General features: G+C 46.6%; 2 protein-coding genes across 19 annotated transcripts; both read right to left on the bottom strand.

The window, feature by feature from the left end:
- Window positions 1–19,773: 19,773 nt before the first annotated feature.
- LOC118506352 (transient receptor potential cation channel protein painless-like) lies at window positions 19,774–27,370 on the bottom strand. 15 transcript variants are annotated; one of them, XM_036043345.1, is made up of 13 exons: window positions 27,285–27,370; window positions 27,034–27,219; window positions 25,235–26,963; window positions 25,039–25,163; window positions 24,881–24,972; window positions 24,771–24,812; window positions 23,784–24,681; window positions 23,651–23,713; window positions 22,385–23,588; window positions 22,040–22,167; window positions 21,849–21,964; window positions 21,731–21,772; window positions 19,774–20,868 (listed from the first exon to the last, which is right to left on the bottom strand). In XM_036043345.1, exons 1-7 carry the CDS (start codon window positions 27,309–27,311, stop codon window positions 24,552–24,554), a joined length of 2,331 nt encoding a protein of 776 aa, XP_035899238.1. In that variant the 5' UTR covers window positions 27,312–27,370; the 3' UTR covers window positions 19,774–20,868; window positions 21,731–21,772; window positions 21,849–21,964; window positions 22,040–22,167; window positions 22,385–23,588; window positions 23,651–23,713; window positions 23,784–24,551. The 15 variants fall into 15 exon arrangements, with proteins under 15 accessions (XP_035899238.1, XP_035899236.1, XP_035899240.1 ...); XM_036043343.1 differs by having other exon boundaries at window positions 21,849–21,970; XM_036043347.1 differs by lacking the exon at window positions 23,651–23,713 and having other exon boundaries at window positions 21,849–21,970.
- Window positions 27,371–31,147: 3,777 nt separating this feature from the next.
- Window positions 31,148–56,089, bottom strand: LOC118507361 (hemicentin-1-like). Of its 4 annotated transcripts, none has more exons than XM_036045774.1 (8): window positions 55,922–56,089; window positions 39,301–40,192; window positions 38,273–38,418; window positions 37,988–38,198; window positions 37,622–37,879; window positions 35,837–35,934; window positions 35,390–35,470; window positions 31,148–34,077 (listed from the first exon to the last, which is right to left on the bottom strand). In XM_036045774.1, exons 2-7 carry the CDS (start codon window positions 39,410–39,412, stop codon window positions 35,390–35,392), a joined length of 906 nt encoding a protein of 301 aa, XP_035901667.1. In that variant the 5' UTR covers window positions 39,413–40,192; window positions 55,922–56,089; the 3' UTR covers window positions 31,148–34,077. The 4 variants fall into 4 exon arrangements, with proteins under 4 accessions (XP_035901667.1, XP_035901668.1, XP_035901666.1 ...); XM_036045775.1 differs by having other exon boundaries at window positions 55,755–56,089; XM_036045773.1 differs by having other exon boundaries at window positions 55,718–56,089.
- Between the last annotated feature and the right edge of the window lie 450 nt (window positions 56,090–56,539).

Genomic DNA, 56,539 nt, shown 5'->3' on the forward strand with positions numbered 1-56,539 from the left:
AGTATTATTAAATTACCCTAGCCAGCTTCCTACGGTACGGATTGTACGGCTGAATTCTATCATCCCGCAGGACTTCTGGGGCAGAAATTGTGGGCAGTGAGGTCGAACAAACAAGCCGCAAACACCGATACACACACGGACTCGCATACACACAAACACACACACATACACAGTTGAATACGTTTATGGCGTCGTTAATGAGGATAACGAGTGGTTTTGCTGTGATTATTGCTTAATCCTGATCGTGTGCCCTCATTCATCATTTACGCATTGTGACCCGGTCCGACACTTGCCCGCACATCGAGATGCATCGCAACGCACGGATAATGTTTGGGCTGAGTTTTGGGAGGGGATAATCTTGGCCGAGGCGAACGGTACCGCCGGACCTCGCTCGAACGCTTAGTTAAATGAGCCGCTTCTCGAGATGCCATCAGGCCCGGTGTGTTTGTGTGTAAGTATGTTTGTCACGTTTCGGTAGCGATGATCCTTGGTGGTTCCACCGTGCTGCCGGCAAGTTTACCGTCTTAATTACGTGTGTGCTTGCATCAGCACTGGCAGAGGCGAACGGGCCAACCAACCGGTTGGGGAGTGGCTGCCGTTGGTGTTGGAACCGATGTCTCCAATAAACATGAGCTTTGACGTGATTATAAACCGATCTGTGGTTGAATCATTGAGTGTCCGGCACAACTGGGCCGGTTTGACAAATGACCTTTGCAATGAATGCGGAATCGCTTCGGAGCGTAATGGTCAAATGGTGTACCTATCAGCAGCCATGCAGCAGCCATCATACCCTTTGCTGACCCGTTTAACCCCCGGGGTCGTTGAAACGATGTTATACAAGCAGAGGCTCGATCGGTTAAAATGTGCCACAATTCAATGCACAGCGGTTATGGCCTGAATCTAAAAAATGTTTAAGGAGGGAATCAAAATTGATTGATTGACTAAACTGGCTTAATACATTTATTAAAGTGTAAGAAAATAATAATAAATCTAAAACAGTTCATTAGCACGCTTTATAGAGGTGATAATTGTTGCTATAAATTCACTATTTCAAATTCAGATTACCTTTCCCAAAGAAATTGTGAGTGCTTCTCCCGCTGTAAGTTGACGAAATCGAGGAAGCTAGTAACGAGAGGGCAAGATGTAAAAACTCAGAGTGAGAAAACGCTTTAAACGTTTATCTAGTTTTGCTCAACTTTGAACAGTTGTGTTGTTTGCTCTTTTATGTGGATGATATTTTTCATAAACTATTACACAGGACAAATGTAAAAAACATCGGTGGAATAAGTTGCGTCTAGCAAAACAAATGTAAAGTACTTGTAGATAGGTTGTTGAGCTAATAAAATTTAAAAACAAGCTTGAGGCTTCAGCCAAAACAACACCAAAATAAACCCAACCAGAAGCTTAGGCCTTTCAATCGCCGAAGAAGCGAACGCATTATTGGAAAATGAAAACCGGAACCCAATATTTTTACGATAATGGAAAGTTATGCGATACGATACCGGCTGACCGTCGTCGCATGTAATGGTGCATAAAAGCATGCCCCGAAAAGGTTGAAAGCTATCGATCCTAGCTTGGAAGATTTTGATCCGACCCAAGACGCACATGGACGCAGTGCGAGACAGCACTAATAAAGTATTCAATAAACGAGACATTTATCAAGAAGATTAAGCGAACGGTAATTATGCGTATAATAATGATAATAAAAATAACAACTTGTCTCAATTAGTGGTGCTTCGAGCGAAACGAATTAAACCTTTTGCCGAACCAGCCGCTTAGCTTTATGCACCGCTCAAGTGGCGATGGGCGATGGGTTGGGTGGGTGAAAAAGAAAATGGTTGAAAGTTTCGCAATCAAGATTTTGTCATGGTTTTGGTTTATGGCGGTGGTGAGTGTGCGGGGACGCGTGAATCTCTGGAGGTGGAAGTGTAAAGTTGGCATCATGAAAAATCAGGTGTTGTTTATGATGCATCGTAACGGTGAGAGCGGGAGTTGCCTTGGAGAGTTGGCAATTGGGCTTGCCTAGCCGGTGGTGAATAGATCGTGAAACTTTACGTTTTCATAGTACAACCAGCTGATTAGTTGTGATTGTGATGCTGTTGAGCTCTTTCCGCCCGAAACGATACCATTACGTATTAATTAGCCATTGTCTTGTCATTGTTACGGAGCATTCCGGCGAAGGGATCCCGAGACCGAGGGAGGTATGTTTGTTTTAAACGACTTTTCTCGTCACCCGCTGCTTCAGCATATTTATCACCATCCCTATGTTACGGATGAAGTTGGGGCTGACGTCGGGACCAATAAAGCTTGCTTCCTGCTCATGAACCTGACACACACATACACACATACACATTTCCCTCTCGACTTGGGTGGCGGCGCGCGAAGGTGGAGGCACGTCGGCACTTGTACTTGGGCGAAATTACACTTTGGTGTAATTAATATCTTGGTCGTAAATTGGAAGAGGAAAGGTAGAAAAGAAAACAACGACTGAAAGAAAGAGACCGAGCGGGCAGAAATCCCAACATCAATGAAGAACTCCTTGTCTGCACTCACTTGACGTCTGATGCCCTGACGTCGTTGACAAAATCTTCCCCTTTGCACGCGAATGTCAAGCGAAATCGTTCGCGCTAATAGCTATCGCAGGTACATAAAACGGAGCGGAGGATGATACTTTCATAATTTCCAACCGTGAAGAACATTAAAAAGATAATTTAAAATACTGTTACACCGATCATGATGATGAAGCCGGGCAAAGGCAAGCTCTGCAAGGGTGATTCCGATCTCAACCGAGTCCGGGTCAACATCAGGTGCGCTGAAACTTTTGCCACCGCTTGTGTTTTTTTTTTGTGTCGCTACGATGTTCAAAAAGTGATCATCTGTGTGTGTGTGCGACGGCGACGGAGACATTGAAGTCACTGGGACATTGCGAGAACCGAAGGGTGGGAAAAGATAAATGTTGTAAAAATTTATCACTTCCTGTCATGCTGATCCCCAGGGATCCCCGGTTGCGCCAGCGTTGCCTATTGACAAAGGGTGAAAATGAGTCAACCGATTAGACTAGAAGAGGTGACGCAAACCGCTCGCGAGATGAATGGTTAATTAAGAAATGTGCAAAAAAGTAACCTAATTATTTCGCCCAAGATACCGACTTTGGTGACTTTCTGCAGCAGCTAATTCCGGGCAAGTCATCAAGCGTGATAGTTGGAAGTTTTTGGATGGCTGGCGAAGATTTAAAGCGATGAAAAGTGTTTTTCCCGGTAGGATGTTGGGCAGCTTGGGCGTAAGTTTGGAATGAGGATATTAAAACGGTGTACAGGTGCAATGGAACAAACCTGCGCGATAATAGTTTCGCGAGACGTGCTATTCAGTCCTTCAACTGAAAACGACCCACTGTGCGTTGGTTTGGCGTGCGGATTGCATGCATTTAGGCGCCTCTTTTGAAGCTGTAAAACAAGCCTTCAGCTATTATTTACGACGTAATTTTAATGCCAAAAACACTTTACAACCAATCAGTATCGATGCTCCACATTCACATCAAACCATCGGAGCTATTGGAGAGCTCCATCGTAATGAAGGTAAATAATTTTATTTAACTTTGGAAATTAAATTTAACCCTCACCAAAAACAGAGAGAGTTGCTGCTGCTGCTGGTGCTTTTTTCCGGTGCAGAAATCGGGCGAAAAGCGGTCCAATGATCATGCAAACTCAATCACGAGAAGATCCACAACGGGAGGTAATCTTTTACGGGTTAGTTACAGTCTTTAATCAGCACATGGCCCGTCTGCAATCGAATACCGTTTACCGTTAACATACTGCTCCTGCATCGTCGCTCGGTTTGAGATTGCGGTGCCGAGTGTTTTTGCGTTCCATTCTGGCCGTACCCATCGAAAAGACCCCACAATGTGAAGCATTTCAATCTACCCAGCAGCACACACACGAGCAAGAAAGTGTAAAACCCAGCCCGGCCCGGGCCGAACAGTCCAATCAACTCAAAAACCGACAAGGAGCGAAGGCCCATAATCAACTTCCGTCAAAGTTCCACCTTCCGTTTCCCGGGGACCCTTGCTCGATGCCTTCTGCGCTTAAATGGAGCTCCTTCGGCAGGACAACATTCAATCGGAACCCGACAGTCTGCAGTGAAGGAACAATTAAGTTTACATTCGGAATGGCTCACCGGAGCGGGACTGTGCGTTACAGTGTGGTCATATTTCTTGGGGTAAAATGTACCCCATTTCGACCACAGCCCAGGATCACACATACACACCCATACACCGCCACGGTATCTACACGATCTCCCCCGCGATCTCTCCGTCGGCTTCGTTCGGTTTTGGTGGAAATGTGAATCGAATTTAGTCAATTTAAGATGGGTCCCACAAAGAGCTACGGTGCGACCCAAGATTCGGTGCGGTTCCACCCCGAAGATGCTGGCTCCCAAAGGACACTCTATGGCCATTCGGACCAGATGCTGCTGGCTCTTCCCGTGCTCGATGGTTGGGAGCGTATGTTTGAACGCTTTGAGCCTGCGACATATGTCGTCGAATTGGGCCCTGTTTGGAAGTCGGTGGAAGGTGGAACCATGAAGATTGGTCAAAATTTTATCAGCCCCAGCCCCGGAGCTGCCTATCCCCCGGGGTGCCGTTGGGATTCGGCAGCGTGTGACGGGACCGAGATCGAGCTTTCGGGCATGAAGCCAATTTAAATGTTTTCGGTGAAGTGGTGCGTAGGATGCTAAATTTGGGGAAGAATTATTTGATCGGAACAAATTGACAGAATGCCAGGTCGGACCGGTTTCCGGGCAAATGGGCTGTGTCTGGCTGCCGGTGACAAATGCAGTGCACTGACAGTGTCCTGGAACATTCCCGGCATGGACGACACTTCTCACTTTACCTTTCACTTGGGGGAGAAGTTTTATTTATGTTGTGTGTCGTGCCGTGTTGCAGAGTCGTTGTAACAATATGTATGAATACAGGATCACCTTCCAATACGATGCAGACTCCCCGGCCAGCACGGGGAGTAGAGCTGTGAAATAAAACAAGAGCCAATTGTACAGGACGGTGTCGAGCAAGCGGGCCGGATTATCTCCAATATGTTGTCCCTGCTCATCAAATCTTCCGAACCTCCCGGATCCAGCACAAGGTACTCCTTTGAGTTTTCACACTCATTTATTTTTCATGTCACAGTCGTGGTCCACGGCAGAGGGCGTCCGTGTCCTGAGTTCATGTTTCATCGGTGCCTTTGTTGCGACGCGACCGACGCGAGTGAATTCTGATTCGGATCGTTTACCTTGAGCCTGTGGGCTCATTTTGGTAGGCCAATGATGAGGGTAGCACAGGACGGTAAAGGTAACTTTTTCGACACGAAACACCAACTATCGATTGAGGGTGAAATGATTGGTAAATCTTGGGAACCGGTCGACGCCGCCGGGTACGGTGCTTTATCGTACACTCGTCGGCTGGTGCTCGTTGGGCGGATTTTCAAAATTTCATGAATATATTGGATAATTTTACATTCGCCCGGCACACAGCTCCTGGGAATGGTTTTATGTTTGCAGTCGGGTTTGTTTGTTCAGCTCGGGTGGGTTCGGTGGCCACTGGGAGGCTGTTCCAGCGTTCCGATACTCGTGTGTGAGTGTGTTTGGTGAGAAGAGGAATGATAAAGTGCGCGGCAAGTGTTCCGGAGAAAGTCCGGCACGAAGCTACTGTTCAATTCATTTCCATGCCCGTGCAATATTCATCGAAAGCGCCATATATCTGTCGATTTGTTGACACGAGAAATGGCGTCCAGCAGTCTTGGTCCAGAAATTTAATTAAAATTCAATTAACTCCCACCTCGCTTGCAAGTGTAAGTTTCTTTTCGTGGCAGATATTTGTCCAGTGGCTTTGTTTCGTGGCTGCAGACCACTGGCCGGACGAAAACGAAAGAAAGAAAGCATTACACAAAAATAAAGTTTTGAGTTTCAATCGTAACGACACAATCTCCGGTGTTTGATTATGTCCGAAGTCCGTGGAATGTGGTCCCGAAATAGGAACTTCCTTCGATGGATCTAGTCTCTGTTTCCAAATCAAAATGCATTACAAAAATACGCAATAATGTTTCGATTGTGCCTTTAGCTGAGCAAATAGTCTTAATGCCATTTGACGTTGGTCCAATGTTGGCTCGTTCGGATCGCAATCAATTTCCAATGCTTTAATGCGATAAAAATTATGACTCGTTCTCGTACAAAGCACCAACCAACTGTCGAACCGTTGTAGCCCGCACTTCAATCCCATCTTCGATTTGGAATCGTTTGCACAATATGGCACCTCAATATGGCGCTCGATGAGCGAGCGGGAAGGAGTATCGTAGTTTCCCGTTCTGATTGCGATTTGTCCCATAGATGGAGCGACTCCCTGTGGCCGTCGACGAGCCGCAGAAAGCGTACGGAATAGTTTGAGGGAAACCTGGAAACCGTGTTACACTTGTTGCTTTACCGCACAATCATCACACAAAAAGTGGTACAGTGGTCGACCGAGTCGGGACCTCGTCTCGTAGCGCCATCGAACGGCTGTCGATCGGAAGCGGTTCCCATCCGGCCGATGGGACAATGGTGGGATAATCAAAGTCGTGTGGTTACGTGCACTATCGTATAGCTTCCGAAGCAACCACGGAGCATATCGATGTGGCGCGCGCGAAGCTCCCCCGTTTGTTCCTCGTTAGGGTTGAAGATTTCTCGAGCGGTTGGGTGAGAAATGGGCCGGTGGTGCGTGTTGATGGATGTGGGGTGCGTAGTTTTTACGTAACGTGTACCCCCAGCCAAGAACCGAGCAAGTCGTGCAGTTTCATAAGACCTTTACATAATTGGTATGAATTTTGCACGAGAGCGCTCTGGGGCTGTTGGGCGAAAAGCCACAATTTGGAGCCCATGTTTTGAGCTACTTGTAAGCGCATGCAGAAAAGCGCTCGGTCCAAATTACGGAGACTAATGGCTTTGGTGCGGTTTTGCGTGGCGATGGTTTCCTGTGGAGTGTGTCACCAACCGGTACCGGAGAACGCTGCTGAGGTCGTTCCGAGGTGCGATTCCATCGAAACTGTTCCTCTTCGCTGTCTAGTTGTGCCGAAAGCTGGTGGAAGGATTTGAGACATTTTTCGATTACCGACATTGAGACTGTGGTTGCCTAGGCGCAGCAATTCTAAGGCTCCGAAAGGCGCAACAGCTTCAAGTGTAACGCACGCAAACACACATCGGTTACAGGCTAGTTATAGGGACGTGACGATTTAGAAGCCGTTCGCTGAGTTGAGTGCAGAAAGTTTGTCAATTTATCAAAAACTAGCTCAAAGACACATGGGCACATTCGTACAAGTGCGCACACCACTCGCAGCTCCACAAAATGAATATTCAAAAGGTTGGAATGAATCCATCGACACCTACACCACCCCCATCATCACGACCCGCTGCAAATGTGCGTGTGTTTCGCAAAACCGCAAGAATTCGATTACACCAGCCCTGGCCCGTTAAGCTCGAGCGCCGTTTTGTTGCTCACAATGGCGGAACGAAGTTGTGCGCCGTTGATGGGAAGAAGATGGCAGTCATTGGCAGTAAAACTTTGGCCCTAACGCTTTTCGGATCGGATTCGGATCGGAGCGTTGTATTAATTGGAGCATTTTTGCGAGCGAACAACAATCACATCACTGCTTGATGGTTATCGTACTGTTGGAGCTGTTGCTGTGTTTTGCGCCAAGTTGTTAGCGTGTGGAGAGGGTGTTGGTTTAGGGGACCTTATGTTGTCGGTCTTTGCAGATGCTAAGCAGTCATCTGGTGGGCAATATGCTAACCGGTAATCAAATTGATGAGATTGATCATCGTAAATGAATCTTTGCAGCGCGGAAGGAACGACCCAAAGAACTTTCTCAAAGTGAAAAGATAATGGGCTCCTGCTTGATGGTGGAAGTTTCGTGGTGTTTTTTTGCAGCAGTAGTATGTGAGAGAACCATCATGGAAATGGTAATGTGTCGCGTTTTGTTTCATGATTCAATCATGATTTGTACATTTGCTCTTGTTGTGCCTGTAGACTATAAAAAATGATAGTTGAAAATTCCCAAACATGAAGTCTGTGGAAGTCGCATGCCACCTAATCTCATTCGGGATATATCATAGTTTGAGACTCCTGGTATTCAGGAGTCCGACGTATGAATCCTCAATCTAATTCTAATTACTCCGCGTTCCACTCCATTATACAGGTGTAAACCTCATAAAACCGCTGAAGAAGTTAGAATTGTTCGTGATCTCCCATACAGTCTCTTAGTCGCTTGTAGGTTTTCCTGAAGCAAACTTTGACTTCTCTTGTATAATTCTACTCTTCACAAATCCATGGAATGGGCCAATATTATCGATTAGCTAGCCCTATTGAAAGAAATTTGTGCCTGACGAAGCAGTACTTTCACCTGTCAATGGTCTCGATCGTACGATACACTCGACTTAGGCAGTCCGGTCCCCTTTCCAAGAATTCTAACCGTTGATTCTCAATACTAAACATTGTACCACTCATATTGGCTGTCCTACACAAGGAAGGGCCGTAACTCCCGTACCGTACTGTCAAAAAATATACACAAATTTCCAGAAAATGGACCCAACAATCGCCGGTACGCAAGATGTGATTGCAGCGTGCGCTTCAATCGTGAGTGCGCTCACAATCGAATTACATTGATGCAATATCAGCAAAAGCTCACTGATTGAAAGAATCAAAGGCGCTTCGTAAAGAAGAAAGCAAACCGCATCTGCTCGTCGAAACTAGCCGAAAAATGAGAACCAAAAAAAAAAAAAAACGGGGGAATCAAACAGCAAACTAACCAGCGCATGGCGCAAGAAAGGAGTGAACATTTGAATACAATCTCTTCACTTTCATGTTTCGCATTACTCATGTCCACATCGTCCACACCGCCAGTTGCGAATCCTTGACCGGTTGCTTTCTTGCGCACCAAGCGCACCACGACGGGTAAAAGCAGCGACTCGTTACAGTTGAGTGCGATCTCGGGGAAAGTTTGAGTGGCCGGCATGCGAGCTTGCAGCGAGCGCTTGTGATGGACGTTCGAAAACTGCACGGGAGTTGGACGAGTGCTTCACGACTATCGCAGGCTCTGGCAGGATTGAAAGTGGCCGGGCAGGCATAGATAGGGTTTTGCGCATAACTTCTCATTGAATGGAAAACTCAAAAATTAGATTTACTTCAGAGTGGAGAAGGTATCAGTTTTTTTTTGCTTCGTTCGTACCTTGCTTGCGGGAAAGTTTTTCCTGCAGGAACGAACTCTTTCGCTCAAAAAAAGGACAAAAATGTAATGTAATCTATAGCGTTGGTCGATGGTCCAGCCTGATCGACCGGGAGAGCTTCAACTGGTGGGCGAAAGCAATGGCGCGCTGTTACAGAGGATTGTTGATGTTGAGTGGGGATATTCGGCATACGGGACCGGACCTGGAGGGCTACAAAATCATTTGAATAGTATCCTTGATTAAGCTTTTCAGCCCATCATGCAGGGAACGTACGTGGAGGGTATGAAGTTTTTTCCCAGGAAAGCAAATGAATGAATAGAAGGAGCACAAAATTTTGCATGTCTGGGTGCGCCGGGCAGGTGTATGCGCATGAAGTTTAAAGTTTGCAGGACGCGAGCTTGGCCCATGAGAACGTGACGTCTTAGTCACGGCATTATAAGACAAAAATTGTTCGACTGCCGTTCCAAAGTATCCTGAAATGCACCTGCGTCTTCAGTGCGTCTGCTGTGAATTGGCTCATTTTGAAAGCGACAAAGAAGACAGCAACACTTAAACCTGTCAGTTAATAAAGTTCCAGCAGTGGCAATTAGACCGTTTAAGCAAGCCCGTGCAAAAACCCACCGATGATCAGAAATACTTCATTTATCTAAAGGTGTGTCAGCACACACGCGTACGAAGCACGACGCCACGACGGAAGTTTACGGCCGAAGAAAAATAAACTTTCCCACAACACGCTCCTGGTTTTCTTTCGGAGTGTCCTCCCGGATATTATTTTGTGGTGAAAATTGGTGAGCTTTCTGTGGAACTAGCAGTTTTTCGGGCGAAAAGTTTCCTAATTAAAAGAAAACACAGTTTGCGGTGGTGCGGAAAAACAGGAAGGGACAGCACACAAAAATTGCCACACGTCACAATTTTTACCGAAGAGTTCATTTTTTGCCTTCTATTCTGTGCTTCCAATCGCCCAGTTCCGGGAGTAGAGTAGGCGCCTGAGAACAAAACAAAAGGCATCGTAAAGGAAGCTGTGCCAGGACACGCTGTGCCGGTCAGAACGGTTTCGAAGTTTGCGGCGGACCTACCTCTACAGCTGGCTTTCTAACCAAGAGCTTCTCTTGGCGAATAGGGAACGTCGGCGGAGAATTGTCACTCGTTTAGAAATCGCTTTCTGATTGACACTTTTCTTGTCTTTTCCCGTGTGTTTTCTGTTTTTGCTCACATTTTCACCGTGTGTTTGTGCGAGTGTGTGTGCGCGTGTGAAGGCAGTTGGCGCATTCCCCGAGGGATAGTGCGTACGGCGAATCGTACGCGAATCGATCGCCATGATACGACTTTAATGAGAAAAGTTTTATATTTCATTCTGTTGGCGTGCGCCGTGAGTCTGTTCTTTCATCGTCGGTACACGTTGAAGCTGGGCGCCCGTGATTGATTGGGTGGGATCGATGTCGGGTACTTATAATTTGCCGGAATACTCTCCGGATATCCGGCGGTCCTGGAGCAAGTCTTCATGGCTCGGTTCGATTCTATCTAGTCATTTATCGCTGTCACACCACTCAAGTGTGTGTGTATCGTTGAGCCAGCTAGCCAGCTGATTTCCAGATAGTTTGAACTACCCGAGAACTACCCGGACCGTCTGGTACTGGTAGACGAGAAAGTTTCCCATTAAAACACGATTATGGTGCCCGGTATCGGTTCGTGTGGTGTGTGCGGACAAATTATGCAAATGCAGCACACAACCACAGAGCAGTCCAACCATCGGACTGGTTTAATTTGTGTAACGCAGTGGTGTCATACTTCTGTGCACGCTGTGTTTGGATGGATAAAAAGGGATGGAAAACGTGTTGGCAAATGGATCGGTACCAGCTAGCTGCGCCCGGGTGTATGCGCTCGTGATGATAATCGGTACATTTGTGAGCTAATGAATTTTGAAACGGGCTAATCGGCGCTTCATGTCATCAGTTCGGCTCGGTACATGTATGGTGCAAAGTTGTTCACTTTCCTTTTGAAAGTGTATCCACCTTTTGACACTATTGTTTGAGGCTTCGTGAAATAGAAAAGAATTATTTACATATGAATAATATATGTCAAAAATAACTACATCGCTCTGCTGCTCAGAAAAGTTATTAGAATTGATGGTTAAATAGTGCATTGTTTAAAATCTTGCAATCTATCAGTTAATAACATTTATCAAAGAAACAACGTGTAGTAGATGTAATCGTTTATGGTAACAGTGGTAGACAAAATGTAACAATCTATCTATTATATTTACAGCAAAGAAAGATTTTTGCCAAACTGAATTTTACGGAGGAAAATGCCGTTTCCGTTCGACGAGTTTCCATTTAACGTCTGCTCATCTGTTCATTAATTTTCATTCTATTTTGGGATATGTTTTTGAACAAATGAATATTTAAGGGTTCAGATAGTTTGTTGAACAGGGGTTTAAAAATATCTTGTTCCTTTTTATCGATTTCAAGGTTTTTTTTAAAGAAGATGGAATAAAATTCTGAAAATCTGTTTTTGAATTTCGAATAGGAAGCCGCCTATGCATGAATGCAAATTGCATACCTTTCGGCGCTTTTACAAGCTCAGTGTTGCTGGTGTCGTGTAAACGTTACTTAATGATTTGTATGAGCCAGATCCTTTACACTAGAACGCTTTGCTTATCAAACGATATGAAAAAAAAACCAAAGTAATATCGTCAAATGATTGTTTTACGTGTTTAGCTTAAGGTTTTATCCCTCGTATTATTTATTTCCTCAGCTAGGCCAGATTGTGCTGATCCATTTCTTTGCGAAAGTGCTTTCCACTCATTTCGAAACGGATAGCGCAGCCCTTTCTTTACATTTTCTTTGCCATCCATTACCCCGGCTAGTACCGACCGGAAAGGGACTGTAAAGCTTCTTCTAGCCGCTCTTCACCGGCTTACAATGTCGGTGTAACGGCCTACGCAACAAAAAAGCCACCAGCGTGAACGGTAACGAAGACTCATCGCTGCGAGGATGCATAAAATATGGCAATGTTGTTCAGGCAGCAGGTGCACTCGGTTGTCGGTGTTGCTTGTTTCTGCCGTACCAAGGACCGAACCCGGGAGTGTTGAGGATCGGACGGGGGGGGGGGGGGGAGGGAGGGGTGGAATGTTCTAAACCCACCAGGTGATGGTATCGAATTAGCGAGCGAGCGCGCGTGGTGAAACCTAAACAGGAAAAAGAACATTAAAATACAAATTGAATAGATAACCGCGGTGATGGTGCTTGCTTGCCTGGTTCGCCACCTGGACATGGTAAGTCGCAAAGCAGGTCCCACCGACAACCACCACGTGCCACGGCCACGACAGGAAGCAAACTGTTTGGGCTGAATGGGGTGGTAGAAAATTAAAATTTAAAACATGCCATGACTGAAAGTAATTAAAAATGTGCCTCCATTTTGTCAGTCCGGGAGCCCGTAACGAACGGTTTCGGATGTCTGTCCAATATTGGGAAGGTGGCGTCGTCTTCCCTTGAAAGGGTTGCGATGCCCGGGGAAAAGAGGAAAAATGGATCGTTGGGGCGAGTGTCTTGCACACCCTTCCCGGGGTGTGATTTGTGTAACGAGCTTAACGAATGGCAAGATGGCGATGAAATACCTTAGACACCTTTGGCAGTCTGACTTGTGTCCGCAGGATCGCGCTTAATTATGGTTCCCGGAGCTTTTGGAGCTCTACAGTTGGCATCGGCTACCACTCACTGCAGGAATGTAATAATGTTTCCCCAAGAACTGGAGCGACAGGGCCGGAAAAAGGCGTGGAAAAAAAGCAGACAAACATCAACGTTATCCGATGGAAGACATGTAGCGCATTTGTCTGCGTCTTCGTTACAGCTGTAACTGTCTCTCGATGTCTCGCTCTCTCTGTCTGCATCCCTGCCGAGGGTCGATACCCAAACGCACCCCTAACGACAAATGGCCAACATAAGCACGACTCCTCGGTGTTGTAGTGCTGTGAACCGTTTCGGAAATATGTATTCTCCATTTCCAGGGATTGGGAGGCAACGGATGAGATTTTTATTGCACCGAACAAAGAATGATGACGGGTCATAAATTTCGTAATGAAGAGATTAGCCGACCCCGAGGATTTTCGGAGGACGGATTAGGATTTGGAGAAAGGTTTCAGCGCGAGGGTTACGTTCCTTCAGATTGTTTTCTAATTTTCTGCCACCACATAATCTGAGCCATAATGCACGACAAAGGCGACAGCATAACAAGCTATTGTAACAATAATATCGCTCCATCCTGCTCGCTTTGGTGGCGCTGGTGGCGTTCATTGCTTCCATCCAGTTGAACTCATAGCAGCGTTGGCTGGTGTTCGCGCCAATTTATAAATACATTCGATTCATTTCGTGCCTCATTGTTTATGCACGGTGGAAGTTTCCTAATGCTATTTACTTGCCCAAAAGCAAAAGACTGCCTTTGCCTGAAGTTGGTTGTGCATGTGCTGCATCCATGCACTTTGGCCCGCGCTTACACTCCAGCTCGGGCTGAAGTTAAGTAGATCATGCATACTTCATTAGTCCGTTTAGGGGTAAAAGTGTGCTCAGTATCGTTACTTTTCGATGACATCCACACGTTCAAAAGTGTGGAATGAAGCAGCAACGGCTCCGTCGGTCGGAGCGATCCTCAGCCATCCCAGGGAGCTCACTTGCACTAGCCACATGAGCGGACGCATGCCACCAGCATCATCGATACCGAAACGACCATTAGGTGGCAACTTTTCCTCAGTGTCGCTGTGGGAAAGTGAAGCCCGGAGTACAAGCTTTTATGTTCCCGTTCGGTGGCTTTTTCGTAATCTGTGTTGTTATGCAACCGGGCACGGCGAGGGAACAATTCTCCGTTTCGTTAAATGGCGCACGGGACCTCGACTGCGATAATGGAGAAGTTTAAAGTCCGGCGAGCAGAAGCGAAAAAGAAAATCCTCGTAACCGGCAATGCCCGGTTACTGTGTGCTAACGTGCGGCAAGTTGTGGAAATTGATTGTCACACCGTGCGCACGGGTGCGGCACGATTTTCAACTTAATTTGGGCTAAACTTTGCCCAAACACTCCGGGATGGATTCATCGGATCGGAAAAGTGGCACTTTAAGTTTGCCTGCCAACTACCAATACGGGGTAGAGCGCCCTCCGGAGGTAACCTGGTCGATTGTGATGCCATTTGTCGATGGACGCTTTCGGAGCGGAAGTTTTGCCAAGTTTTCCACCATTCAATCTCTTTCGAATCCTTTCCAATCGCTCTCGGTCGGGGTTTGTAAATGGAGCAGCAAGCGTAAAGCACATTTGACAATTTCCTTCGGTGCTCGGGGTGAGACCGTTCGGCAGCTTATCCATTTGCGCCTTGCCCACTCGTTCGCCTCGGTGACAGTTGTCAAAAGTTTGTCCTGCCACAAAATAGTTAATCCTCCGGCATTTAACGAATTGATCCTCATGTCGTTTTCCATTTTTCTATCCATTTGCTCCGATTGCTTTTACTGCACAGTCGTCGTCTCGGTGCATTTGGATCGCTGCACACCGGTGGTAATGGATCCACCGGGAACTGGAGGGATTGTTTTTCAACAAATCCTGGGGATGGATGGATAGAACGGTTCCCCCTATTCTGACAAGCGTGTTGTGGTTTAGTGCAGTGTTGTGTTTTTTCTGTCATTTTTATTTCTCCTTCTTTTACCAACAAACATTTCTTGGAGCGCTTGTTATGCCGGCGAACTGAATCTTTCAAAGCGACGAAGGAAGTTGCACTTCCTGCGTTTCGTAGTAAAGGAAGCTAAAGCAAGGGGACAAGTTGAGCGTTCGTGGGAGAAAATACTTCCCATTATCCAGACACAACACACACACACAGAGGAAGTCGCTTACATGTTTCGGTAAGGGGAAAAATAGAAGCGCAAAATGTATGACGCGATTGGCGGAGAGTCTATTTTCCGGTTGAGCAAATTTTATGCTGCAACTATCACCTTGACTAAAAGCGAAACAATGTTTACCTGCGTGTGTGTGTGTGTTGTTGTTGAAGATTGGTCTTGCATGAAGGTGAGTGTGCGGTTTATGTCGGAACCTTGATCTTGTAGCAGTCATTAAATCATGAAGAGGAAAGAGAGGCCTGTGCAGTGGAAAGCTGAAAAAATCCAAAAAAAAGGTGACTTTATTGGAGTAATAAAGAAAGCAAACATTCTTAAAATAATCGGTTCTAACACATTCGGTCACACACAGCCGAGTTTTGAGACGACAGCGATCTTTCTGATTGGATCGCCCGAAGCTTTTTCTGACATTTGAAGTGACAGCATGGAATTGTTGCGAAAAGGACAGACATCATTGGTAATTTTGTGTTCAAATCTTGCATATTTGGATCTTAAATGTCATGCTAGAAGACTACTTTAAGAGATTAATGATTTTTTTTCCCTTCCGATTTGGATTTTCTACGAACAGAGGGTTTTTTAACAACTATATATTTGAGTGAAGATCTAAGAGATTATTTTAGAGGAGTTTAACTTCAACTTCATCAAAAATGAATCGCTTGAATTTAGCCACAAGAATGTTGAGCATTAATTTATTTATTATTTTCTACCCATTCGGCCGACTACCACATTTCAGCGTAAACAAATACAAAATATAGGATTTCTGATTGAAGTGGCACAGACTGTGTCAAAATTAGATTGAAAAGCACTGTACTTTGTATTTATCATCCAACTCCGCGTTGTATCTGTAATATCTGGTGTGATACCAACAGTCCATAACGTACCAGACGTCTCCATTGTGCATTCACAGTCTGCTAAATATTCCCTATTAATGGATAAGTGTATAAATAAAATGATTTAACGTCTAAGCGAAAATGTCAAACGTTTGCATAATTATGGCATGTCATTCTGAAATCAGTTATGGCTCTGAAAATAACGCTCGTATAAAATGAGATGGTAGTGGTGTTGTGGCCACACTTTGCACTCCCGTCTCACAGCCAAAGTTCATCGAGGGACGAATGAACGGATGCGCTGCTGTGAATGAATCTTTTGAAACCATACCCAATTACAAAGATCAAGCGATGGAGGGACAAATTTTGGTGCACCACAAAAGGTTTTGATTTATTTACCAGCTTGCCACGGGATGGCAAAGAGTGGGCCAGCCCACTAAGCAGATGAAGCCGCTAATGCCAGGCCCGGATGATATGAGTGCAGCAGAAAAACTTCTATCAAGATTATTCAATAAGAACAAAGTTGGTCCAGTGTTTTGAGGTTGCATTATAAGTGGAAAGAGAGAGATAGAGAGAAAGAAAGAAAGAGAGAGAGAGAGAGAGAGAGAGAGAGAAGGCGCTCAAGCTGCCTTGAGATCAAAGTTGAGCTGCTCCGTAAGTGGCCTGCTGTTGGCAAAGAAAGGCGAACTGAAATACAAGGGGAACAGTCGACGAGTCTTGTACATGAGCTCCGGTGGTGGTCGTGCCCGTTGAACGAAGGGGTAGCTTCCACCGATTGGCCCCGGAGTGTTACATACACAGTTCCGCTGGTAATTCTGAGGCACTAAGAACCCAAAGCTGGCGGTGCTGGTGGTAGCAAATTTGTCTCATATTCATGCTCATCAATGATGAGCAGATCTAAGCAGGGTTTTGGGACAAGTATGGAGTTTCACAAACAGCGTCAGATTGCCTGCGATATAAAGCTCTCAAAGGACCGACCAAAGGAAAGGACCAAAAGGAGGCAACCAGAACAAAAAAATAACCGAACGATGTAGGATAGTTTTTCATAACGGTCCCGGGAGGACCGTTTCACTGCGACACACTCTGCCCTGTCGGTACACGGGTTAAAGGAAAGGCGACTGTGCTTGTGATAAAAATCGTCTAAAGTTTTTCAATTCATTACGTGTTATCTTGCTTTTTTTTGTTTGTTTTGCAGCAAGTCATGGTAGTTTTGCGCCGTGGTATTGTGTACTCTGCACGCCTTAGGAAATTGAGACTTGAAGTGAAGGTGCCGTTGAGAGGCGAAATAAGAGCTTTAGCAGTGGCGAGTGAAACATCCCCTGTATGTATGCTGCGTCTCGAGCGCACTTTGCTAGGAAATGAAGTGATTGCTCCTAAATGATAAGAACGATCGAGATCTGACATGTGTGAACGTCATCCGATGAGTAAACATACAAGAAGTTCGTTAACTTGGCGGTTGCGGTAAATTTAAACCACAAAGACAAAAAAGTACCATGCATGAGAGCAAATCAAATCATTATCCCGCCCTTGGTCCATGGTCTTGGTCCATGTTAAGTATAGAAAAGCAGAAGCTGGTACTGTAAACGACCGCGTACGTCTGATAATAACGCTACATCCGTTTGAAACAAAACGTCTGATTAAGCATTAAAAAACGACGAAACATCCACAACCGCACCATTTCACATTCCGTACTATGGAAGACTCAACTTTTTAGCGATAAAAATGCGATATCGCTTAACATTCGGCATGTTCGGGGCGTTGTTGGGTAAGGACCGGCCTTGGGTGGGTCGAGAAAGCCGAAAGAAAGTTTTCTTCACAGCTTGCCACAATGGCGAACGGTGGCAGTGGAAGAGGAATCTCATTTCCGCTTGCTATGCCACAAAGAGGCGGAACTACAAAAGGCGGCGGCCGTGTTTGCTCGATCGGATAGAGCTGGTTGAAACGGATGAATGGAGCCATTTTTGGAGCTGGTCCTCCCGCTCCATCGATGTGTGAGTTCGCTTTCTTTTGCGCTCGCTGTGAAGTCAGCCGAAATGTATAGCCTTGGTGAGTTGATTTGAAGTTGTGGATTTGTGAAGACGATTGGTCGGAACGGGACTCGATGGAAGCGACTGACTTAAACGGCGTTGTTGACGCGTATTAAGGCACGTGTTCTTTCTCTCGGTGGACACAGCAGTGCTGGAGATTATTATGGTCGGTTGGTCCACTGAATGGAACGCACCATGTGGTTCCATGCGATTACTGGCAGAAGGCAGAACGGCAGTAGTAACTTTCTTGTTTTGAGCTCGACTCCGAGCTCCATGGCGGGTTGGGTGATAGCTCGCGGTAAAAGTTGAACAAAAGCAGAAAAATCAATAAGCGAATTAAATCGCAATGCTCGGTTTATGAGAAAGTGGGGGAAAACCTTGTGGGTGAATCAAATCTTACGGCTCTGTTTTTCCTTTCCAAAGTCAAAAGATAGGCCCTTCAGGGCTCAAACACGCTTCTGAAGAGGGGACACGGAGGTGGAGACCCTTGCAAGGCTTCGAAGTGTGCAGCAATTCCCTAATTTACCCATTTTTACGATTTCCCTGCTCGCACTAACAAGATAAATTTTATGAGTTTTAAGCAAACACTCGTCGGAGCGGGACATGGGGATGGCATAGCGCTCTCTGCCTGTCTGGCACAGTGCCGCAGTTACACCGTGTTTCATGCTTCGGCTACCGATCGCTTGATGAACATGAAATTAGTCGATTAATCTTGGCAATCTTCTTCGAGCATTATGACCATGGATGTTGTTGTTGTTTAAATATTATAGAGATTATGACCATGGATGGGAAACAGCTTTACTGGAGCCTCGAACGTTTCCGCCCTCCGTTTTCGTGAGCATCCCAAACGGCAGCCAAGATTGGAGAACGGTGCTCACGTGTACGTCGGCCGGATCATTGGGTGCATTGCTTATGACAATGAGATCGTAAAAATTCATCCCTTCCGACCGTGCTAGGCCGTGAGTTTGGGGCTATTTTACGCTTCTGCTACCCTACCGGCTTTCCGAGCAGTTTCTTTCGTCGTCGATATTCCAACGCTGGCCTGCTGTACCGCTGGTGGAAATAGCTGCCGGCTGGCCGGTTTTGTGGGCTGCTAAAATGATCAGAAAGGATGCTTTTGTTTGGCGGCAAACCTTACCCCGCACGTTCCTTATCTTGTCGGCTCGACGACCCAAGTTATCGGTGGAGCTCATCTTGGTGATGATCGCCGAGGTTGAAGTGTCATCTGGCCATGGGAGCAGCAGCACACGTATACAAACATGCATTATTTATGACGTTGCAAGCAGTGGAAAATGTTATGCTAATATACGAACACAATGGCGAAACGCTTACGTGCAGTTGGCGTAAGGTGAGTGAGTGTGCGAGCGACAAAAAGGAGCAGTAGCCTGCCGGCTGTCAAATGATCGTTTGCCATCTAGGAAGAAACTCGTTTGCTGCATGCTTTTTTGCTGCCATTTTCAGTCAAAAGGTGGATTTGTTGTGCTGTGTGCCATACGTATTGATTTCGAGTTTTCATTTCGACCCATTCGAGCCAACTTTTTCTCGCTTCTTGGAAAGCATTTTTACCTGTTTCAATCGTACTCGCTTCGATTGTTTGTCACAGCGTTCTAATGCATAGTTTAGTAAACAGACATTTTCCTGGCGCTTTATTACAATCCTCGGTCAACAGTTTTGTTTGTCCCAGGGATGCAAGATTGCACCTCAGAGATGATGACCGCAGGCAGCAACAGAGTATTTGAAGTGCATTGCAGCTCGTGGCGTGATAGGAAATGTTCACTGCGTGTAAAAATGGACACAGTAGTACACAGCGTACGCAGAGATTAAACCTTATCGCTTTATTATTATTTCCTTCATATAAAAAAAACAAACAATTGCTATAAAATCATTAAAATTTCCTATAATAGATGTTGAGTCATCAAATGAGGAGCATTTGCTGACCTTGTATTTGATGTAATTAAATCACTTCTTTAGAGCTTTGGTTCAGCTTTGGATCAGCTTTGGTTTTGTTAAAAGGTCTTGTTTTCCTAAATTATCTTCTTAAATCTTATACCAGAATGTAATTTTCTACAGCTAACCAGGGCATCTTACCAACCAGCTAACCAACCCAAACATGATCAACAAAATGGCCAAGTCGTCTCTAATTAATAGAAAAAACCACAAGCTCACAGCGTCAATAATGACGAATTGTGATAGTCATTGAGGCGTACAAGCTGATCTCATTTCCTACGTCACAAAGCATCTCGTTATAACAAGGCAAGAAGTTAGTCATAAACTGTTTGTTATGACGTTGTCGAGCTTTTCTTAATCAAATTCTTTCATTCTCAGAAAAAAAACTGATAGCCGTTTGTTTCCGTTCCGGACACATCATATGTACGTCAATTAATGGCGGGCCGAGGCCATAACGCCGCCGGGCTTCACGCGACAGGACCGGGGCTACAATCCCATCCCGTGCGCAGTGTTGTGCTAGCTTACTGCGGGTAACATCAACTCACAGAAAGCCAGAAATGACAGGCCAAGACCTTTCCGGGAAGTAGTGCCAAGGAAGAATAAGAAGTAGTATTTTGTTCTTTCCTTTTCAAAAACCGCAGCGCTCTTTTGGAACGAACGCACGGAGAGCTCTCGATTCAGAGGAGGCATTTGCCAACACGTCCGAAACATGAGATAGTCCGGGCCAAAGAACAAGCAGTAGATCCGCGAATGTCGGCGATTAGTTAGCGCAGTAAGATTCATCATTGTGTGTCAAAGTTTTGCTCTTAGTTTCGTGGCCGGTTCCTGTTTACGGTATGTTGCAGCATTTGCTAGAGTCTGTGCAAATTCCCCATCTATACTCCATGGCAGCGCCTCAGGATTTCGTCGCGACGGATTTAATCTGTGCAGCAGTACATCGTTGTTGTTCCTAGGTATCCTGTATAAAATAAAACATTACTAATCGTGGTGACTATACAACACCATACAGTATAACAATAAAAAAATTGAGAAATTTAATAGAACTTTCCTGTAAATAGCCGTCGTATGTGGTCCGACTTGCTGGGTAGTTCTTTATGCATGATTTCACGAATTCGCTCAAAAAGTAGCAGTGTTTAATTTTTACTGTTGTTTTAACGTCTGAACCTTAATTTTTAAGTCTGAAGGCGTTCTTCTTTATGAAGATAACTTCGATTCTTACCCACGTGTGGTTATGTCACATTCAAATGACATGTCACAGTTTATCAATGTGAAATCCCCTTATTTAAATTGTTCCATTCAACTCATACAAGAGGAATTTGATGGATTGGTCGTTAGGGCCAAGACATTCAAAGTCTCAAGTAGGGATGGGAAGATCCTACCATTTGCCGGATCGGATATGGGTCGAGCGCTCCAATACCGGAGTTTAGATTTGCAACTGAAGCGAGAATCCGCAGTCCGTAATTCAATATGAAATAAAAACGAGTCCGGAGCTGGTCGGAATCATTCTTTCGGTGCGGATGGGAATCGTGATTCCGACTCGGATCGCCCATCTCTACCATGTACAGGCACGATGTTTAGCCGATTGTTGCATGTTAGCAACCACGAAAGCCATGTGAGTGACCCCGATTGGCACCACTTCAAACCAGAAAGTCCATGTGATGATAAGCGCAAACGTTTCTTGAGACGTGCTGATTGTATTTGTGTTTAATTTTTCGTTGAATTAACTTTTTAGACCTAGTGACTTGTATTTGTCTCGTTCGGCTCGTGATTGATAAATAAAAATAAATAAATAAATTCAAACTAACATTGCAAATACTTACAGCTCAACGCAACTGACATCATGGTAGGGGTAAATATAAAACCTGTATCACGTGAACAAAGTTAGAGTAGGTACGGAGTTAGCTGCCAATTCGCCAATCGCCACTCACAGTGACTCACCCGCTTAAAATGTCCAACCTCTTGTTTTCCTTGGAAAAGACAGCCATCATGTTTTCGCGCATTGAAATATGGTAAAGTTTTAAAACCACTTTTAGGCGTCTACATTCCCGATCAATCTGTTCCTGTCAACGCAAGAGACAAAGTGAAGTAAATGGTAGGGAAAGTTTAGCTTAATACTGAATGTAGCTTACCGGAACATTGCCGACTGCCGAAAATAGCAACAAAACCATAAACAAAACTGATGCTTCAAAAGCAAGCGGCTTGAACTGTACGATACACCATTTAACAAAAGTACACACATCCGAGCTGTTTACTTCTGCTGCAAGCGGAAACCAAAAGATACGATCAGCAGTAGTTTAGGATAAAAGATTAATAGTTATCGCGGACTTATGAAATGATACAGTCTTTCGTGACTTTTGGTGAGTGAGGACAATGAGTAACTGTAAAGCCAGCTTGGAGTGTAGAGGAAGCTCTATCGCTCACGACTCAACCAACAAATGACAATCTAGAAGTAAGTAAAAATACAAATAACTGACCTGAGTAATAAGAGTAGTAGCAGAGTGTGAATATGATTGGAATAAACGAATACACGACGAAACTGGTCCAGAACTTGACCATCACAATATCCAGCGCGTGTATATGGTTTGCCAATGGATTGTAACTGCCAATGCACCTTTCCATGGCAAAGCCCGCCAGCACTGTCGTACAGGAGAAAACTGACGCATCTAACAAGGGCTTCTTGAAAACCATGGTCTTCCCAACGATAAAAGTGAATAAAATAAACTCCACCGACATGGTTGCAAGAATCGATACATCCGCTAGGAAAAGAGACCTTTTCGCACAACGAAAGATGTTTTTCAAGTAAGCTCCATTTTTGAAGACTTCATACATGTACAGAACGCCTAGAATCACTTGTGTAACAAAGATTAACCACCATTTCGGTAGGAAAAGGCAAACCACACACACAGGCAATGGGAGAGCTCTCACTGCTTTCAACGCATCTATGTACCACTTGAACGGTGGCTCGCGTATATACAGCAAGGTGGATATTACCGGATGCTCCAAAAGTTGCAGTCGATCGATGGATGCAGATATTTTCAATTCGTGGGTAAACTCGATCAGCGCTGGAAGGATGCTTTCGTCCGAAGCGTTCCACGATTCTTCGTTTCTGCTCGATTGGCACTTCGTTTTGCACTGCGGTGGAATGAAATTGTCCAACCTCACGGAAATGTTGCCACTTCGATCGTAAGTAATGCAGCTGTCTAAATGTTGCTGAAGCACGATCGGATCGATGTTGCACAAAGCATATCGGCCAAAGGTGTCTCTGCCACCGACATAGGCGCCTTTCTCTAGGAGTAGCTTCTGAACGCGCTTTAGCTTGTACTTGGCCGCGTAGTCCAATGCCCGACGTTCTGTACGATCGGCATCGTCTATGTCTATGAGTGGATCGTTTGAATAAACCGTCAGACACTTGTAAAAGGGACAATCGTTATCGTTCTCGTTCACACAATGTATCAGTTCAATGAGCAGATGTTCTTGCTCGTATGTTCCATTCCGTCCCTTTTTTGTTAAAAGTCGTTTCCGCTTATCGTCGGAATGTTTTTGAGGCACCTCTGCAAACATATAGCTATTCACGGTTTCACAAAGTAAGGTAGTTTGATCTGGTAAGCTTTTGGTTGCCCACTCATAATGATTGTATCCATTTTGAAGGGTGCGTTGGTCGTGTGAGAAGAGAGAGTCCTGTAAGACAAAAGACTAGCATGATTACCATCGGCAAACCACTGACTCACATTTGCACTAACATCATCACTACGAAATGGGGGGATTAAGAGTTCCTGTGGGCCAGACACGTTAATTTCATCAGGCTGTAAGGTGGCAACAACATTTTTTCGAATAAAAACTGGCACTTAACGAACAGCGACTCAAACACTTTACCCCAATCAATCCTTTCCCTGTGTTGCACACCATGCTTCAACGAAATCAGCTCGCTCACTCCAGTGCTTCAATACTGTTTACTGAGATCGCTCAGAGCGTACTGATGATCCGCTTTAAAATGTGCGAGCAGTTTGCCCCACAGTCATGGTGTATGAATAGGTCTCTGTACACGGTACGCTTCTTTGATAACGAATCTTTCTAATACCACCACAAAAAAAAAATCGCTCGCGCTGTAAAAATGAATCGCGTGCATTATTGTGTTTACACGGCGCGAATCATTTCATGATTTTTTGGTACCTAAGAAAAGACATCGGTACCTTTCGCTCAAAGAAAAAGAGTAAGAATAAATAAAAATACTCTTCCCTCAAAGCCTTCAACGTAATCCTTTAATTAAGCCTTTAATAAACAGTCCTCAGTGTGTATGGTCAATCTGCTCGAATTCACCGAGCACTCTTCCTTCGCGGGTAGAAAAAATATGAATTTGAAAATGAATGAATAAGTTTGCAGTTTATTTAGTTTTGAAATAAACTTTAATATCAAAATACAATCGTATACTTGTTCTGTACGATTAAACTGTGTACAAAAAAACGAAACGTTGCGTGAACCATGTAAAAGGTTCACACAGTGCCAATGTCTAAGTGTCAAAGACTCCGCTTGCCATTCATAGCATCTTCACCCAATAGAGGTAAACCACCTGCGTGGATGGCCTGTGTAGGATCACTGTGCGATGATGTCGGAAGGATGCTGAACGCTTAGCGCCTCATTGTCTCAGGATGTGCTGGATAGAAAGATGTGATTTTTCAGGGCTGCTGCAAATTCGGCGCTCGTATTCACAGGAAAGTCGACGACGGTGCCTGACAGTTTGTTCAGTTTTATTTGATTGTCGTTTTCCAATTGCCTTAAAATGAGTTCGATACGTTGAGTTCGATACGTTGAGGGGTTGGAGCTATTGTCGACGCGCTAGAGGCGCAGTGTCGCTATACTTACATCTCAACATAATGGACGTCATGACAGCCATGGGGGATAAAGCTGTAGAATGAAAAAAACGTTTGACTGATCAAACGAATTAAAATTTACAATTTACTACAATCACTCACACGTTGCCGAAGAATTTTGAGAATTGTTCATACAGCCAAAGACGTCCAGTTCGGACGCAAATCTCGTGTTGAGTAGACTTCTTCCTGATAGCCTGCGGTGGAAGTTCGGAAGGGCGTTTAATCATGGTGAATGTACATAGTTGTGCAACCATACCTACCGACACGTCTGCGACAGCTGAAGCCCCCAACAAATTGTTGACCGCAACCGTTAAGATGATTAAGAACAGTACAAACGCAATGGCACTCCATGTGTTGAACTGCATCTCGCTGGTATTCAACTCCCCTGCAAGTGAAGCCACAAAATCACGTGAAGCGAGATGTGATGCGACAACCTATCACACAGCCGGTGTTTACCTGTGAACAAGGCAATAGTCTGCAACAGCTTAGCCCACACATTTACCGATTTCAGTGTGATATATGTTGCATCGACAGTCGTGTCATTGTCGGTGTGCAATTGCCCGGGTGGTTGATCTGTGCCCTGATCGTTCTCGAGTAAAATGTTTGCCAATAGAATGAAAATGAACGAATACACTGCTAAACTCCTGCAGATATTCGCAAGCACCGTGTCGAGGTTGTAGACATCGTTGGCGAGTTTGCTGTAACTGGCCATACACCGTCTTAGCGCAATGCCCACCAGCACTGTCCTAATCGTGAGCACCGATTTGTTGACGAACGAGTCTTGTAGCATTAGTGCTATAAATAGTGCTAATTCTCCCAGCATCGTGTAAAATCGCAACTGCCGAAGTTCACGCCAAAGTACCGTCTGGTTCTCTTGGCCAGCCCAAACTATCTCACAAACATATCGAATGACTTCGAAAAGAAAAAGAACGAATAGAATAACTAATGTAAATTTGGTCATATTCTGGTCACTAGCCCAATCCCACAGCCTGAAGCAGCCGTTCAGCAGTAACAGGAAAGGCAGAGCTCTCACTGCTTTCAACACCTCTATATACCACCGGGACGTTGCGACTTCGCGTATGTACAGCAAGGTGGATACTACCGGATGCTCTATAAGCTGAAGCCGAGTCTCCTTGTTTATATCGTTCGATGCAGATATTTCCGATTCGTTAGTAAACTCGATCAGCGCTGACAGAATGCTTTTGTCCGAAGCGTTCCACGATTTTTTGCTTCGCTTCCAGTGGCTCGTTTTGCACTGCGGTGGAATGAAATTGAGAAGCATCACGAAAATGTGGCTTTGATTGGACTCTCTACCATCGTACCCTTCGCCAATAGTGTAAATGCAGTTGTCTAAATGTTGCTTAAGCACGATCGGATCGATGTTGCACAAAGCATATCGGCCAAAGGTGTCTCTGCCACCGACATAGGCGCCTTTCTCTAGGAGTAGCTTCTGAACGCGCTTTAGCTTGTACTTGGCCGCGTAGTCCAATGCCCGACGATCTGTACGATCGGCATCGTCTATGTCTATGAGTGGATTGCTTAAACAAAGCGTCAGGCACTTGTAAAAGGGACAATCGTTATCGTTCTCGTTGACACGATGCATCAGCACAATGAGCAGATGTTCTTCGACGTATGCTTCATTCGTTTTCTTAGCTAATAAAAGGCGTTTCAGTTGATCCTCGGTAAGGGTTTCGAATAAGTACTTTAGCATGTCGTAGTCACCAATTTTACAACATTTTAAAAGAATCCCTTCCGGCACCGTTTGGCTTTCCGTAGCGTTTGGAAAAATTCGGGTTTGAAATAATTCTCTTACTTTCCACTGAGCCTCTGTTACAAGCACATCCAATGTTTGGTCAAAATCGTTGACTTCGTTGTTCGCAATGTTACACTTTTGCGACAGAGTTTTTAAAAACTGTTGGCGTTTACTCGCTTCCGGGTAAGAGTCGTCGAGCCAGGAAGCAGGAATGTTGGCATTATAGCTCAACAGTACCGATAAGCATTTCATAGTCTTTATGAGCGTGTCTCGCGTAATTTGCTCACAAAGCAATTCTAGCGCAGTTTTGTTGGCTGGTGGTTGCGTTTTTTGGTCTACAGTGGAATGTTGGCAAGACAACAGCATCTTGAGATTTGCTTCCTGATGCGACAGTGCCGCAATGTGAATCGGGTATTCTCCTGTATCGAAAGGCTGCGCAAAGAACAATCGAAAATACAGATTACGATGAACTTGCTCATGTCTTCAGACATATTGCACTGACCGTATCATGACCAGCCAAATGCGTTACGTATGCATACACGAAAAACTCACAACCGGGTTGTTCCAAAATCATCCGGAATATTGGTTGTAACGCTTGGCATTCCGTTCGGAGATCTGAGCTCAATGATTTGAGCGCATACACAAAGTGTCCCAACCTCTTCTTCTTAACCATTTCCTCCAACTGATCCTGAAAGAGAGCAAACAATTACGCTCCTGATCTGGTTGAAGCTATTTAAGTTTTAAAATATTTACTTTCAACACTTCGATCCCGAACTTCATAATTGAACGAGATCGAGCAACACCTATTGGCACACACGGCACTTTTCGCAATGATTGCCTTGTGCTGATCTTGCCACTAAATACACAGTTGATAAGCCTGTGAGCTTATGTTGATAGCCGTGGTTTGATTGTACAATCACATTCAAAAGCTGTCGAAACATAACGAAACGGTCACTCACATCAACACATTTTACGTTAGTTGATGAACTGCATGAATAATTAGGGGTGAGGCCGATTCTTTGACGACTGCCGTATTAACGTCCACGCCACTACCAAAGACAAGAGTGTGAAAGTGATAGTTTCACCAACAACAGTGGCTTATTCAGGCAATCTAAGAAGCTGTGAAACGTCCGAACAAGTTTCAAGGGACCGATAGAGCTTCCGATCACCATTGAGGTAAAGTCACCGGTACGACGGCTTAACGTTTCTCGGGATCAGTGGGTAAGATATGGGATCTTTCACACCTCAAATGAAACCGCAGGATCAGGTTCAGCTGATTGAGAGAAGCGTCAATGAAAATGGGCGATCTCTCCTGGATGGCCTTGGCGCCGTAAATGTTCAGAGGCGTTTGAGCGAATGTAACGATGCTGGGACCATGGAGAGGCTCTGTCAGCAAATACTGATTTTATACAGGGACGATCATTGAAGTCGTTCGAAACAACGACTTTCTGGGATGAAATCGATAGCTAAGTAAACGATAATCGAGGAGCCACTACAACGATGAGCTCTGTAAGTAATGATCTCACCTGACTCGTTAATGAAGTAGTGGACGTCAGTACGCCCTGCGCTATATCGAGGAACTCTGGAGTAGGTTCAGCAGGGACGCGTTGTGTATGTTAGTACGCAAGGAAATAAGAGTGCATGCAGATGAGATTCTGTAATAACCAACAGAAGACTTGAAACAACAGTTTAGGATCGAGTACTTACTCGTGTCCGTACGTGTCTCGTGCAAACGCGTACATGGGTTATGTGTCCTGCTCGACGCCTGGCAGGAATGCTGGTTTAGTTCCGTATCTGGTGGTTATAAGCGTAGGACAATGTGCTCGAGAATGTGCTAGATACGGACGAGCTCAAAGGCATTCAAAATTATGTACTTGTTTGACGGTATGCAGGCCACCGGTAAGGGCCTTGAAACAACGTACGTGCCACACGCAACTCAAATATCTAATCGTAATCCTCACTGTACACGCAATAAAGGGTCGAGTTGGTTAGGCCGGTGGTTTCGATGTAAGAGAATGTAACGATATAAAGGAAATCGTTTTCGGATGTTGTTATGATTTGTGCCTTTATTTATTTAGAGCCCAGAAAACGTTACGAGACCCGTACAAGCGGTACCTTTCCTGCTAGCCTTGCAATGAGGCACCAAGAAACGTCGGCCGTAGTGATGGTGTTTGCAAATAAACATCAAACGCATGATGAATGATTTTGTAAGAAATTTGATTTCTCATGCCACCGAATGAGGTGAGTTTGGTGCGCTTTCAGGGATGGTTCCAAAGAACAGCCTCTACGCGCATAGAGTAATATGTGTAGATTTATTCGAATACGGTTGGGAACGATTTTTCCTTTTGTTTGTGAACAGCAAACCTCTAACAAAAGATTCAACGTGCTAAACGAGAAAGGAAAAAACAAACCCCATATGTAGACGGGAGGAAGAGAACCAATAATAAAGTAAAATTAATGAACATTAATATTAATCGACAAAAAGGATGTTGCCATAAAGGGAGCTCATCTGTTTCAATACGGCCTACGGTCAAACGGCATTAATAAATGGAGCTCATTCTTGTTGTGATACGCATTCACCTTTACAGTCGTGAACATCATCGCTCCAAGCAGTAAGACGCCAATGGCTCTGCCTTAGGTTGTCATGACATATCACTCATTCGAGCCCTTTGATCTTTACCGCTTCTAACTTGTCCAAAAATTTCATACCATGTCCGCCAAGCCATACGTTTCTAGCGTCTAGATTGACATCACCCTTATGGTACAACAGTTTGGGAACAACGGAAAGTGGTCTAACAGAAAGATTCATTGGTCATCGAATTGTCAGTTCAAATGATTCACTGTACAAACAGGCCTCACTGTAGTGGTCATATAGAAACAATGAATCAACTGTTTGTTTGTTTTTAGATTTAGATTCGAGTAAAAGAGCAATAGTTCACTGGCAAGATGGAAAGTTTATTTCTAACCACGATAGCTGCCTGACGATAGCTACCTAGAATTGGCGGTATTTGATAGTGTGCAATCGGGGTGATACACCGAATGCCAATGTAAAAATAGTTTGTGTGTAATTTGGCTTATCAGAATTAGCGAGAATTGAGCGATTGGTTCGCAAATGATGATGGATCAGACGAGTTTCTTTTTTGTTAGAATTCCCCATGGAACCTTAACTTTGATGCCCGTTGAACTGTTGCTAAAGAGAGCCAAAATAACTCTTATCAAATACTGCTGGCTCACCAGCCGAACTATTGACATTGCTTTGGGTTTTTCGGCGGTATATTGAGGTAAGTTTTATCTCTCCTGTGATCTTTAGCAAACTTTTGAAAGTTTAATGCATATTTATGTATTTGATCTACGAAACACCAAAACAGACATTGCTAAGTAGCTGAAAGAGATTTATTCTTCAAAACTGCATAACTTTAGGCGAAGAACAAACCACATGCAACGATTCAAGCGCCCAAGGTTATGCAGCGCGTAGCATTAGAATGCTTTAACGCCTACCATAAGGTTTGTTCAATTGCACGAACGACAGCGTTTGGGTTCGATCGTTCCATTCGTTGCCTTAACTTCGATCAATTTCCCTTCCACAAAATAATGGCACCGAACGGCATCTTGGTAAAAAGTGTTTCTAAGTGAGATTGAATTTTACCGAATAGCCTTTCCGATGGGTTCTTTCCCATCGGCAGGTACATGGGCGGTCTTTGTTTCATACCCCATGCAAGTAAGTTTCTGTGTCAATTGTTTTAAATTGTAGATGGCACCATCACACAATTACGTGAAGGAGCCATGCACGAAGACGGTTCCATGTTTCTCCGGTTCGGTTCGACCTCGCTACTACGAAAGTAGGCGTGATTGAATCGTTGCCGAGCACAGCAAGGGGGTGACATTTGAATATTCAATGTAATCACAACTCTTACCGACAACGAGCTCAAAGGCGTTCTCGAAATAATTCACTGCACTCGAAACGATTGCCCGGTGCTTAGCTAGAGCTTTGCGGTACGGCTCGAGAGTTTGCATAACGCAGGACAGTACAGGAAACCAGCAAACGAACCGGGGAATAATGTATTTGGAAAATGTTTCAACCTAATCCTACATTTGCAAACCACAAAAAGGAAACCCTGTGGCTTCATTAGAGCTAAATCGATAACAAGGCTCATCTCACGGCTGCTGTCCCATGCTGTCGTCTTGTTCGGATGCTGCAAGTGGATTTGATGATCGCTGGAACAGCATAACGATGAAACGTGCCGTTGATCCGTGTCGAGTGAAGGGCCAAGGACTTGTGATATTTAGCTACGCAAGCTAGGTGAAGAAGCAGTGAAAAGCAATGTCACAGGAACTCAAGATTGTACCGAGTGGTAGGATATAGCGTTGCAAGCAAAAAAAAAAACCGAAAATATACCGAGTGCTGTATGTTTATGCATGAGCAGAACGAAGCAGAAGAATTCATAAAACTTCATAAATAAACATACATTCTGTTTTCATTCTGAAGGCGCTCATCATTGTCATCGCATCTATCGGGTGAATATAATAAATTTAATTCCGTCTCTTGGTGCGGTTGTGTATCTGTCTCCAGCGCAAGGTGTTTGGCCCGCTAGTAGTAATGAGCGGTACAACCGGAGTCAGATCGTTACGGTATTTATCAATTTTCTCATTTTATTCATTTATGCAACCTAATAGTACTTAAAACATTTCCACTTTACAACATCCGTCTCATTTGCTACTGCCGCTTCTCTTCGCTCATCTCATCCATTTCTCGCTCCATTTTTGTTTACTTCTCCTTTTGTTTCTCTGTTTTGTTTGTCATTTGTATTTACTAGCTTTGTTTTCGCATATTGTTCATTATTATAAAATTGTCTATAACTGTTCATTACCACCACACCGGTCGGGTAGATCGAGTGCATTTTGTGTTGTTGTTTTAATTTCTTTGTTGACATCAACTTCCCTCTCTCTTTACATCTACTGTCTGGCGCGCTCTCGCTTACTGTCAGTAAAATGCATCAGATCGCTTCTATTTATCTCTCTGTCTCTCGTTCTGTTTTCTCTCCATAGCACACTTTTGTTGCTGTTGCCTCTTTGAGTCCAGCAGTGCTAGCTCTGTTCCTCACCGGTGTGGTTGTATTGTGTGGTATGTATAGGATTTAGTATTTACATCGTTATTTACAATTGCGAGTCTCAAAGGATTGGGGAAGTTGGCAAGTTGGCCGGGCGATGACGAAATAATGGGGTTGGCGCAGAAAATATGGACTTTCACCGAGGCAAAAAAAAAAAACGAACCACACAGCGAAGAATCATTTCGGAAAACTGCTTTTGTATCGGTGCCCGGCTGCCATTGTTGTGCCTTTTCTTCCTGCACGCCAGAGTCCTGCTCTCAGGACGTAAGAAAAGCGCTTCTTGCCGCACGACCACAATCATTCGCTCGCTACATTCCACGCGCAAGAGACCCTTTTTTGGGTGAAAGTTTCAAACACGACCAACACCATCAAGACCAGCGGCACAGCATCCGGTCGCCCGCAACGTTTCCTGTCCCTGCCCATGCACCCTTGATCGACCGGCGCGAGCATCTTCGGAGCAGTTTCGCGTGCCTGTTACGAGTTTTATTATAGACTTTCTCAAAAGCTGCTTTCCGGTGCGTTACTGTTAGGTAAATACAACTCACACACACACACACCCACATACACGCATACGTTTCACCCTCCCGTAGTCCATGATTTATTCGCGTACTGCTGCGATCGCGTGGCGTCTTCCAGCAAGGTAAGCCGATTTCGACCCTGTTCGTTGGCAATGTGTTGTGGAGCGACGGTGCGTTTTTATTGTATTACTGTGCCCTGCCGGTGGGATGCGGGTGGCCACAATATTTGCACAGCTTTTGATTCATTTCACACGAAAATGGGGTTTGTTGTTGTTGTCGAACCAAACAACTTCCACGCGGTAAGTTCGGCAACTTTTGCCCACGACACTCGCGCGCGCACCACACAACACAAGAGTGATGTAAAAAGTTAGCCAGCATTGATTTAAATTTATCGATCCTTATTTTAACTTTGTACAATTTATTCCACCACTGCACTCAAACTTCTGGGCAGTTCGCATGGGAAGGTGCACAGGATTCGGGAGAATCGGGAGTGCGCGGCAGTGGTGGCCAAACACACATATCAAGGTGGAGGGATTTGTGTTGTTAATGTTATGTTAAGCTATCCTCGCGTACCGCAGCCACAAACACACACACACACACACACACACTCACCGACGTAAGCGAAATACCCATTAGGTGGAAAAACTTTCCCAGCACGGCAGCTCCAGCTTCTCAGGAAGGATTTGGGAGCCGTCGGAAATTTGAAATTCCCCAAAGCTTTCGTCATACACGGATATGATAAACTTTTGTCTGAACTTGAACGTCGCGCAACGTGCTCGACTGGACTGTGGAAGGGAAGCACACCCTTAACCGTGCGGTGTCTTCGCGCGCGCGTGTGGGGGAAAGCACTCGATGTCTCCGGTGAAATCAGCAAAGCTCGCAGCAAATCTTCACTCTTTCGCGATACGCCGAGTGCATACGGTGCCGGTCGTGTTGAGCACCGGCAAGGTGGTGGGCAAGGACGTATGTATCCAGCAAAACAGCGAACCTATCGTACGTGATCGTGTACGTGCACGTCCTTCGCTCCAGTGATTTGAATGGAAGCTCCACACAAATACACGCACAGATGCACGTCAGGCAGGATGAAAAGACCGTCCTTGAAGACGAACCGAAGCGATGGAGAGAGAGAGATCGAGTTCTCGCCTTTTTGCCAGCAGTGTGCCAAGCTAGCAGAAGGAGCCACGTGAGCCCAGAGTGTCAGTATGTCATATTCAGCGAAGTTCAGCATCTTCAGGTGTTGTTTTCGTTTCATGTTTATCTTTTTATCGGGTCTGCAGGCGAAAGGATGCTTTCATCATCACGGTAGGTCGCTGTCGGCGAGGGCACACTCAGCGCTGCGCCCTAGCAGCAGCCGCTAACCAGGACAAAGAGGACACATGGCGACACAGAGGGTTTACCTCGCGCGAAGGATATTATCTCAGCTTTGACACGGTGGAATTTAGTTATCTTTTCGCTCGATTCGATGGTGCGCCCCACACACGCTATTTTGTGTCGCTGTTCTTTCGCCGCAAACCCCCAAACCCGATCCCTAACTACATCCGGCTGGTGTATGGCCGCCCGCTCACTTGGCACGACCTGGCTCACCTGGCTTGTCTCTGTCGGCACGTTCGTTCGGCTCATTCATCCGTCTCTCTTCGGCGGTGCTTAGCGAGTTGTCTTCGTCGTCGTCGTCGCTGTCGTCGGGCTCGACATATCCGGATGAAGATAGATTCTGTGTCACGCTGTGTAACGCATCGACACAAGCACACACTCACTGCACAATGGTTTGATTGGCGGGAATATGTCGCTCGGCGCCCTCCGCCACTACACCGCTAATCCGACTGAGGTGGGTTAATGAGAAGGAGGAGTGCCGGCTGACTGTCGGCCGACTTGGATGTTACTGAATACTTTGTAGATGGTTTCGTGTTTCCCGTGGCTTATCTGAAATTAAACGTAACGGAATAGAGCGATAAGTTTGTTCATTACGCTGTGCCGTGGCAGCGTCCTGCGAACATTCTTCAATGCTTCCACCGTACCGCCGTGTGGCATTGATCGATGCATGAAAGGAATCTGCGAAGATTCATTAGCAAAAGCCGTAAATTGAAGTCGTACTGGCCGTACGGTGGCAGCGAGCGGAGTCGGAAATCGCAATTGCCTCTCTAGGATTTCCGAAAAGAGCTCACATGTGCAATGGCTTGAAATAGGAAGCCACCGCTTCCTATCGTTTCATGCTTCCAGCTTCGATGGAATTCTCATCCGGGTCGTGTAAGAGGCATCGCAGCACGAAGCCCCGTGCAATCGAATCATTCCAATTCAATACGTACTTAAAGTCCCATGAGCAGCACCACTTTAAGGGTGCTTAAAGCAATGTTTTGAGCTAAATAACTCTCGCTGTTTCCAGCGGGCAAGCTCATCCTTTCTGCATATTGGATTTTTTGCCGTTGTTGAGTTTATTTTTTAATTTTTTAAGCTCTTCCTCTTCTGATCGGACCCCAAGCTAGTTGTCGAACAGCAAGAACACTGAACTGGTTGCCGTTTGAACAATTTATTTTCTTTGCCAAGCTGAGTTGGGGTTAGGCACACAGGGGGCCGAACGCAACACAGCACTGGTTAGAAGGCAATCTATCTTGCGAACACAACTTCGGCCGGGGTTAGTTAAATTCCATCGGTTAATCAATCTTTAGCTAAACACAACTTTTTGGACTCGCTCGGTTCGGTGGGGTTTGGTGCAAACGCTTCCGAACGGGATGCACCGATCAGCATCTTCGTCGATTCGCAATAGCGTCGAGTTTAAATAAATGAGTCCTCCTCTACGCCACTTTTGTTTGGAAGGAAAACACAAGCACACACACACACCCAGTTCGCAGTTGGCAGAGTTGTGTGTTGAAGCATTAGAGCACGGTGCCGGCCTGCAGGCGGCAGGCATCCGGCAACGTCTAGCTTGTTGATATTAGCTCGGTGAAGCAACAAATCCAATAAGCCTCGGTGGCCGTTGGCCGGGCTGCTCGGGGGCTCAGTTTCCGGTTCGATACTGTTGCCAGCCGGAGGCATTCCCGCTTCCCGCTCAATAATCCCACCCGCTACCGTCGCACTAAATGGTCAATATATGTGTGTGACGCCACAGCTTAATTCGCTCTCGAGCCAACGGCACAATGTACACGAGAAGCGTATAAGCGATAACCGATGTAAATTAATCACATTATGCTGGGACCATCCTATCCCAGGGACCAAGTTGGTCCCGGGGAAAACTTACCTATCGCACAGCTGCATTCGCCAGCAATGGCCGAGCAAGTAGAAGAAGCTGGAACCAGACCGATATGATCACCGTAACTGTCTGCTTTTGCGGGCCGGATTTCATAGCGCGTTTCGGTACGGGGTTTTGTGTTTGACACAGGATATCCAGGACACCAGAACACGCCGACGGTTTCGAAGCAGAAGGGTGCACATAAAAGAGAGAAAGGGATCGAGAGAGAGAGGGAGACAGAAAGAGGAGTGATAAGTTTAAAAAAAAAAAGTATGTCATTTAAGCGCAACATGACATTTCTGCATTTTGACCCGGACCCTGGATTCGGTGAGCAAAAAGGGAACGATGGAGGATGGTCGGGATAGGAAATAAATTAATTAAGTGACCCTTCCCACATCAGCGACAGCGCGCTCACGGACGAAGTACGGGAATGGAGTCGTTTAGACTGATAATTACATATGTTGATGAATGAGCCACGTTAGCGCCATTTATTCCGTGTTGCATCGCGGCCGGATGCTCTCCTTTGATGACGTGCACCACAACGCTAGCCGAATCTGCAAGTAGAGAATGGTGGCGGGTTAGACAAGCGTTTTGCTGGAGCAGCGCCCATTCCAGTCAGGTCAAAAGGTGTGGCGGCAGGCTTTTCATTAATTATTATGTGCATACTATTAGTGGCGTTTAGCGTTGGGCGAAAATTTCAACTGCCGCCGTTGCCCAGCCGGCACAGTAATTCAAGCGCTGGAAGATCATTCCCGCGAGTTGTGTGCGTTCAATTTCGCGTAATTCAAACGCCATCATTATGGGTATATAATGGTGCGTTAATCTTGCGGCAATGTTTTCGCGCGTTGCCCATCCTTTCGTTGGACTGGGGGATAGATTATCGTCCGCAGAGATCGGAGGCAATAACAACCTGCCCCCGGGGAGGAAGATGCTTCACGATACGATGCTGAAACAACTTCATTAAATTCATTGCCCGGGTGAAAGGGGATGCGCTAGTTTCTTGGCGCTCTCGGGGGTTCTTTTGGGGTGCTTTTATCACCTGCCGAGCTTACCGAGGGTGGTGGATTTAAAGCGCACACCCTACCGGTCGCCAGCGAGATCGTTTGATGTGGCGAGTGCCAACGGCACGGCACGACATAAAGTAGAGTGCCAAAAGCGCTATAAACTGCCAAACGGAGCTCGAGAGCTGACGAGATAGCACACGGTTCGTAATCTTTACGATCGGCCACTGGATCCGGTACGGTGCTCTGGAGAAAGCAACCGAACGGGTTGCAGTAGTTCGTCGTATGGTAGGAAGATTATAGCTATTTGCCAGCCAGCCATGGTTATTTGCCTGAACGTTGCGCCCTGGGGAGCTTTTCGGCACGTGAGTTCTTATTTTCCATGTGGCGCGTTGGTACATCATCAGCCAGAAGTCTCGTTTCCCGAAGACCCGAGGCTACGCAACCTCGAGCGAGGGTTGGAAATGATACGATAAATCGGGTTTGGCTCACTAGTTTCTTGATGCGATCGTTACCGTGGCCACATGACACCAACTCCCACCTCACTCTTGGGCCGGTGCAGTCTATCTTCGGTGTCGTTTTGAGAGCAGAAATCACCGACAAATCCTTGCACACGAGCAGCACGCTGCACGCTAAAACAACCAGCATCCAGCATCCAGGCGACGTCGATATAAACTGCATTTAATGTTGTGCATAAAATTTTTAAACGAACCGTAATATATCCCCCACTAGCTGCTGCACGGTGTCTCCTGTCCGATGGATGGAAAGTGAATCCCAGAGCTTTGGGGAAGGTGATTACGGCATAGAGAACGCTACACGTGCGCTCTTTATGCCGTACTACTCGATAAAACACTCCCGAGCTGTGCTTCGGTCACGATGGCAGCATTGTCGTTTGCACGAACGTCGTCGGTCTACTAGAAGGCAAACGAAGCGAATTATGTTGTGTGTCACATGCAGTCGCACACACCCGAGGAGGTTGGATTTTGATACGTTGCCAACAATTGACAATTGCATCCCTTTGCGACGGTACCACCGAGCACACGGTTGCGGCATATTCATGATGACCAAGTGAACAACGCTTTGCACCAAGGTGCGTTCCAACAGCAAACTGCCAACATGTCGTACGACGCTGGCCATGCGCAAATTACAACCATCCAGGCAACGGCACGGAACGGGCCGCCGCCAAAGACCTACCGTACCTAATCGCCAGGGCTCTCGGCCGTGACACGGCGTTACTTACCGGAGTTGCTCGGAGCGCAGGTATAATTCCCGGAATCGGACGGAGAAGCTCGCGATATGACCAGCCGGCTGGTGCGGGTCTGTTGCTCCGTCAGGACACTAATACCACCGCGCTGCGAGTAGTTGATTACCCGGCCACCTTTGTACCAGTAGATGAAGGATGGTGGCTGGGGCGATTGCAGCGCCTCGCAGGTCAGGTTGATGTCGCTGCCGCTCTTGACGAACAGCTCCGAGTTGCCCAGGATGTTCGCTTTCGAGACTGTGCAGCCAAAGCGGGGGAACATGCGAAGAAGGATTTCATTAATTAGAACTTTTTACAACCACAAAAACTTGGGGTTCCTGGGGGTCCGGAACCGGGCCGACCTACCGACAACATTCACTCGAAATGCCTGACTGATCTTCGGCTCGGTTGACACCTGACACTCGTACACACCCGAGTCGCGGGCCTGCGGAGACGTTATCCGTAGCGTCCACTCGTCGCTTCCGTCTGTGTGCAGCGACTGGAAACGCTGGTCATTGGTGTAGGTAAGGATCCCCACCGTCAGTATGTGTAGATCACGCTTGCGAATCCACGATACCTGGAGCGAATGGAGCAGAGTAACCGCATGAGAACAACACGCACATACATGACCACAAGCTGCAGGACTCCTACCGCTCTGTCCCCGAGACTCTTCACACGACAGTGAAGCTGGCAGGTTTGGCCGGCGATGGCCGTTACCTCGCGCTTGGTCGTGTTATCGAAATACGGCTGCACCATGTGATTTTCCCAGTACATTTGCATCTCGGGGCTGAGTGTGTCTGAAAGGGAGGAAAAAGCGTCAGAGAAAATAGAAAGCCACCGCGCGTATAAAAAAAAAGGACAAAACCAGCGATGTGGACAAAGTTAGTGCTAGTGGATCATTGAGCAAGGACAATATCTGTTATTAACATTCATACGCGAGCTCAGCACACCCTTAAGCCTCGCGGTCGCCGTCATCGTCGGTGTTGTCGGTGATTGCCGTGGTAACGGGGATTTGCATTTTCCGTGGTCCGTTAACAGTGGCGGTGGCGAACTGTGCTGTACAACTAGTGTTCCAACACTTGGCTCATGCTGTGGAGTGGAGTGTTGCTAAATGGGCAGTGTGTGACGTGTGTGACTCGCTTTGCGATATGAATTCGTTAGGAACGTTCCATGGAACCACCGCAAGACACGGATTGCTTTATTCTAATCGTTTGCCCGTGAATGGCACATGCAGAGGTAAGTTTCTTGCATAATTTAAAGGGCGTTGTGCGAAGGGTTGCGCCTTTTGTCACGGTATTGTGATGGTAATTGTAAATGTCACATGTGATTAGCTCTGGTAAAAGTGGGACGAAAGTATTAATACCTGATGTACTGCGTATTAATCAAAGAGGAACTAGAATCAGATATCGTTTTATGCTCGATACAGAAAATAAAGAAAATTTACTTTATGCTGAGTAAGAGATTCTGGGCTTCAGAGATTGCTCTATGAAAAGGCCATTAAATGTTCTAAATGCTCTGCCGAGAGGAGAGCTTAAAGGAAAGGGGTAAAATGTTGAGCAACAAATTATTACCCAACCCAAACGGACCACGGAAATAAACACCAAAATCACGCGAATGAATTCCAATTGCCCAAGAAAGCTCCCGAAACCGTAAAATGCCCACTTATTCCTTCGACTTACCTGCTAAGCAAAGGACGATAAAATTGATAAACGCTGCAATAAGCGGGAGATTTGCGTTCATGGTGTTGCATTTGCACTTCCGATGGGCTTTCCTAGTTACGACTCGAGTCATTCCACGCGTCGCCACAGCTGTTTGCCGGCTGGGGTTTTGCTAATTTCCGCCTGCGGGAACTCCTTCCGGATTCCGGATTGTGATTGCCGGTGTTTGCGAAAATTTATTCATTCACCGTCCACACAAACCCGGCGTCCGGCCGATGGCACCGGATCTCGGCCGTACTCGGAGCTTGCACAAACTAAAAACGCCTTCTGTGGCAAGAAATTGTCTTCCGGTGGGACGGGCTTTTGCGAGCCGCTGGGGTGTGTTTCGCCGGCGGTGACACTTCGGCAGGTTCGCAGGTGACCCTTTACGCGGCTACGATGACGCGGACACTTGCTCACTTGCGGCAGGACACGACTTGAATTTATTTTACAACGCTTCTCAGCCAACACACAAACACAAGCTCAACACAAACGGAAGGGACCCGGTCCCGGGCTTTTCGGTGCGATGGTTGATTAACGGTCAATTGCTTCCCAACACGTCCGTCCTTCGGTGCCGGACTGTGGGAATTGGTGCTCGGAAAGAAACTCCTTCTGCTGTTCGCCGGACATCACTTTGATGTTTTTAAGCAGATTCACTTAAGCAGAGACGTCCAAATGGCGCTCGCTTTCACTATCTTCACGTTCCACTCGAACTTCTGTTTGTTCACTGTTTTCTTTTCTCTCTTACTTCTTTTGCTTTGTGTTGATGCCTTTCAAAACCTTTGTCCACTCGGCATCGGTAGCACCGGGTTTGATGATCCGTGGGCCGATAACCGCTGGACCACTTCACGGCAAGTGTCGGCGGCTCTGGATGCTGGAATTATTTATCGTTTCGGTTGTTTGGAATCATTTCCTTTCGCTCGCTCCTTTTTCGAAGGGTTGCTGCTGCTGCTGCTGCACCGTCCACCGTTTGGTCAGCTTCCCCGTGTTCGACCAGGGCGTGACCATGTGTTGGCCGGTGAGACCACCAGCGGCACAGTACAGCAGCACGAACGGGGTACGGTTAAGCACGAGAACCATCGATTGCATTACGAACCGGGTAGCGTGTGACCCAGCAGGTTTTTCAATTCGTCCACCAATAAATGTCAAATCAATTCTATCAGGATGCTGTAATTGAGTCACGTTCCTGCGGGAGGACTGCGTTGCGAGCGTGCAGGCGACGTGTTGGGTCGCACAACTAACGTATGCGCGTGGGCACGTGGACCGATCGCCCCGACTCGTCCTCACTACCCGCATGGGTCCTCAGAGAACGTCCGGCGTGTGTGCTCGTGTGCGTGTATTACTTTTTATACGGTAACAAAATTCTTGAGAACGACCTGCGTTCTTTCGTCTGCAGTTGGACGTTATTGCGTACGGATGAAGGTCGTTTGGAAATTTGGCGCTCGCACACTGGGTCGCCTCCGTACCGTTGTTGATTGGCAATCGGCAGCGGCCCAAATGGGGGATTAGTGCCGTTGATGAGACTGTGTGTGCCGAGCCGTGTTTCTGTTTTTTTTTTGCTTGGGCCGAGGCCTATGATGTAATCTCTCGGTGAATGAGAAAAAGCGACGTGAACTGTGCACCGAGGACAGATCGAAAAGCTCAAGACGAGACGAGAAACAACAACAGAAAGAGATGGCGAACGGAACAGATGATGACACGGAAATGAGTGGTCCATGTGGAAGGGGGAAAGAGAGAAAGTCCGAGGGAAAATGAACATGTATTTTCGACCATCTGGGGGATGCCTGCGAATCCAATATTGGTCAACGGGAATGGACCGGTTTTCCTCGGCCAGGCTCAAACACATCAAGCAGGTCCTTCCATTACGTGCCAAATATCGAATATCGCCTGTCAACATTTTATTACCGATACACACACGCGCTCACCAATGTTGGATATTATTTGACCGACCAAATACCACCTTTTGGCGCTATCGGGACACCAGTATCGGACTAATTTTCTCCCTCCGTCATCCATCCCCCGGCGGTGGCCTCCGTCCTCGAGGGGCCAAATCTTTACTTTTATACGTTGTTTTAATGTGTTAATCCAGTGATTGATGGCCCTAACGTGTGAAACGTGGTTCTTGCCTTCGTGGTTCTTGCTGCTGCAGCGTACCAGGACGGGGTTGTTCGGCTGGGCTGCGAGTGTGTTATCAATCAGAGGTAATTTATGCCATCATAAAAAGGGCGACGTGTTTGAGTTATCGATTGGACGCTACACGCGCCCTCTAAGCCGACGTGTAAAAAACGCTAACCAGGAGAGGATGTCCAAGGGACCAAATGTCTCGGTAGCCCCGTGTTCCTTTTTCCTCCGAGCTGACCCTGACTGACTGAGTTGAACTGTGGGGTGTTTGCGTGTGTGTGTGTGAGATGGGAGAGGGTGGAGATGTCCTTTACCTTCGCTTATGGCCACCCGCACTGGGGGATGGGAAAATCCTATTTCGTTAATTAGAGTTTTTAGTACCGTTTCCCACGACCCAACCATTTCAGACCCAGTGTAGTGCATTCGGGTCAGGTCGACCTTTTGTTTCGGTTCTTCCCCCTTTTCGACTGGATTACTACACACACACGCACACGCACAGAGGGACAAACGCCCACTCACACCGGAACGATCGAAGCTGTCGATCCAACGGTGAGATCTTTCAATTATTTCAGCTTTTACCTCCACATCGCCACACTCGAATGCCGTACGGCCATTACCGTCATCCAGCCGGGCCTACGTAACGTATCGTGACGGGAACAAAATTGATCCGTTGATGTGCAATTAATTAGAGAGAAAGGGCGCTAGTGTTGCTGCTGCCCGGTCGGCCTGTGATTGTGGATTGTGGCACCGTGATTCAGGTTCTCCAATTTGGTCGGATGGAAATAGACCCAAGAAGCGGCTATTCCGATACTACTGCCAGCTACCTTCCCGGAAGGCAAATGGCGTGACGGGTGTGAGAAAGGTGATTTTTTTCCCTTACTGCTTCGGAGGAACATTTTCTGGGGCACGGGGACTCTTTCGCCGTAAAGCCTCCGTCGCTACTCGATTGCTCAAGAGATTCGGTAAAAATGGCAGCGTTTCTTTTTTGCGTTATTTTCGTACCCAGAAATGTTCCTGTTGCCCTTCTAGATTTGCTTTTCTTTCGCCAGGTTTTGTCCACCACCATATCTGTTTAATGAATTCGAACCTTCTTGAGTTTCGATCGACTGGAAAATGGGAAAGTAAAACAATCCCAAACATTTTTGCGTGTAGCAAACAGCAAAAAAAAAGCCCCGGTAGGTTTTGTTTGCCCGGATGTTGCCGAGATTTTCCTCGTGCTTTTCATTGCCCATTTTCCAGCGGGCTGGGAAAAGCAATGAATCTTACAGCACGTCTTGTTAGAAAAAGTGTCGACTGACGTGAAACACAATCGACCGGGGGGTAAGCTGCAGAAGAAACGCTGGGCAAGATTTAAATCACAGGCGCAATTGGAGCCATAATAGGCTCTCCTTGCCAAAACGAGAAAGCAAAAACCAAAACAAAAATGGTGCCGGAAAGGGACTGAAAATACATCAGCTGCAAAAGTAAACAATTTACACTTTTTTTCTGCTCCCCGTCGTTGCCACCGCGTCAATTGGTCCCACGAGGCCGGGCAGTTAATTAAAATCGCATACAATCACACTGCCACAGCAATCGTTCACACTCGGCCTCGGCCACGGCCTTTATGGGGGCGTTGGAGAACCAACGTGCGGACAAAATGCCACTTAAGGCAAAGTACACGAAGGAGACCGCCTGCCAGCGCGGCGTCCCTAGTAGTGGGGCTGGGAATGAGCAAAAGAGGGCGTAGACCCGGCTGCGCATCATTCAAAAACCCTAGCGCCATTCGAGCGTGGAAAACTTTTTTCCCTCGGTTGCTTACGTGACCCTTAAGAAAACGAAATGTCTGTTCACACGAGCTTTTGGGTGGTTGGGACCACCCCCAGGACCACCCCGAACACCCCACCCATCATCAACATCACCGTCAGCATCATCCATAACGTGACAAAGGCTCGTCGGTAAAGGCTCGGCGATTCGGAGAAGTTTTGTTTCGCCTTGCTGATGACACTCACACTCACTTTTGCTAAATATCAACACACACACACAAACTCAGCAGGATAGAGGAAGATTAATGTGTTCAGACGTGGCAATGAGCAATTTTCTTATGGTGTTCTGGAGTCTCCGAAAAAACACCCAATTCTGGGATATAATTCCCCCCGGGTGGGATCCTGATGGATCCATTGTCGTAAACTTTCCTTCTCTCTGGAATCCATCAGCATCCCAGCAAAAAAAAAAAGAAGCTAAGCGATACTAGGAAAATGCTCAGATTTCCATTCGGACACTAGTGGACACTCGGTTGGGCGGTGTTGAAAGCACACGGCGCAAAGATTGTAGCAATAGGTTGAAGGCAGCGTTTTTTTCCTGTTGGTGGCCGTGCACTCCTCCGAGACTTGGCTTTCAGTACATGAGCACGCCATTGCATACCCATCACGATCCCACGATTTCGAGAACTCAGGTGCAACAACTTTCATGTACAACGGGTACGGAAGGCCAAAAAAAAATAAATTAAAGGACAATTGTGTGCATAGCGAACACGAAAAGTCGACAATTCGGTGCCTTCCAAATCGGATAACACGGACACACTCCCAACGGATCTGCCGCTCGTGTAAGCGTGGTCAACGAAGTGACAGTAAGTGTTCCAACGACGAGAAAAAAAAGCACCACAAAACAAGCACTTTGCACACTTTGCTAGGATTGGTAAACGGGCCGACCGACCGACCGACCGGACCAACCGACCAAGCTAACCTGATTTTGTTTGGAAAGTTAGGTCCAAAACACCATCAGCAACTTCAGTCCCGGGTGGATCTATCCTGCGCCAAGCCAAACCAAACCGGAAAAAAAACTCCCAGCGATCCGGGCGAAAGTGCGAGTTTATGTTTGGTCCGTGATAATTGGAGACCCGGGAGACACGATAAGAGAATTTCGGTCCTTCCGCTGTCATTGCTGGCTGCAGTCGCGTCCCGTCGAATGGGGGAGGGGTGGTCAGTAAATTTTAAGCCGATTTCAAGCACGGATGAAATTGATGTTTTCCTCTAGAGGAGCAACACGGACCGCTCCAAACACCCGGCTGTCGATCATTAATCTTTGTCCATTCAATTTCCTTGCCAGCGGTTTCCAAGAATGGGCCGTGTTGGTGGGTTTCTTTTGCGTAGTTTTGCTGTCGGTCGGTAAACAGATTCCGACCCGCTTCAAAGTTGGCACCCCGGAGGTCGATGAAACCGATCAGCAAACATACACACCGGCTGACAGGTGTGGCGCACTGCGCTTTCAATGGGTTCACCTTTTTTTCCTCTCTCTCTCTCTCGCTGGAAATAGATTTCCCATCACCGGTCGGACGAGTGACGAGTGAAAAAGGGTGTGAAAATTGGCGAATAATGAACGAAAACGGTCGATTTAATGCTGGCCAAATTTCAACAGCAACTGGTCGAAATCGATCGTTTTCGGTCGCCTCATCAAGGGCTGTTCCGTGTGAAAGGGATTTTATTCCGCCTAGAACTAAGAGGAACTAAGCGAGAACTTTCGTTACAACCTGTGCTTCCGTTTTTTTTTCTTCTGCTGCTGGCTGCTGTGTGAGCCAGTTTTAAAGTTGAATGTATGCAAATGTCCGAAAGTGAAGGTGTTTCACTGATCCAGATTAATTAAATAATGCACGGAGAGGAGTTTTTAATGAAGGATCACATTCATTTGTACAAGTGCTGATGAATATTTGATGGGGCAGAAAAGGTAGCCGAGAGTTTGGTTTTAGCTGGTTAGGTTATTTGAAGATGAGGGCACGGGTTGCCGTACATTACAGTACTGAGTTAATTCTATTTCGAGCAACTCATACAGAACAAATCTTGTGTGTGTGTTAAGCATTGACCTCCGTCGAAAACACTACTTTGCCTTCGTACATGAAACAATTCCACCACTCCAAAACGTGTCTATTTTCATGACGGTGGTGAAAACCGGAGCCAGCAAGAGAAACGGGAACGTGAAACCCACCCAGAATAAAATACCATTTAAACATGGGCCGTCCCCAACACTAATGGCCCGCTGCCGCTAGACCCGTGGACGTGGATTACTTTTCCGTCGGTATGCGAACCTTTTCGTTTACGGTGGCTTTTAGCCAAAAGTTTCCATCGCCGGGCCCAGGTCTTCCCTTTCTTCGCCGTGATGGATAGGAATGTGCACCGCAACAGTCAACAGTAAGAACGTTAAGGAAAAATGGCAAGCTTTTCCCATGCCTTCCCATGGTATAGTGCCGGGCTGGCGAAACCCCCAATTCGAAAAGTGAACAAAGTGACCTCAAACCAGCTGTGAAATTGGAGGAAGCATGTGTTGGGGGAGATGCAGGGAAAGCAGGGTTTGTTGGTTTGTTGGCTTCTTCGTGGATCTGAGCAGCGAAAGAGAGAGAGAGAGAGAGAGAGAGATAGAGAGCGAAAGAGAGGAAAAAAGATGGGTGTAAGGGCGCGACCAACTGAGGCGTTAAATAAGTCGAGCCGCTACTTCGGTTTTCACCGCGTAAAGTGAATCCTTGCTAGTGTCAACTCGGAACAAAGTCACTGACTAGGCGTAAGAAAGTTCCCGCGGTTAGCTGCAAAGACACGGAAAGTGTTCCCCCAACAAACATAGGAAAAACCAGTGGAAAAGAAAAAGAATGTGGCAAATGGGAACGAAGAGCCGGAGCGCATTTAAATATATTTCTTGCGAAACAAAAACTGCACAAAAACTAGGAAAAGCGACAGGCCGAAGGAAATGGGAATGTTTTAATTGTTTCCTTTTTTTCTGGAAAAACGTTCCATTTCTCCCCACTGTTCTATCTGTCATCGGCAGTGCTTTATACTTGGGCAATTGAAAGAATCCCCGGAGAACAAAACCCCAAACCCCGAAGCATCCCCAACTCCGGAGCATCAATTCGTTAATTATTAAGAGTTAATGGAGTGTAACGTTCATCATCGACTGTTATAGATTCCGACTTCAGTCCGGCGTATTCAACCCGGATTAAAAACGGTCCAAAGACGGTCGCTACCGAACGCGAAAACCCGTTTTCCGATTCCCATTTCCCGAAGTTAACTCCTTCCCAGGTTTCGCTACCTCCGGCGAAACTTTAAGTCGGGAGTAGAGCGTTGCAGGAGCCGACATTAAAGCTGTGAGCAAGAAGTCGCTTTAAAGCGGTCGTGTGGACTCTGTGACTTTCTTGGGGTGGGCCGGCTCAAGGACCAAGGTTTGGCGTACCCCGTTTGGTAGATAAATTTCGCCCATTCAATCACATCCGTCCTGACGAAGACGGTGGGAACTTCATCCATTACTACCACGGTGACTCATGTGTGACTTTAGTGTCAGTGGTCAGTGGCATCTGGTGCCGTGCCTAGGATTGAGATGTATCTTAGTATGTGTGTGTGTGTGTTAGGGTGTGTGATTGTTTGATTAATGGTCCTGCCGTATGCTTCATGCCGTAGCGTAGAGTTTTCGACCATCGTTGGATGGACCTGCCAAGGATGTCCGATTTTCGTCGTCGTCGTCGTCGCCGTGGTGGTCGTCGTCCGCATCGTCGTTGGACATTGGAGCAAGTCCGACAGACGTTCTGTTATAACAAATGGATCTGTTTACTGTTCTGTTTCGGCCGGGGTTGATAAATTGGACGGTTAAATATATGCAAATTGCTCTTTCGCCTACGTTCGCTTGACCAAAACCAACCGTTTGGTCGGTCGGTCGGTTGGTTGTTGGTGATGTAAAAATACTCCCCAGGCCCTCACGCTGCCAGTCCTGTCCCGAGATTCCAATGTTGTTTGGTGTTGCAAAATTGTTTCCTTTTGCTGAAGACTCCCTGCCCTGAGTTCGCCAACCAGAGCTGCACACATACACATACTGTTATCCTTCCGGGTGATCGTGGCCTTGAAGGAAGGGGAAACGATTCACCTCGGTCGCTGTCTCGCTGTCTGTTTTACTGGCGAGCATTCTCTGTGCCCCAGTTGTGCCACACTGTCAATACCTGCCGTCGTAGTGCGGCGCTGAGCTGGCAGAACAGCCATTCGACAGCAAAATTGTCAAAAGCGGAGCGGAGATTCTTGAGTGATCATCGTTAGGAAATTTAAATTTAGATTGGTTTTTGATGGCACGCGATAATAAAAAAAAGGCGGGAAGGTAGGAGGGCGAGGCGGAATGGCAGGGAATGGGTGGGCGAAACAACCACTCGACCTATTTTGTTTTATTAGAGGCTGCTACTTCAACAAGCACTAATAGCATAGGTTGTCTTAACCTTGTTTGCCGGATAAGTTCTGCTTGATTGGTGAGTTATTGTAGCACGTGTACGTAAGTGTCTGTCTTCGGTGGGTAATAAGATCCGCCATCGCTGACCTTGAACCTGGTGCTTGTTACTTGCTACTTGGTTTATGTCCGTAATAAGCATAAAGCCCCTTGGGAGTTGAGATTGTGTTTGCCCATTTGCAGGCGCTTTGCATAAGAATCGGTGAGGCGAAATCGATTGGAGCTCGTCCAATGTCACTCCGAAACGGACTCACCAGTCCAAACAAGTACTGTGTTTACGTTCCATTTTAACTGAGCTGAGGTACGCTCGAGCCAATTTCCATACATCTTTATGCTTACCCGGTTCCCGGTTCCGAGCAACAAGATCAAACCTGAAACAATATCATCAATCATGGAAGGAATTTACATTTTCATTCGAAGGAACTAGCTTCCATTCGTTGGCCCTTTAAGCTCCACAAAGTGTGTGTGTGTGTGTCGGAGTCGGTGTGTCCACTGGTACGAGGCATAACTCAAGCTTAGTAGACCAGGTGGATGATAAATCGTTGGACGTCAACTGCTCGGAACTACGTTAGCCCATTGACCACCGCTCGTCCGTCACTGATCGAATCGAAGGATGGATTGTCCGTGGCCGCGGGGCAAAGCTAAGGGACCAGAGAAACCGGGTGCTGTACCCGTCCCAGAGTCGCACCTTTCAATCTCAGTCAGTCAGGTAAACAGCGTTTCGTGCCAGGGTCGTTCCAGTTCCGCTTGGACACATTAACACACCCAACATTTAATACTGTGACGCGAGTTCTTCGGGCACAATGGCGGTCGCGGATGTACGTTTGCAAGATTTTATTTGTTCCCCTCCTGCTCGTGGCCTTTATTTTCGACTGATTTCCGGAACTTTTTCAATAACATTTGTTCGTACACCCGCGTGCTCTAGCCTCGCCAGGAGATCCTTGTGTGAACGAGTGCACCATTCACAAGTCACGTAAGAGAGGCAAGCGAGTCCTCCCCGTCAGCCAACCAGGACAGGAAGTTGATGGAAAATTGTGTCGCACAAAACAATGGCTGCCCGGGCCGAGTCGAGTGTGTCGACGAGTTCCCGGTTGTGTGCGGACAATGTACCACACCTTCCGGGCCGTTTGCTATGGTGGCCAGGATCAACCGGGCCCGCTTCGTTCACAGAGCAGAGGACCGGGTCAAAATAAGAATAAAAAGGGTCTGAAAGGGCTCGCGTGTCCCGGGCACGTTATCGTCCTGATGTTCGTGTGGCCGAGATGATGCGGGAGGTGGCAGGATTGTTTTTTTGTTCCTTATCTTCAGCCCCCAAAAACAGCGACGAACGATTTGTGCGTTCGAAAACAAAGCATCGTGTGGGGTGAAAATCAACAACACACACACACCGTTAATGCAACTCATTGCACGCAACGTCACCCTTTGGACTGTTTTTGAGAAGAAACAGCAATGCTCTGCTTTGCACGAGCCGTGTGTTGAAAGAACAAAAGCTATGTACTTGGAAACGCATCACTTGTTCGCAATAGGAACGGCATGAAGAGAAACCCCCGGGGCAGTAATTCTCCGGCGAGCCGTAAAACAAGCTCACCTTTAAAGCTGCCGCAAAGGGAAGCGCAAAGTCAGCCGTTTTTAGTAGGATTTCGTTCTAATGAGAGTGGTTCTAATTTACCGTCCTGCTACTTGCCAGTCGTCTGCCAGCTTCGTCTCGCATCTCCAAGGCACCGGCAGCACGGGCACAGCTGTAACGGATGGCTGTTAGACGATGAAAACGGAAATAAAATTTGAGTGTCCGAATGGGCGTCCACGGACAAAGTGTGTGTCTTCGTCGAATGAATTTCGAGCGAGCCTAGAGTTTCAACAGCCTGCCAAAAGAAGAAGGAGAAAAGCAAAACGCAACCTCAATTCGCGTCCGAGCCAAAATCGGACAAGTGCTTAAATTTTATGTCCCTTCGCCCAACGCTCCAACGCTTGGCGGTAATTTTTCTACGATTGCACTTTTCTCCGGCTTCCTCTTTCATCTCACGAGAACAGAAGAATATTTGCCTAATGTGCGCTTAAAAATGCGGTACGATAGGAGGATAATTAAAGACGCGAAAGACGCGGGCAGCACCATTGCGCTTATCTGGCTTGACGCAAAACGTCAGCGAGTGGACGGAGGGACGCAGAGGAGGATGATGGTCTAGGCTGTGTGGAAATGTAATTAAAAGTGGACACTGAAAATTAACTGAAAAATTGAGTCTAATTCACGGCTGCGCAAAGGTGGCAGAATCATTAGCGTGAACGCAGGCCTGGGCGAAATGCAAATGTCGTGCTGAAGGCGTCGCAATTTGCACGAGGATTATTTTTTGACGATGTTTTCGGAGGGTTTTTTTTTTAATTTGTTCGTACTTTTTTTAGGATGATAACATCGCACAGAAGAGAGTATTGGAATTAACAGACGAGATTTAGAGCAGATTCAGAGCTTTATTGAAATAATCTGTTTATTAACTACGATGCAATGAGCTCTATAGGAATGTCAGGCAAACTTACCAACATGACAATGTGTCAATGTGGATGAACAATTAAGGTTCTAGCAATTACTCAGGATGGGGATTTGTTGGCCATTATTTTTTTCAACTTAGCGGTAAAGGAGACTTTTAGAGACTCCGTGGTGGAAACTTATCGGAGCTTTCCTTCTACGAACCGAACCGGAGTATGATCCTAGCATAATATGATGACATCGATATCATTAATATCATTGATTGAGGCACAAAACCCGACAAAGGAGATACGATAGAAATGTTGTGCAGATAGATGATGGCTCCAGCGAAGTTATTAAAAAACTATCATACAACTATACGGCCCAACTGTCAGCACCCATAACAACATTCTTGTTGAGATTGGCGAAAAAGAGCGTTCTTCCGGTAAAAATCCTCTGTTGAGCCCTAGTGCACGTACGATGTTCTCACCATCGTACAGTGATTGAGACTCGAAAGACTCCGGCGGGCTGGTCGTGTTATGCGAATGTCACCGGACGACAAAGTCCTTTAAATCTTATAAGGCAATACTAACATGGAGTAAGGACGGTAATGCAGTCTAATGATTAAGTGAGTAAGTAAGCAAGGAAGAGATTCTGTATGCTTCTGAGGCAAGGAAAGATGCTTCAAAAATAGTTCTGTAAAGTCTTTTTTTATTCCGTTCGCCTGATAGGCCTAATAGAACACGAAAGGCCCAAATCGAGACCGATTGATGGCGAGTAAACGATTGACAAATGATGGTGGTAGACCGAAAAACGGTTTAAAGGACCTCTATCACACGACTTAGAGCACCAGGTTTTAGCGCCGGAAATGTGGGTAATTTCTTCATGGCGCGTTGCAACAGCAGCACAAAATTATGTTCCTTTCATAATGCCGCTCATGTTGTACCGGTGAGTTAATAAAAGAAACCGTCTCGAAAGCCTTTCGATAAGCATCTCGGGTTATCGTTTGGCCGGATTGCAATACATTGCCAGTTTTGTACCTCTCCGTCATCAGCAATTCGTTGTTGTTCTTTGCCCCATTCGTCCATTGCCCATGCATCACGGGATGGAAAAATTGGAAAAATCAGTATTTCCAGCGACAGCATTTCCTTTTCTCCACGGGCGAAACCTTCAATGACTTGCAACCATGCGAAGTCTCAGTGGACCGTTCCTACACACTCGGGGCTGGGGTGGTTTGTATTTGCTGTCGTGTAAAAGAAATATCCCTACCCCACCTTCGTCCATTCCCCATCCCTCCCTCCCTTCCTCATCTCAGACTAATGATGCATCGTAGACCGATGGAAATACCTCATACATAATTTATGAGTCAACGTCGGCGAAAAATATTGCCCTTCCAGTTGGTCGTGTGCACCTTTCCCGATTGCGAATGTCGAATAGCAGCGTATGTATTGGGGCGAGTTTGGCACCGGTATCGCAGGATAAACTAAATCCTACGGCCGGCTGCTGGGTGCAGTACACACTTTAGTGTTCGTATCGCTTCAACCCTGTGCAGGCCACCCGACGTTAGCCGGTCGGTATGTTGGCACTCTTGCTGGAGCACCTGGACCAGCACACCTGCCAGCGAGAGGGTTGGGCCGACGGCCGACGATGAAAACACTCCCGTGCCCAATATCGACAACATTGTCATCGTTATCCTTGTGGAATGACGTGAAAAAGGTCTTTGCTTTCCTCCCGGACTCCGCCAGTTGCCTCCATTCAATCGTACCTTGGGTTGTTGTTTTTTCTCTCTCCTAATTCATATTGCTCTCTCACTCTCTCTCTTCCTCTCACATCAGTTTAGTGGAGGGATAGAAGGATTTTCTTTTGGCGTATATTTATTTCCCTTTTTTCTTTCATTTGCGGAATGTAAGCTTCAACGATGTAATGATAATGATCGACATCAATATTTTTTGCCGCTATCTTTCTACGTTATCCATTCACATCAGGCTGTGTGTGTGTGTTTTTTTATAAATCACCTGAGTCAGCGACATACACGGGTTGGAGTGTACAGGTGCTTAGGCTAGCCAGTAGCAGCAGGTGCACGACTCCTGCTACGAGCACACACTGCACACAAGGCGGGCTTTTGTTTCGCTCCATATTGCAGCAATTTCTGCATGGCTGGGCAAACGATAATTTCTTCCATTTCTGGCGAACACACTCGAGACACTTTTCCACGTGCGCGGATGGTGGCCCCGGATGGTGGATCGAACGTGGAAAGCCTTTTTAGAACGTACGTATTTACGGCCTAATGGTGCTTCGGGCGGGCATCGAAGAGACGATGTGAGCGAGAAAGCATGAGAGAGAGAGAGAGACGAACCATCAAGCATCAAGCCCCAGCTCCTGCTGTTGTCATTTTCTTGAAGCCAGGACGATAAATAAATATCGGCGGCCGGTCCTTCTCTGTACAGAGTGCTTGACGTTTGCCTTTGAGAAGAGATGGCAAGGACCTGGCCTTTTGTGTCCTTACTCTTCTTATTTTTTAAATGAAAACAGCCCTTAGAAACGTGCTTCGATCTCACTGTGCGCCGCAATTTCGCACAAGAAGCGGCCAGGGTGGCTTTTTTCTTGCAGCAGCAGTATCGCTGGTGTGCTGTACTTTTTCACGAACAGAATGTTTCCCTTGACGACGGGCCGGATTCACAAAATGGCTACCCCGGGTCACCCCCGAGCACGGAAGGCATCGTGCTGCAAAATGATGAGGCTCGAGGAAAATACCTAAACTTTGGACTCAATGAACAATGGACAACGTAGGCAGTGGCCAACGCAGAAAAAAGACGAAGAACTGCTGACGGGCATTTTCGCACCGTAAGGGCGCATCCGACCGTAAGGTAACTTTTCGGTGAGTGGATAAGACCAGAAGGGTGGAGAAGGGAAGCGGGGCAGGGAGGGCTAGGAAACAACATTTTGATGAGGACGAGCTGCGAAATTTGACACCCCATCGCGTCATCGAGCCCTGGCGCACAGCATGTTCGTTCGGGACCCTGGATTGCATGATTTTCGTCGCACGCATTTACGTGCTAAAGATGGTTTGCGATGGATAAAAATGTCACCAATCCTTAAGAGGAAGGGGCGAGGAAGGGGGGGGGGGGGATGGGGGCAGGGTAGCAATGGCGACACCAGGAAGAATTCAGATGCCACGCTTTAAATGAGGTGATGATAGATCTGAAGATAGACGCGCGATTTTTTGCTGCCGTGCTTCTGCCATCGTCTCCCGGCATAATTTACTGGCCGTTCCTTTGGTCGTCAACGTTTCGAAGCCGGGAGCACAGAAACAAACAGCCTCTATTAGCGTTCTTATTGTGTGTTAGGCGTGCCGTTTGGCCGATAGAGCGCGCACGGATGGCACGGAAGGCGTGGAATGTGAAATACAATTTTCATACGCTCGCAATTTTTGCTCCGGAATGATTGTAGCGGAAGAAATGACACACAAGAAGACAAAAACAAAAAAAAAATAAACGAAAGCAAAACAAAAATCCGGAAACGTCGCGGAACGCTGACATTTGACAGTTTGGAAGCTTTTCCCAGCAATTTCTAGGCATCCGTTCCGTGACGTAGATGGAAGAATGATTTGAATCAAAGGAGCCGGAGGGATTTTTTGTGTCGTGTGTTTGTGTTGTTCCTATCGACAGAAAGTTTTTCGGAGCCTAAAATCCAGGGCGCCATCTTAATTGAAAGCGCGTTGTTCCATCAACGGCGAATGTCGAAAAATCATTTCTTAATGACTTAATGGCCGTATCCGATCCGCTGCTCGCAAATCATAAGGGCAAATACCCCTTTTTTCATTAATTCAGTTTCACGACGATGGCTTCTTATGTGAACGCGGTGCTCTAAGGAGGAGGTGGTGGGGGGGGGGGGTGATGGGCCAAGGTGGCGAAGTGGGGGGGGGGGGGGGTCTCAGTTCAAGATAATTCAATTTGACGTTGTGAATCTGTGTGGGATAATTTAAGCAGTGAAACCTAACCTCTCTCATCCTCACCACTCCTCCTCCCTCTTACCACCCCACCCTCTCCACCAAGTATGCGACGAACTCCTTTTTGTCACTGAAATTTAATTCAACCATTATTAATGAAGGATGTTGAGCGAGTTGCCTTAAAAAATGCAGCAAAACCCTCCACAAGATATGAAATATTTGAAAGATTTCTTACAGCGAGCGTACGAATGTTACACTCGAGAAAGTTTAGCATCAGGAATTATGCTTTGTACTTTGATAGGCATCGTTTGGTAAGTGATGTACATCAAGGGGGCTTTTTAGGCACTTGAAGCCACGCCGAGGCGTTGGACGAGTGCTCCTCGGGAAAGCTTTTAACTCAAATATCACTTTCAATGTTGAATTGTCTCCCGAAAGTTTCATCAGGTAAGGGCAATCGTGGCATTTCCTGACCGGTGATATTTGCACCCTTACCCTCCTCGGTGAGCATTAAATTTCCGTCCCACCCAAATCCTGCCCACCGTTGGGCTGTCAGCCTTCTCAGTTCGGTAGATTTGTTCTGGTGAAACCAACAGTGCTAGAGACGCAACTTTTACCGACGTGGACATTAATTTTCGCAGAAACGTGTGGTGTGAGAGCAGTCGGTGGCCTCGGTTGGCCTGGTCTCACACCACCAGAATAAGTGCGTGTGAGTGGTGTGTGTAATGATAAAAGCCATTCGGCGGATAGTGAAGTAGAAGTCAGTTGGGCTAGTTTCGAGTGCTTTTTTGTCTTGAGGAAACTGCAGCCAACCGGCAGCAAACTAGTTTTAATCCACTTAAGAGCCACCCCGCCTCGGAGAAGGCCACTAGGGTAACCGTTAGTTTACAAACACTCGAACAAAATCACATAAAAGTTACTCCACTCCGCAACATTCCCTAAGCGTGAGATGGCGGATATGAATGCACGGCGAAATGTTCTCCGTCGGCCGGTTTTCGCACCGTGGTGGATGAAAAATTACTTCTTCAACTGCAACTTCGACAGCGTTGCTTCTTCCAGTAGTTTGTTGCACCACACGACTGCAGTTGGCCACATTCTTACCTTGAGTTCACTTATTATAATCATTCAGTTTCCCCGGACTCAACTTTACGCCACGCTGGTGTGGCTGTTGCACGTAACAACTTCATGAATTATTCCACGTACACCGACGGCCGTGCGACGAAGATTATGATTATGGTGTCAGGTGAAGCTTTTACACCGTCCTCCCAGAACCGTCCTCCTGGCCCATGACGTGAGGTTGTGGTCGTGCGAAAGGTTACAAAACGGCATATCCTTGAAAGGCCTACGCTGAAAGCCTCACGCTGGTCGGTGGGCGCGCGTAAAGTGCGTCGTAAAAATATGCTTAGCGTGAAATAATACACGAGCAGCACACCGTCACACACACACACAGACACACATGGACAGGCACAGTGGTCGTTCCCTTAATCCGTACAGCCATACAATTCTTGTGCTTCACTTAATCCGGCTAACGTAAGGTCTGTCCTTCACTTAACCCCTTTTTCCGAGGAAAACACAAACTGACTGTGGACGAGCAGGACATTCCAGCATCGGGAACTGCACACACGTATTCACGTATCACGAGCCTTCTTCACCTTGATTCGCAGACTTTGCAGACGCATATCAACCGACCTGGAACACTACACTTTTTCTGCCACTCACACACATGGGCTGGGAGACTTCAAACTTTGAACGGTTTCGATTTTCACACACGGTTTCCGAGATTTTTTTTTCCCCCAGCGAGGCTTTCCGATTAACACCGCACACGCGAACGCCACCAGTACCGCACCGTTACTAACCTTGTGTGTGCCCGGGTATGGAAAAAATAAAGGGACGCACCGTCCCGTTTTCGGTGCTTCAGCTGCTTCAGCTGCTCGAGTGGGGTGTCGCGCTACGACCGTACCACACACCGACTGGAATTGATGGCGCTTGATGGAAGCATGTCGCCGACACAAACGCGTACGCCCAAAGCTTGCTGTTCAAGCAGACAAACAGCGCAACAAAAAAATGCGAGGGAAAACACGATGCAGAGCGTGTCGGCGTGTTCTGCGCAACATCCATCGAAACGGTACGAAACGAATGTTCGGATCCACTTACGAAGCGCGTTCGGAGTTTCCCCTTTTTTGACCACTGGCACTGGAAGTGGTGAGTGACTCGGTGGTGAGATCGTTCGACAGACACGGTCACTCACGCTGCCGCGAATTCCATTGGATGTGGGTTGTTGTGTCTGGTGGGAAGAAGTTGTTCTTGCGGCTCGCTTGGAGGACGAAGAAGAAGAACTCACACACTTTGGGGATGTTGGGATGTGTGTTGTTCTCGGTCAATGGATCGAGAATCACGAAACGAGCATACTTCGAGATATGGAGGCTCCCTCACGTGATTCACCTACGCTCGAGAGAACTTCCGCTGCAGCACGG

This window comes from Anopheles stephensi, chromosome 2 (genome assembly GCF_013141755.1).
Source record: "Anopheles stephensi strain Indian chromosome 2, UCI_ANSTEP_V1.0, whole genome shotgun sequence".
Lineage (NCBI taxonomy): Eukaryota > Metazoa > Arthropoda > Insecta > Diptera > Culicidae > Anopheles > Anopheles stephensi.

What these genes read in the sequence shown, in the direction of transcription:
- LOC118506352 (XM_036043352.1), bottom strand. Translation starts at nt 27,311, where the DNA reads ATGAAGTTCGGGATCGAAGTGTTGAAA. An exon ending in ATTTGGCTGGTCATGATACG is followed by an intron (nt 26,964 to 27,033) that starts GTCAGTGCAATA and finishes TTCTTTGCGCAG; the next exon opens with CCTTTCGATACAGGAGAATA. An exon ending in CAGCTGTCGCAGACGTGTCG is followed by an intron (nt 24,973 to 25,038) that starts GTAGGTATGGTT and finishes CTTCCACCGCAG; the next exon opens with GCTATCAGGAAGAAGTCTAC.
- LOC118507361 (XM_036045774.1), bottom strand. Translation starts at nt 39,412, where the DNA reads ATGACTCGAGTCGTAACTAGGAAAGCCCATCGGAAGTGCAAATGCAAC. An exon ending in ATTTCGAGTGAATGTTGTCG is followed by an intron (nt 37,880 to 37,987) that starts GTAGGTCGGCCC and finishes TTGGCTGCACAG; the next exon opens with TCTCGAAAGCGAACATCCTG. An exon ending in TGGCTCATTCATCAACATAT is followed by an intron (nt 35,471 to 35,836) that starts GTAATTATCAGT and finishes CCGCAAAAGCAG; the next exon opens with ACAGTTACGGTGATCATATC.